At 32.0% G+C, this 72089-nt stretch overlaps 2 protein-coding genes and 1 long non-coding RNA gene across 3 annotated transcripts; 1 reads left to right on the top strand and 2 right to left on the bottom strand.

Annotated features, from left to right (window-relative positions):
* Window positions 1–22922: 22922 nt before the first annotated feature.
* On the bottom strand, window positions 22923–30198 carry LOC144844205 (uncharacterized). The gene is made up of 6 exons (XM_078700977.1): window positions 30136–30198; window positions 27809–29570; window positions 27431–27535; window positions 26118–26275; window positions 25718–25830; window positions 22923–25048 (listed from the first exon to the last, which is right to left on the bottom strand). Exons 2-6 carry the CDS (start codon window positions 29538–29540, stop codon window positions 24640–24642), a joined length of 2517 nt encoding a protein of 838 aa, XP_078557103.1. The 5' UTR covers window positions 29541–29570; window positions 30136–30198; the 3' UTR covers window positions 22923–24639.
* Window positions 30199–30308: 110 nt separating this feature from the next.
* LOC144844210 (lysosomal aspartic protease-like) lies at window positions 30309–45136 on the top strand. Its single transcript, XM_078700986.1, has 9 exons — window positions 30309–30476; window positions 31124–31265; window positions 31843–31966; window positions 40562–40680; window positions 41225–41424; window positions 42504–42626; window positions 43838–43979; window positions 44224–44322; window positions 44756–45136. The coding sequence occupies exons 1-9, from the start codon at window positions 30412–30414 to the stop codon at window positions 44915–44917; spliced, it is 1176 nt and encodes a 391-aa protein (XP_078557112.1). The 5' UTR covers window positions 30309–30411; the 3' UTR covers window positions 44918–45136.
* An 8831-nt stretch (window positions 45137–53967) lies between these two features.
* LOC144845197 (uncharacterized) lies at window positions 53968–57131 on the bottom strand. The gene is made up of 3 exons (XR_013612505.1): window positions 56033–57131; window positions 54454–55958; window positions 53968–54379 (listed from the first exon to the last, which is right to left on the bottom strand). It is a non-coding gene; the product is annotated as an uncharacterized LOC144845197 (long non-coding RNA).
* Window positions 57132–72089: the final 14958 nt, after the last annotated feature.

Below are 72089 nucleotides of genomic sequence, written 5' to 3'. Positions count from 1 at the left end.
GAAAGATAATACAATAAAATCTGATTATAATTACCAGGATTTAAAATTTTGTGTCACGTTTGATCAACCATTATCCAATAATTCAAACTTTATGCAACTAAAAAATGTGATGTGCCCATATATGGACATGATATGTCATATCACTACCATACTTAAGCATATCAATAGCATATTTGGGCACATCACTTTTTTTGATAATGTAGACAGAGCTTCAGTATCAAACTTGATTTGATTCATTAACAAACGTTTATATAACAAGTATTTTTATTACACTGTATTAATATGATATTGTTAAATCATCATGATTAGGAAGGAAAGATAACAAGTAGTAAAATGAACCATGTTCCAACGGGGGTTGACTGATCTCCAAGAACAAATCGGTACCTGGTATGAACCATGTTCATTTTAATGAACGCAACACGAGCCGATTGTAACATATAAAACAAAATATGACCTCTGGGACACTATAAGTCATGTCATGTGCATACAGTGCCTACGTACCCGACGATGACTTCAACTATTTCCCCGGGGTCTTTGTAATTGAGGGCATACAACAGCGGAATTGGGGACATGCGTAGTAATTATGACTATCCTATAAAAAGCTGATATCAATCAACGAGAACATGAATAAAGAAATACAAACCATGTTATAGTGTGATAGGTTTTACTGTCTTTCACCTTTACTGTCATAATCGTTTTATTGATTTTTCTGATCTACAGCTCAACGAATCTATTTGTAGCGTCGTTTTATAATGTCTTTAAGAAACATATGCGTAACAAGATCATAGCCTTTTACATCCTAAAATTATAAAATAATGATTTATTCATTTACAAGTGTCAATAATCATACGTATTGGATTTTGTTATGATTCCAAAAGCACTTCTTCAAAAAAACTCTTCAGTACAAAACTGTTCTCCCAGAGGGACCAGTACAGGACCATGACAACCACACCGAAAGATCCCCTATTATTTTGAATAGTGTACACAGGACCACCAGCTTTACTACCCATCCGAAGTAAGAAGCAATAAGAATGAAATAGGTAAATCTTGCAAAAGGACGGCAATGATGGCACCACAGGCAGGCCTCGAACCCATGCCTCTCACATGCTAGTACAATATCCATTGCCATTACGCCATACCGCTTTATATGAATACACAATCATTCCTGTCAATCAATCAATCAATCAATCAACAGTTTTGTGACAGTCTTAAACAGACAACATGTATGTTCTTGTTTTATCACTCACTGCTGGAAACAACATGAATTGTAATTTGTACTAATGGCGTACAATAGTCGCCAGACAATGACATTTTCAAGTGTTATTTAGATTAAAAACTTAAGGCTTGTTGTCAAAATAGTCGCTGGGTATAATAATCATGGGATTCATGCCAACATCCTCCTAATTTAAGATAATCCATCAATGAAATAATTTTTACAGAAGACAGAGACTGCCGCCAGGGCCAAATATGACAAAGTCAGGAATAGAACAATGCATGACATTTATTTTGTTATCTCTTACTGCCCTTGTATTAATGTAAAAAAACATGAACATTGAAATAAGCGGGAGGTCGCAGAACATTTTATCATGCAGATTTTCAAGATTCACTGATTTTAATGCTAAATTTTGTAGATGATACAGTCTACTCTCAGACATTGTGGCTGACCTGAGTTTTAGAATGTATTTTCTATATTGAGAAAGAATTTGGGCTGTAAGAAAACTTGGATTGCTGAAGCACATACCTGCTTGTGAGTAAACAAATGGTTAAATAGCATGCGAATACATTACGCAGATTTCTTGGCAAATTTCAAATAACTAGTTAAGTGGAATTTAAGCAGATTTTAGGAGCACAAACTGGACTGTCTCTAGGTTAGTTTCAGGTCATGGCAACACAAAATTAATGCTAAACTTGGATACATAATGAAGCAAAATGGATTAAAATTAACAATTAATTTTGTATTATGTTTTGGTATGGATAAAAAAAGGTAATCAATCTCTGGGACATCAAATTTGCTTTAAGAAATGAGGCTTCTGAACATAATTAATATTCATTTGTTGATTTCTTTTTTTCGTTGACTGAATCCCCGGATATCTCCAAGTTCACTCTTCCAGATCAGTGAAAGTTTGAACCCCCCAAAGGCAGTTCACCTATCCATGCTTATTAGACGTTCCTACTCTGACAATCATTATCCTGCTAGTGGAACGATGTACTTAATTACTACAGACTAATTCCATAATGTCGACGTAAGGTTCCTATTCGCATCATTACGATATAAAGCTTCTGGGAGATGTACATACAGCCGACTCATACGTACACACCTGGAAGAGTGACTTGATTATTTTTCGCCAACATGTTTTCTAATTGGACACATGTGGGTGTATTTTCAGTACCAACACCTATCCAAAATCAGTATTAATCGAGGGAGCATGCGGTGCAATAGGTGCCTACCAACTGTCCAAGACCCTGACCTGCGCCAAACTTCAATTGACGGTGTGATTGTATGAGGCCAGCTGCGAAACCCACAATTCTGATAGAAATAAACAAATCTGGTTAAAAGGGATAATATGCCTAGATTAATATTATAACCAACTGTGGCAAATCCACTATTTTTAAATAAGAAAGGCCCAGGGGTTTAAAAATGGTTCTGAGTGCTGAACTTTATCCAAAGTCCTATTTTTTCCCCCTTGGATCCGCCTAATAACCCACTGCCTAATAACTCACGGTTTTTCCACTGTTCAGAAAAACCTGAAAGAATGGCGTTATAATAACATAGTGTTATACAGCAATATACAATTAACTAATTACAGAATAAAATTAGAAATAGATTTCCCATGTAATGACAAATATTGAGATTCAACAAGGTGGCAAAACATTCAAATGACCATATTAGGCAATGACTGACAATAAAGACAGGATTATTTTATGTTTTTCTTCTTAAATTCAATACGTTTGCATAGTAAAATCATGGCAACAATAGGAAGTATTCACAATTAGTAGTCACTTAAAACATCAGATTCAACTAAACTCATCATGCATCTGTTGAAAGATACCACGAAAAACAAGAAAATCAATTACTAATGATGTATAATAAACTACAAATGTAAAACATTTTGGGGTGCTTCCTTTCATTAGCCAGATAGTCGATTCGTTTCTAAGCCAATAACTAGGTTCACATTCAGAATAACGTGATCTTCTATGTGAACCTTCAAGAAGTAAATAAAAAATAATTCTTATTATGTTAGCTATTCAAATACCATGATCTTCTGAAAATTAACCTGATTAAAGGCCCATTTACACTAGGACGATAACGATCGACGATAAATAGACAAATACGCATTTTTCATACATAAGACAAAAACAACTTTTCATTCTAGAACTATAGAATAACCATCTATGCTTCCTTTGATGAAAATGATATTTTCACACGTCCAATCAAATGATCAATAATATTGTGACAATACAACGATTTTATTGTTTTTATTTATCATGACATCATTTGATTGGAATAGTTACCGTCCTAGTGTAAATGGGCCTTAACTGTAGTTAAATGTTTCATATATTCATAACAGCATGTCAACTTATAATACAATTATATAAAAATACAGGGCAGAGCTAGAGCAACCAAAATACATCTAAACAGCCAGCTACACTGTACATAATATAAAATAAACTTTGGTCCAGATTTCATGCAACAAGCCACATCAAATCTATCTATGTAAATGGGTTTCACTTTATCGGGCCAAACATAGGTCACGCTATTTCATATTAAACGCATCTATTGCTACAAAATGTATTTTAATCTGCATTTTACACATTAAAGAAGAAAACTGAAACAATTCTGTCACAGTAACAATATCGTAACAAATGTTAAACATTTTGCGATGTTTCCTTTCATTAGCCGGCTTAGCGATGCGTTTAGATCTTAATGCTATAAAATGTCGGGAAATTCGGATAATGCCACGCTTATTGTAAACACATGTTGGATTATTGGCGTGTTGTTACAAAGCGTCTTGTTACACCGACGACACTACATTGACGCAAGCCAGGCCGTGTTGCATTGATGTTGGAAAACTTCCTTCTACACATCCTATTTCCTATATACAAGCTGCCAATATAAATTACAAACAAAATAAGAATTGTTATATTAACCAACAAGACATTCACCCCATCAACTACATGAATACATTAACATGTTAAGAATGTACATAAGGTACCTTTATTTTATCTGGTTGCAATAGGCATCAGAAAGTAGTGTACAGATACTTTTGAATAACAGTTTTAACATATTTTATACAGACATTTTAATTTCTGAAAATATGACCAGAATGACATATTTGAAGACATACCAAGATAATAATTACTCATATGAGGACGATTGAAGTGTATTGATCACAACGTGAACTACACATGGTGTATGGCAAACTTTATATCAACATATTGATTTTGCATGCAAATATTAAAAAATCAGTTTAAATCAATTCAAGACAAAGACACCTTAACTCTGTTTGTCTGAACAAGTGACAAAGGGTCCTCAGACTATACCCAAAAAAGTATGCCTACCATTTCATTTATATTTTAATTTTCTACATTGCTACATCAGTGCTTTTGTGAACAATTGGTAAATTAACTTTTCATTTGTTTAAAATGTTTTCACACTAGGTATAGTACAGAGATGATCTCATCTTATAGTGAATTCCACCTCTCACAACAGGATTTGCAAATTAACAGTTTTTTATTTATGTTCTAAACATACCTTGAAGGCAGACCTCAAAAATGAGAAAGTGCATCTAGCACCTCAATGGTGGACATATGAAGACCTGAAGAACCTAACTAATTGTTACATCGTTTGACATGTTCAATGTTTGTAAACTTATGTTACCTTTGAAGTAATATTTTTCCAATCATAATTTTTTTTTATAAAAGTTTCTAAGCTTGGGAGTCATCCAAGAATATAAATATAAACGACCTATCTATTTCATGAGTCATGATGAAGTTTTCATTTTACACATATTTTTTTTTTTTGCAGGTTTATTGCGACAAAATATTCAGTAAGGTGATGCCAAAAATTATACCATTGAAAAAAAAGGATTGTCAGTCAATATGATAGCGGACTGAGTAGGTGAAAGGAAAACGAGATGAACTGTACAGGGACACTTCAAAATGGTTACCATATCTGCTCAAAATTTATATTATTAGCATATTAATTTAAAAAATATCATAAAGAACCAAACAAATAGCAAGATTTTAAAAATTAATTGTAAGTTTAAAGGCAATAAAAGAAATAATTTCATGTTAAGATTAAATATGCTTGGGTTGATTTGCGCAACAAGTGGGTACTCGAGGCAGATTGGTGCATATGGCTGAGTAGGGGTGCGATTTTAATCTGGAGTATTCCGATTAGCTGGTGTGGCTTTAAATTGGGGTATTCCGATTGGCTGATGTGATGCAGCCATCTTGGATGGTTCTTCTCTACGATGGCTTTCGTTTTTAGCTTACTTAGGATGGAGTCTATCCTCTAATTACTTAATACCGCTATGGTCATCACATGAAAAAAAAAAAAAAACAATCACGAAAAGAGAGAGAGAGAGAGAGAGAGGGGGTGGGGGGGAAGGAGTTATTCATAGGATGCAGACAATAGGTTATATTTTGAAATTAATATTGGGATATTGGGTGTACTGTAAAAAAATAGACAAATCAACAGGCAAATGAGCATGTCCATGTTTTTTGAGCCGTTACACCACACATCAACTTCAACCCTTCCTCAGGTAGCCATCTGTTCTACAAATACTGTGTGGAATCTGACTGTAAAAAGTTAAACTGTCAAACAATTTGACAGATTGCCACTGAATACCATGTTATCCGAATGTTGTTTTTTTAATCTTTGGAGATTTTTCAGTATTTTCAGACATAAACTACATTACTGTCAATCAATTTATGTGTTTATGAAAAGAGCACTTGAAAAAGAATGACAAGCATTTTGAAAGCAACCCTGATATTTTTTTGGTATATTTTCCCTGATTTCAAATCTCTCTATACCTTACACATAGACTTGACATACAGCAATTTGTTGATTGTTTACATTATGGAATATAAATGACATTAATTGAACATGATTGTTCATAACAAAACAATTACAAAACTATTACACGAAATGCGATGCAATGACATGATTTGATACATTTGAATGTGAATCAGGCATAACCTAATAACTCAGTTTCAACCGATGTATATTTTAAGTGTTTAATTTAAATTCAGCTGTTACGATAAAGTGCGTTCCATACCAATCAACGGTCGTTGAAATGTACATGTCAACGAGAAACTTGTCATGTCATGTTGGAAAAATTGGCATAGCAATATCATAACTGTCAGAAACTGAGTGATTGACAAAAAAATATTGAGAATTATATTATATAGCACAGAGATTGTTTTAATAGCTATTGTTAGTGGTAAAAGAACCTGACCTCATGGATATGGTATTAAATTTGACACTGTGGGTCCAGTAAAAACTACAAAAATCTTTTTAACCTACTGTACTATCACGAAACTTACAGATTAGACAGTCAGGGGCAGATCCAGCATTAGAGGGGGACCCTAAATATATCATAAATGATGAAAACGATCTGTCGGGTTGCAGAAAAATAAAAATAGTCATTATTTTATATAAAAAAGACATGGCTGTTAAATTTTAGGAGGCTAAAGCCGCGCCTGACAGTTTATTGTCACTTTTGAATTGAACAGACAATATCTCAATAGTTAGTTACAATGCTGAAATGGAAACCGGAAAGAAATGATGGGAGATGAGAGTGAAACAATTTACCCTAGCATGACAAAACATAAAGGTGCAAATCAAAAGTTGTTTTGAAGAGAAAAAACAAATATCATTATGAACAAATATGTTTCATAGTTGTAAATGGAAAATGGAACAAATATCAATTAAAGGGATGATTTTATTATATTTTTAAGGAAACAAAACAAATAATTTAATATTTTCAACAAGCAAATAAAATCCAAAAAATTATACAACATAGGGGAAACTATACGATCGATAATTATTGGAATGTATGATCAATAGAAATTCTTTGCCCGCACCTGGCCTTTAAATTAAGATTAAATATGCTTGCAGGGTTTATTCACACATCATGTGGGTAATATGGAGGTAGATTGGAGCATGATAGAGTATGGGTACAGTTTGGTTCTTCTCCATGGTGGCTTGCTCATTGACTGGGACAAAAGGATGTCGAATGAATACAAAATAATAAGGGTAGTGCTCAAATGCTCAACATACCTGAACTTTTTTTTACGATATTAGATTTTTTCATAATCTGGGTATTTCTCAGATTTGCAAGTGTCTTGTCAGTTGTTTCCGCTTTAAATGATGACAAACAAATGCACACGAATCGAGCCTCACAAAATCATCTCCATTAACAGTTAAAGAATGAAAATGTCTGTCAACCCAACAAGGGCAGTAACACAATCCAACTGTTATGCCAGTAAGTGTTTCGTCTTGACCGTACTAGAAATGAAAAAAATTGACACGATTTGGTGTAATCATAGAGTATGTTGGTATGTGTGTTAATATATGTTTAATATTCTATCCTGTTTTTATTAGTCTTTTTAACTTTTTAATATTGTACTTTTTATTCATAACGCTTTAGGTACACTGTTTACTGTTTAAATCAGCAGTACACTAATCTATGAAAAATTTCCTGAGTTATATAAAGCTCTGTCTACACTCTAAAACCTTATGTGAAAAAAAAATGTGATGTGCCCATATATGGACATGATGATGTCATTTCACTACCATATTTTAACATATATCACTATCATATTTGGGCACATCACACTTATTTTGTCAAACTAATTTGATGGTAGTGTAGACAGAGCTTAAAATAAGATTCTAATTGAAATCAAAAAAGGGATTTTCCCCAAAACAATATTTTTATTTTATTATTAAAACCAGACACAACAGCAGAAACAAATCAGCCACTTACAGCTCTTTTGATCATACAGTATGTATTGCTTTATGTTGTTTTTTTAATAAATAAATAAACTTTTCATAATGAAAAAAAAAATACTACAGGTAAAGTATGTATAATAAAAAAACATTAAATATATAAACTGATACTAAGACCAGAAAGTCAAGATAATGATTTATAAAAATTAATTATTTTATAAATGTAAAATCGGGGCACACAACAGGTAATCCTACTTAGCATGTGTCATGTGGACAGTCACCAGAAAGCATGGCATAACACATGGACAGCCCACCGAAGGCTAATCGAGGAAGTCATCGTGGCTTTAAGCACTTAAAAAATTGGTGTAGCTAATACGAATCTGCCAAGTCATGCAGGCCCCTGGGAGAATTTAATACTTCGGACACTCCTCCATTATTATGTTAATAATTTTACTGTCACCTGATGCTATTTGACATGAGCCAAACTATGCATTTTAAATGAAAAAAACATTTATATATTTATTTAGTTATTTTCAGTAAAAACATATTAAATTGTTCACATTAAGGGATAGTCATTGTGTTACTCTGCTTCTCATGTATTCAAATATTTTGAGTATAATTTATAAACAGGTAAAAACTTTGGATAATATCATAGAATATGTAATTTTTATATCTTTTTTCTGATTTAGGCCTACTATGTTGACCCGAGTTTAGTCCAAGCGGTGGGGGTACGAATTTAGCTTAAATTAGGGAGTGGTATTATATTTGAGTATAGGATTATACTATGCCACATCCGATACTTTAACTTAATTCAGGTCTCTCATGGTCCTATTGATGATTGAGGGAAAGAGTACGAAGGGAGAGAGAGACAATTATTAAATGTACACACTACACTTGTACAAAATCGGTTACCCACATAAATAATGTACTTGCATATGGCAATTTTCAATATAAGTATTTTTATTTTTAATAAACACACAATAGCAAGATGGGCATGCCACTTAGCAGTTGAAGGTGTCATTTGACCAGAGCTCAATTCACTGCAATAAACCGGTGAAATCCTAAGTTATACTATTAGTATTAGTCTAAATTTGCTGAATCATGTCAGTTTGTTGTAGTTGTTATTTTAACAGTATTTACTTTGCTTTGTTATTCAATAGTTGCTAGTATTGTATCAATTTCATGGTCAGTGATAATATTACACCTGAGATAATTGCAAGATACTTGGTCAATTTATTTATTTATTATTTTTAAAACAAAAAAAACAGCAGCAGAAACAAATCTGTCAATAGTATTGAATAACAGAAGTAGAATAATAATAATAAATTTAAACTTTTAAGGGCAATTCAATTCAATTCAACTTTATTTAACTACAGAGGCCCAGATCAACACATGTTTGTTCTTCCCTGGGGCCGTGGACAAACAAAAAATACAAATACAATAATTTCAACAATGTTTTTATAATATTATGTACAGTATATAAATACAGTATATATTTAATTTTTATGTTTAAATGATGGTATGCATAAAGCCTCTATGCGCTTCACATAAAAATAAAAGTAATCCATGAAATAAATAAAATTTAAAAAGATCAATTAAAAATGAGAGTGACGGGTCATAAAATAAATGGATCTCAACTGAATTGATAAATGGTTTAATTAAGAAGACAAAATTACACAATATTAAAAACACTACAAACGAAAGATTGGAATATAAAACGCCAATATGGGAATGGACATGAATAAAAGTATTATATGAGATGAACAAAAGTATTATATAAGAGAAACTTAATCTACTTTATATATCCATTTTTTAGAACATTGTCTATACAAAAAGGAAAGCAGAGATCATTGTTTCTTAAATTATGAGCAGGAAGACCAAAATAAGAAATTAAATTACAATCAAAAATAGAATGCATACATTTATATTATTGATGAAATTGAAAAATTATGTAAATATTATGTGCTAGGAAAAAGCTGTGGTGCAATAAAAGAATTTGATTGGATTGGTTCATAAATAAAAAAAAAAAACAAAAAAAAACAGACTATCAGTATTATGTTAGCACTCCGCTCCCCGTTAAAACAATTCTGGATCTGTCCCTGAATAGTACACTGTATGCAACTTTATAGAGGGCACACTTTACTCTGGTTTTTCTGTGTCATATTAACTTTTGGTAAATACTCAATGGGGTTTGATTATTAACCAAAATAAGAGGAAGATGAGATAGGATGACATGGTTAATTAAGCCTGAAGAAAGAAAATGCACAAGAAAGTCAAGAAGCTAAAGCAACACTACATGTAACTTCTTATAAAAAGGAGAAACTGCCAAATTAGAAATGATAAATAAATGAAAACAATAACAGACAAATCCCTACTGTAAGTGGAAAAGAAGAAACACAGAACAATAATATATTTAGTTAGACTTACTCAAACATGGAATGTATTAATCAATCAATCAATCAAGTGTTTTTTTAATGTATAGGTACAAGTATATATGGAACTGGCAATACTTGAGCAAAATCAATCGAATGCAATTGATGTTTGTAACCAATTTAATAATGAAACAATAGACCAAAATTTAATGTATGTTCTTGGTTCACCTGTAGTTGATCTTCCTACAAATATTGAAGTTGCATTTGATAGATTTTGTAAAGGTTTCACCAAACGGGCATGGAAAAAGAGAAGGGAAATCAACAATGAAAATAATTAGTTCTTTGCTTTGTAAATCCTGTATTACTTTTATTAATATTATTTATATATCGTTCCTTGTACTGTAAATAGGCCTATTGTTAAATCATTTTTTTTCTCTAACTTTTATTTTACTTACTCTGGACTCAACTTCATTCAAGAAGTGTGCCATTGTTTAAAAAGTGTAGCTCCTAAATAAATTATTATTATATATAGGTACAAATTTTAATGTAAACATAACAGAAGTATAAACAACAATCACTAATCAAATCATACAAAACTGAAACGTTCAAACTTTATATTTACTTTTGTTTAACAGATATTGCTAGTTTCAGCAGCATCAATCATTTCGCTTTGAATGTTCAGACTTACATAAGTGTTAATACCAATTAATTCAATAAACTATTTACTTTATCTGTCTCAAGGATTTAAATAGGAACTTCACACCTTTTTAAGTTAACTGTTTCCTTTATTGATTCCACTTTCATTTCTGTGGTATAAAAACCTTTAACATAGACAGCTGCTAACTGCAACAGAGGTTTCTCCAATATTTCACGACAGTGGTGCGTAGTGCAGGAACATAAAATCTACACCTCGTAATTGGAACTCCCCACTGGGAGATGACCTAAACATTATTAATTTTTTTCGTCTATTTTTCCCAACACTTCTGTGACATAGGCATTTTACTGCGATTCCCATGGGTTGAAAAGTGTTGTATTTGTAAGCCAAGGGTCAGTTTTACACTGATTATTTGTAATGAGGTAAACAGCGAAAATTACTTTGTAATTTCTCGTGGGGTCAATTAAATCTGAATCATAGTTCATATGTATAATTTATAGAATATTTACTCGGTACACATCACGCAGACACGGCGATAAACTTGCTAACTAATATTCAACAAGAAAATCACTGTTAAACAATTTATTTTCAGATTTGTTACAATTGCAATTCTGAAAAATTGTCAGTTTTTTTAGAAAAAGATGACCATGCTCTTGTGAAAAAACTATAAGCTTTAGAACTTTTAAGATTGTTTACTCTCTGAGAAAACTATCTTTTTTTTGTTAAGATAAAAAAATAAAGATTGTTTGCATTTTCTTAAAAGTTAAATTTTTTTTGCCTATGCCCTTGTGCCTTTTTTTCATATTTATATATATATATATGTGTTGTTTTGTAACATAACAGGGGTTTCTACTTATTATAAGCTGTGCTTCAGAGATTCCCCCTTTCCATTCGTTTGTTTTGTAATGATTATTTATGTATGTTATGTTTTTGTGAATGGAAATAAAAAGAAAGAAACAATCAACTTTACACCAACATTTGAAATTGAATTAACTACAAATGGAAATAAAATCACTAATTATTACAATGTCATTTCCATTTGGTACCCTGTAGCAAAGTGGTTCGGATATTTGTAAAATAGATTACAAAAGCTACCTTTTATTGAATTTCCCCAAAAAATCCTATTAACATTAATTACATTAATTAATAAATAGACAAAGGATGTTGGCCTACCTAATTGTTGGAATATAAAAGGCTGGATGTAATATTGGGAAAGAAGTTACATTTTAGGGGTTATCTGACAATTTTTGTAAATTTAGCTTTCTGTAGAATTAATTTATCAAAATTTGGTTACTTGCTAGTTTTTTTGTGCCAGTTAGACTTCTTACAATTAAAAAAAGTAAATTGAATATCTAATGTATAAAGTTAAAACAATAAGAAAGGATTTTTAAAATGTTAGTTCTTGTGGATATGAGCACCAGAACTGCGAACATTGGTTATCATAGAAAGTAAGTTGAAAAACTTTAAGGTAAATTAAAGTACTCAAATCAAGTACTGTATAGACAAAGTCAAAATATGTACATAATTATACCCAATTGTTTTACACACAGTATTTAACCAGAATTTATTTTTACTGTGAAGTTTAGTACGTTTTGCCAGTAGCTAGAGTTACAAGGGTTAATCACCCATTGGGACTTTACAATATAGCTAATACACAGATATGCATATCACTGTTTGACGCACCTTCTGAATTACCAGGATTACCGATATATCACAAACGCAACACGGTTAACAGCGCGTCTGTTGCAGTACGTTATGGCGCACAGACGGAAATTAGAACAATGTGTCTGAAATGTACGTGTTCTTAGTCTCCTACGATGCTAAACCTGACCCAAGTATAAATTTGTTGCAATACTCTGGGGTCGGGAAATCAATCGCTAGAGCTAAACTCAGGATTGGAATCACAGGAGGAATACTAGTCTGACACGGTTGTTTTCTTTACAGAGTAATTCTGCAATGTAAAAGTCCCGCAAGGCAGGAAATCCACTACGAATTACAACATGTCACTCTTAATTAGAAGGATTGCAAACAAATAGTGGTTCGTTGCAAGGTATCGGCCGAATGATTCAGTGTATGTTGTGTATCCTGGTGAAAAAAACTGACAATTTCATTAAGCATAAAGATGTTTCTTTTCCTAGTCTGAAGAAATAACTTTCACTTCATCAGAGATAATCTTATAAATGTCAAAGGAAATGTTGTCTAATGAAACACTTCTGTTTTGAAAGTACACAGTCTAATTGCCTTTGTAAACTTGAAATATTCCTTTTTTTGGTTTGGCCATTTGGTTGGATGATCCAAATGGAAAGTACATTTGCATACTAATGTTGTATATTCATTTTATAATGTACTGTTATTTTATTTTTTTTTCTAAAAAAATAAAGATTGAATTAATAATTAACCATAACAAACAAGTATACTGTAATCTTGAATGATTTCATTAAAATTTTGCAGAAACTTTTAAACTCTCAATTCAATTCTCTCTTTTTTGCCGTTCATTTCCAAAAAAAAGTTTTTGAATTGCCTATGAATTGCCTATGGTGTAAAATATTATTATAGGATCGGACTATACTCAACCAAACTAGAATGGTTCCACTTTTAAGATACTGTATCTTCTGGAATCAACAAACTGTTATAGTATGCTAAGTTATGCTATTCAATACCTCATGGCAAAATAATTAAGTTTAGTGGCATTATTTTATTCTGATGTTTCATGTAAATAGTTGTATTTTAACATTGAATGTATGCAAAATAAAGTAGTATATTTTGTTGGTTGGTGCAAATCTTCCAAAACAATCTTCTACAGTCAGTTCCAAGCTAGGTTCTCCTTTTTTGGGCCAATATTATATTATTATTGCAATATAGTATTATACAATATGAATATTTTTTAAGTCTTACAGAAAATCACTTCTGTGAAAAAAGGTAATTGATAAGTAATTATACCTAATCAATAGAATTATAAATATTACCTATTTCCCAATTATTGCTGATTGCTAAATCTCTTATGGAGTATCACTTTCTTATGTTCACTTTAGGAATAATTTTACAAAAAGAAAGTGTTTCTATTCCTGAAATATCAAAGAGGGAATTCTTTTAATTTGCAAAGGCTTGGCTACTGTTCCGTTCTTAAACCGATTTAATCTTAGACCAAAAATCTCTCATAAAAATAGCAAAAAGTCTATTTCTATGATTAAAATAAATTTTAATTTTTTTATTTTGGAATTGGAGAGTATAGTCAAATAAAGTTCCAAAATAAATAACAACTGGAGAGAATACAAAAATAAAATATAATTGTTAGGTATATACACCAAAAGGTTGAAATATGCTTGTTTTTTTGTTTTTATACAGCATATTTATTTAAACAAGTTCTGTCATTGGATAACTATAAGCGAATTCACTCAGTATACTTCTCAAAGGTTTCACATTCCAAGATGTTCTACATAAAGTATTATAACATTACTAGTAGAATTTTGTCATGAGAAAAAATGTTGACATCTGGCATGATTTGAACCCAGAATTCTAGAGAATATATATATTTATAAGCATATAGTAGATGAACTATCTTGTCATGTGATGAATGAGTAAATTATTCTTTCTTGACACTCTCTTTTCATCATAAAAGCACCTTGTCATTCATAATGACAGATTCATTTTACTAAATTACAGTTTTATTTTAATAGCTCTAATGACGGACAGACAGACATTACAGTGCTGAAAAACATCCCTGAACAGTAACCCACGTTAGAGGACATAATGGTGGCAACACCCCCTACAGAGGTGAAGAAATACACATGTGTCAGAAGATGACTCGTTTCTTGGTTCACTTTTACGTGATGTACACCTCAAAGAACTCGCAGGAAACTGAGTCAGGCCGCCTCCCTTCCAACAGGCATGCATTGTTAAAGCAAGGGTGAAGCAAAAGGGGAAAAAACTGTCACAAAAAAAATTGAGCTTCATCGTTTTTTGTTCGCGAATAATAAGCAAGGTCAAAAGCAAGGTGCATTGTCATGCCGTATTTAACAACTTTGCTAATGACTTTATCAGAGAAGATTACAAGTAATTAAGGCATAGGATTTATGTTAATTTCCCGTGCTAAACCGGGTACAAATCTAGACTCGAGTCAGTGTTACTCGATAAAACTAGCAAATTATGGATTTTATTTTGTGATAATTTTATTTTCAACTTTTTCTGTGATAAGGAGGATGCCTTTTTAAACAAATGCAGGTGATGTGTACGTAGTGTGAGGTCTTTTGTGATTTCACACCCAATGACAATGCAAGTGTACAGTATCCAAACAGATGTTTTGACTTGATACGGTGTCAGTTGTTAATTGGCCTTAATGTTATTGCTCTCTGTTAATTTTTCACTGAAACTTTTGTTACAAAATATCATGAACAAAAGTAAAAGATACGTGACTATATAAAAAATGGAAATGGCGTAATCAAAAGGATATATGACTGGAAAGAAAGATTCTGGTTGTTTTGATGAAAAGCAGACACAATGCTTACAAGCTCAAAACAAATAATACATGTCTGTTAAGTAAACAAAACATTTGTTACAGAAATATTGTAAAAATAAGGTAAACCATCTGTTACCAACAGTTTAAGAAAGTCTCTAGCTTAGGACAAAAATACCAAAAATAGTCATGTAAAATTGTTGAACCCTTCTTAGGTCAACCATACTACATATATGTACAATTTTGCAGAGCCTTATACAACTCAACACAATGTAGCTTATTCTCCTCTGTATACATCAGGGATGTAACTAGATAAATCTATGGTTTATTGTGAACAAGTTAAGGGTAGTAGGTAGGGGAAAAAACAATACTTCCGGTTTTAAATACACAGATGTGTCTTGGGTGAGTGCTATGTTAAAATAACATTAGAGAAGGGGGGAAACTTTGCATGTTTCTGCCTGAACTGAATAAAATTCATGGTATTTTTATAATATTTTAGACCACACAAAAACACAAACATATTGCTCTGGCATAACGCAGCTTTGAAAGATGTCCAAGTGATTAAATTATTATTACATATATATATTATAGTTTATACACATCATACACAAATTCATCATTGCAAAAACTGCTGATTGGGCACAATTGTAAAACTATAGAGGGCATGCTTTAACATGTAAGTCAATCTAATCACGATTACATCCACAAGTTATTTTTACTGGAGAATTATGTAGAGCATAATTTGTCTCGACACTCAAATTGGATAATTAAAAGCTATTTACTGATAAATCAAATGTATTTTTAATTTTCCATGAAAACATCAGTAATAAGTAAAGCTCTGTCTACACTATCAAACTAGTTTGAAAAGTGTGATGTGGCCCAATATGGTAGTGATATGCCCAAATATGGTAGTCATATTGACATCATTATGTCCATATATAGGCACATCACATTTTTTTGTCACATAAAGTTTGATAGTGTAGACAGAGCTTAAGGTGTGTTTCCAAAAATAATAATAAAAGAGAAGTGACAGTATCAGCATACATCTAAAACTTAAACAAGGAATTTATGAAATGAAAAATTTATTATTCCTCTAAAAATAATTTTGTATGTATTTTTTTGTATTACCTTACTTTTCAGCTAAAAATACATATTTTTCAATGGAGGAACTCCATTTATAGTTTTTAAAAACAGAATTCACGACAGTTGTAACAATCCAACCTACATCAGCGTTGGTGCAAATTTGGTATTTTAGGTTGTTTTTGTGGAAGTTGCTATTGCTAATTTCCTGGTGAAATTGTTTCTCTTCTTGTTTATTTTTGTATGATTTTTATATGGATGTACTATCCGAAATAAAGGGAATGAATGAATAAATATAGATACTGGAGCTTTATCATATAATTTTAGATTGCTTTAAATTTACTTTACTTTATTTATTTTGTATACACACCTATATTTTAATTTTACCAACTATAAAGACAATCTTCAGGACATGAACCAATGAACCAAGACAATAAGAGCGAACATCCCAATAAACCACAATCTGCGTTTTTTACACTAGGCGATTATATCAAACACTTTGTATAATGTGTCACCCTGATATTGACAATGACAAGTGCTTAGTAATCGCTAATTTAATACCTTCAATAAATAATTGAATTAACGGGCCGGACAAATTGTTGATATTTATGTAAACTGTCATGTCGAAACGCTTGGACGTTTCCTTGGTAGTAAACTAATCGGATGAATAACGTTTCAAAAGAAACTCCCAAATATAGATAAAGATTATTGAGCTGGGGACTTTATTTTGTATTTTTTTTTCTGTTTAGCAAAGGATTATGTGAAACTTAAAGATGTATTGTCCTCCAAAAGCATGAAAAATAAAGATTAATAGAATCACACTTTAAATAGGCTATTTTGCAGTTTTAATAAAGTTATTCATTTCTGTAAAAAAGAAACAAAAAAAAGACAAAAGAAACGTATAATTTTGACCAAAAACCATTGTCTGACAACAATTTTTTAAAGGAAAATACATTTTTTTTTTCGCTCCAGTTTTTGGTCAAAGTGAATAACTATTATGTGAAATTAAAATGGCATATTAAAAAAAAAATTGGAAAAAAAAATGTTATGGGGACAATATATCTTTAATGAGTAATAACGTAAACAATAAGGTTATTTTATAAGAAAACAAACATTTTGACTACAACAATGCAACATTGTAGCCTTGCAATCGACACAATTTGGTTTGAATCACAGTTGTGCCGACACTTATGAGACTTATATGAGGATAACTGACTTAGGTCAGATGTATATATTGCATTTACCTCCTTGCGCTACAAGCTATTGGAACTTAGTATGAACAGACAGTTATTTTCAATAAAAAGTATAATTGTAGTATACACACAAAGTACCTTTTAATTAGAAATGACCAAGTGACAAATCATCCATACACAAATTCTGATGTAGCATCTGTACTGTAATGATATATAAAAAAAAACCAGAAAACAACATTTAATGGTTAAATCATATATATAAATACTGTATTACTAATTGTAGATTTGCCACTGCAGACAACTCTATTAAAACTTAAAACTGTGCACTTTAAAGAACCAAGTGCATTTTGACAAACCTTTTCCACTTTTGGAGATGTTTCCAAATTTACAGGAAAATTTATGGAATGCAGATGATATATTATACTATATATATATATATAAAGTTCCCATTTACATTCATTTATTTACCATATAAAATAAACGCTTTAGTCTTCAGTTATTCAGTGTTCAATTGCAACTATTTTGTGAATAGAAATTTGTTTTCCCTAAAATTTCAATCAGTTGTTTCTAAAAAAAAAAAAGAATACATAATAACTTTATTTATTACAAACCTATTACGCTTATAATCAGTTTACATACAATAACCTTCAACCAAATTACATAAACCATTTGCCTTTAAGGTGTGCAAATGACAAGTGAATATAATTACATTTCTGTCATGTAATTTCCTTTTTGAATAATTGTACCGGAATTAATATACGCAATTTACATTTGATTCTTTGAATCAAACATGAAATTAAAAAAAGACGAATTGTTTAACGCATCCTCCTGGGATATTATGCGACAAAGGATAATGACTTTTGTTAATTTCGAAGGTTAATTACCCATAAATTAAGATGACTATTTTTTAATTATTTTTATAAAAACAAGAGTCAAGGATAATGTAGAAGTGCAAGGCTATTAAACAATTTATAAACTTTTATTTTTTTCTTAGATTTAGGCATGTTTATAAATTGCATTTTCTACACTACACTGGCAACCAAGATGCCCTCGGCAATATCTAAATAATTCACCTAATATACTAATTATTTTAGTCTAATGATGAGATGAAAAAAACACAGTAAATAACTTACGGTACCATATTTGGTATTGCTATCTATCAGCAATGCGGTACTTGAAAAACAACACAGTAGCCAAGAACTTAATACAAGAAACTTGTAGTTATTATGACAGGAATGAATAATGTATATTACACAAACAAATGAAGATATAATCAGAACATAAACCAGTACAGCATCTAAAGTATTCTTTGTACATGTCTTATTTACTGTATACACCCACCATAACAATTTTACCTTTCAGATACTGTCAATTTTTTAAACAAGCGAGTGGCACTTCATTCAGTATATTTTTAAAGGTATATGCTATAATTTATAATGTATGTTGCTTTATAGAACAGTAGGTACACACATTTCATGCTATGGAAGACATCTTGCAGAGATGACTGGAAGGAGGTTTTGCACCATACAAATGCAATAATGAAACAATGTCATAAATGTTTGTTATGATGATATACTTTTTTTTGAGTGGATTCCTCCTTTATATAATTCGCAAAAATGAAGTTTTTAAAGTTTGCTTGTTAGGCCACCTGAGTTAAAATACATCTCCGTCTAAATAGTGACTCAATAAATATTTTGTTTGCCATGTAAAACAGAAATAGGCCTAGGCTAGTCTAATCTAGAGGCCTACTACTATAGTTAGGCCTAGCCTAGGCTAGTTAGCTAAAAAACTAGCTAGGGGCTAGATAGAGAGCCCTAGCCTAGCCTAGGCTAGGCCTAGCTCATCAATCACCGTCACAACCGGCCTATCTAAAACTTACTTACAACATCATAATCTTAACACAATATCTTAACATAATAATTTATACATATGCCAATGTTTATTGTTATTTTATTTAAAAGAAAAGATGATTTATTACGATGGTAATTTGGAACTTCGCGCCGCAGATAAAGTTTGTTGTTGAAAGTCCACGTCTACTGCCCTCAAACTTATAGTACGCAATGAACTTTTTACAAGAAAAGTTACAAACTTTAGATTGCTGCATGTAATGTATATCTTTTTGTATTAAATGCGCACACCTCACTTAGTATAATTGATTTAAATGTATGCATTTATCTATATCACTACATACTACATAGAATAACTTTACAATAAATTTCACAAAGGTTTCTATCTTTAACGATAAAGATATATGTGACTTATGGCCTTCAGTGTTTTTAATATACTGATAGTCCTAAACATAATGTGGCCTATTAATTTGTAGTGTGAGAATTATAACGGATGATGTTTATGATTTATGTCAATTGTTTTCACAATTCCTTCAATTTATTGATACTAGGAGAAGAATGTAAAATACTCTTTTTATTGCAGTTACAGTGCCATGGATTGCGGCTTGCTAGACATTCAACGACTGAACTTAACACAAAGGCATGCGACATCGTTGCACTGGTCAATAAAAAAAAACGAACTTTACATTTAAAATGAGCTGAGTTTAGTATGACCATTTTCTTTATTATCACCAGTGGATCTAGTTTATAGTATAGACCATGATGACTTGAATATTTTCGTCGTAGGCCTATGTTCCGTCGTACCTTATCTGACCATGAAGGGCATTGCCGTCTTACTCACCATCGAACCTATAATTGGCGCCCGACCGTACCCGTAAATTAGGCCTCTGAAACAAAGAATCGTATATACAAAAAATACATTGAACATTTTGTACAAAATAAAGAGACAAGAGAAATGACACGACGAAATTTAAATGGATTTAAGTAAGAATCACCAGAGGGGTCATCAGAATAGCTAGGGGCACTTGAATATGGGTCAAGAAGATTACATATTCACACGGGATCTACACTTGGAGAATTCACGAAAATAAATAAAACACGCAAAATAAAATAACAAATTATAGATATTAGAAAATTTTAACAAACCACATCTGCCTATTATGTTTTTTTTTTAAAGCTAGCGTTCACGACGGGGACATCGAAGAACTGAACACCACAAGCCTTGGGAAAGGGAGTGGTTATTATGTTTAAATAAACACCAGCAACAGCACTGTTCTCCCGAAGCAGCTTTTGCCAGCAAGATTTGGCTCCAACCAGTATTAAAAATAGTGCAAGAAAATTATACATAAAATAATCACTTATCTACTAGTGGTAGGTTAGGCCAAAACATTAAAAACAAACAAGAAGAGCAATCAAAGGCTACAGTATATTTTGTCAATTTGCCGGACTGAACAGATATTCAATTTGAGGGTATCTTTGTCAAATGTATCTGTTTTACATAAGACTGATATAAAGAAACATAGCATGCTGTAAACGAGATTCAATGGAATAAACTTGGTGATGACGATATTCATAACGGCCCTACGATCGTTTAAACATAAAGCTAACTTATAAAATTCATAATATTGTTAAAAGATAGTTTTAAAAATTGTATTTTCTATTTTTATATGCACATGGCCCCGCAGAGGAACAACCTGAGTTGATGTTATGGGTCTCCGTGGTTAAATAAAGTTGAATTGAATTAACTGGAATGTTTCTCACATAAGGCGATGAAGACTTGCCCCAAGTCTGTGTTTTTGTTGTTGTTTCGATTTTTTGCCTGGAATACCTTTCTAGTTCAAGTATTCTACGTATAAAAAACAACACCATGTGTGCGCCAAAATATTTATCTTTTTAACAATATTAAGTTGAAATACAGACTAGAACTTAACTAAATACGATGGTAGGCCAATACTTCATCTAGGTGCTGCAGACAAAATTCGTCTTTATCATTTTGTAGTAAAAACAATAAAACATTAAGATTCGATAACAATTTGAAACCAGGACGTAGCAATGACACAATTTGTATGGTTGAATAGAATGTTGCCGGTCAAGTTCGAATTGCCGGATGGAGCTTTCTCTTTTCAATTTGATTCTCTTGGTCTCTCGGTTATTGCACTTAGTGATAAACGAAGAATTGAAAATGAAAGAGAAAATAAGGAACGTTACATACGATAATGAAGTCTTCCATTTTAGGACACCGGGGCAATAACCAGATTAGGTAGATCAAGTTATTTCACTAGTAGAGTATCAACTTGTTCGCTGGTATGAGAACTATTTCGCAAGCAAACGAATGGAAATGGTATATTATTTTTAGGTTACAAGATAATGAAGTCTTCCATTTTAGGACACCGGGGCAATAACCAGATTAAGTAGATCAAGTTATTTCACTAGTAGGGTATCAACAAGTTCGCTGGTATGAGAACTACAGTTTTTCGCAAGCAAACGAATGGAAATGGTATATTTAAAAAAAAAAGAGTAAAAACCTATAAGTAGAACTTCCCAATTGGGAAAACCCTATTTTATTAGTAACCTATTCAGAGGACACCACTTTTAAAGGGACATGAAGGTGTCCAATTGATCTATTGATTTCTGACAGATGGGCTTATAGCTAGCAAGAAATACGCATTAAATAATAATAATAATAATAATAATAATAATAATAAATAACATTTATAAAGCGCAAGAGACAAAGGTTTCAAAGCGCTGTGTTTTCCAAGATATGTGCAAGTAGTAGCGTGTGATTATGCTTCTCTGAAGAGATGAGTTTTGAGTTTAGTTTTAAATGTGATTACAGATTTTGATGAGCGTATTTCGAGGGGTAGAGTGTTCCAGAGTTTTGGGGCTGCGACAGCGAAAGCACGATCACCGTAAAACCGAGTTCTGGAACGGGGTCCAGGTTTGAGAAGAAGTCTGCAGGATGAACGAAGCGAAGAGTTGGTTGACGGAGTAATGATGTCACATATGTAGGCTGGAGCACATCCGTTGATGGCCTTATATGTCAGCAACAGGATTTTAAAACGAATGCGCTGAACTACAGGCAACCAGTGTAAGTCACGAAAAACGGGAGAAATATGTTCATGTCGTTTAGTGCCAGTGATAAGTCTTGCGGCGGAATTTTGGATTCGTTGAAGAGGAGACAGATAAGAAGTTGGTAGGCCGTACAGAAGCGAGTTATGACAGTCAAGACGAGATGAAACAAAAGCATGAACAAGACGTTCAGTTGATGTTTTGTCAAGGTACTTACGAATCTGTCCGATCTGGTAAATTCCAAAGGAAGCACCACGACAAACATTACGAATGTGTTCTTTAAAATAATACACAAGCCATTGGATTTTTTCCACACCTTTTATTGCCAAAGTCAACAGCAAACATTGTGTCAAAACATTATGTGCTGTACATTTAGAAAAAGTTGTAGGTCTACTAATAGTTATATTCCTTTTTTTTCGACAGCGCCTAGCGTCAAATGTGGACGGATAATTTCAAAAGTGGACGGATAATTTCAAAAGTGGACGGATAATTTCAAATGTGGACGGATAATTTCAAATGTGGACGGGTAGTTTCAAATGTGGACGGATCATTTAAAAAGTGTGGACGGATCATTTTAAAATGTGGACGGATCATTTTAAAATGTAGACGGATAATTTCAAATGTGGACGGACCATTTCAAATGTGGACGGACCATTTCAAATGTGGACGGATGATTTAAAAAGTGTGGACGGATCATTTTAAAATGTGGACGGATAATTTCAAATGTGGACGAACCATTTAAATATGGACGGCGGATCGTTTCAAATGTGTACGAATTACATACATTAACTTACATCATAAATCAAAATGATAATTTACAGTGAATAAACAATAGGGTCTAATCTTTACTGTGCCATGGAGGAAAAAATAAAATAATAAATAAAAAATACTTTTTCCTCTATGCTTGTGCAAAATGTTTGTAAAATACGGTTATGTTTAAACTGACCTAGTGTTGTAGCCTACCTTATAACTCAATTGGCTATTATGAATGTTTTAGTTCATTTGGAACAAAACACATTTTTTTCTAACATTAATATTATTACACAACTTAAACATGTAAGCATCTTCAATGAAGATTTGTCAATAATATTCTCATGGTACATCCCAAATAAATTACAATAACGTATTATCTATATAAATAAAATAAGACATAGAGACAGGTTTAGTCAACTCTCCCACAGCATGGAGTAAATGTAGAATAACCAGTGACACTGAGCCTACTGTGCACAGGTGTGGACGACTTTCCTCTCTCCTAAGGAAAATTCATATATACATTTATTTTTCTGTAATGTCAGTTTATATTATCACTCTGTATGTATTTTAAAAATTATTTGCCAAGTAAATTCAAATCATAAGAACTTGAAAAAGTTTACCTGCAGTAATTGTAATCATAACTTCAAAACTATAATCATGAGAAGTTTGCAATCATGTGAAAAATCACGATTCACTGTAAAATTATAATAAATACCAAAATATATACAAATTTCTATAAGAAAATATTTACAAATTCTATACATAATATAATATTTTCTCAATTTCATTGACATAATTTTTTGCCTTGATAGTTTCTTAGGAATGAATTCAAAAAGTGCATAAGCATCTTTATAAAAACTGTCAATTATTAGAAAAATTATAACTGTACTACTCAAGGTGTCTGACAACTATAGATATAATCTCTTAACATTTGTATTATCCTTTAAAAAAAGTAATAGCAATAGAAAAATGTAAATTTAAAAAAAATAAAGTTTTCCTGATTAAGCAATTTTTTGGTAATTTGTTTAAAACTTACCGTTTCCATCCCCATGTTACCCCTCTGTTATACAAAAAAGTTTCTGGAAAATCTGTTAAAAGGCCATACAATCTACAACTTTTAAATTAAATAATTATTCAAATAGTGCATCTAATTCTTTGCTTAAGTCATGGCAAATTACAAGGAAGATGGCCTCCTGCCTCCTTCAACCAGGACCAGCACCGTGACCAGTCTCCCTCTTTAATACTTTTACCATTTGTAGGTGTCTAGTCCTTCTGAACAGAAGACTGGGAGATGTTGCTTGTCCGACTTTTAGGCCTTTCTTCACCAGCGGGCTGGACGTGGCTTGCCTGACTCTTAGGCCTTTCCTCACCAGCAGGCTGGATGTTGCTCGTCTGGCTCAAAGGTCTAGGATCAATCAAACTCTTGGAAACATTACTTGGCTGACTTCTAGGCCTAGGTTCCTGTAATGACTGCCTGCTTGATCCAATGCTCTTGCTGGTTCTGCTAGGTGAACGTTCTTCTGAAGGTGCCTTATCACTCTGATTAGCCACAGAAGATGTTGGTCTTTTGGTAGAGTTATATGATAGTTGACTGATGGGGTGCCTTGAAATTGATGATTGACTTTGAGCTCGACCAGTCACCCGGGATTTGCTTGATGCATGCGATTGCCTGCTGTTAAATTAAAAAAACAATTATACACATTTAATACAGTAATTTGCAAAATTGTTAAAGAAGAGAAATAAATAAATATTAGAGAATGCTTCGAAATATATGGTAAAAGTATAATACTGTCAGAGTAATGTTCCATTTCCATAGCTAATTTTTTGGGAAATACTCTTTTGTATAATATAGCTGCATTTTGTTTGAAAATTTACCTGTAAACATCAACCAGACAAATACAATCAGTATAATTCGACAAGCAATTTTATTATCTAAAATAACTTGAAGACTATAAATAGAAGACTTTTGAAGCTCAAAATAGCTGATTTTTTATCTTATGTTTGGGTATCATGTATGTTTGTAGTATTTTTTGTAAATGAGTTTTAAAATTACATAAAAAAATATATTCTTGTAATTATTGCTCCATGCAATTGTACTTATGCAGATATTTGTTACACAATTGTGAACTGAATTGATGTTACAGTTTTCAGTGTTTTAAATGCAGAAAACAGTTTATTTTCATTTATAATTAGAGAGTGATGAAGATGCATCTCTAAATGAATCTTTGTATTTGTATACACAAACAAATGAATTTCCCTGAAGTTTGGGGTAATAAAGTTTGATTGAATTGAATTGATTATGACCTAAATAAATTAAAATGCATGAATACACTGTAGATACCTAATAGAACTCATCCTGCGTCCATCCACCGTTGTAGCTGGTCTACTTGGGATACCAGCCATCATGTAATCAAGTTCAGCTTCATCATCAATGAAACTTGATGAAAACTCACTCTAAAATATTAAATACAAAAAAAGTGTTATTCATGAGTATATTATTCATTTTTGTTTGCCTTCTCTCCTGAAAACTCACCTATTTCACTAGTTATTCTTTTCATGTTGCGCTGTGAGACTCCGGTAAAGAGCGCTTTATGTGCGATATTATTATTAATATTATTATATCATAATTATATCCAGCCTGAAGAAGAGATATACATTAATACTAGTGCTTCACATTCATTCTCTTTACCGAGCAGTACAGTTACCGAGTAGCACTTAGTTATGAGTTTTTTTTAGCCTACCTCAGCTGTTTTTGTTCTTTTCCTTTGCTCAGTCTCTTCAACTTCATCAATAACCTCAATGCCTTGGAATGTTTTCTGTTGTTTTAAATTAAGCCTGTGACTTGTAGGACCAAGCTCAAACTGATCACCATCGAAATCATCATAGAACCCATCATCACCTGATAGATACAAATCATATTGGAAGCTATAGTTTACAATAATGGAAAATGTTAAAAATCTATTTTTTTTATGATACACTCAGTCTAATGGGAAATTCAGTCCAATTTTGTACCCTCTTGAATATGACTGTCCTTAAGGTAAACCTGTTTTGTTACTGGCCCAAATTCAATTTTACTGGCCATCATTAGTTTTAGGCCTATTATTTTATTACTGTACCCCAAATTTGCCCAAAAGGGATATCATGATTTTCTGTCATATGTCTATTATGCTATGAGTATGATTCACAAAAAAACTGTTTTGAATTTATTGTCAAATTGTTTACAAGAAATCATGTACAAAATAATGAAATTGTCCTTGATAGAATAACATATGTGTTATAAGAAAGTACAAAACATAAAACAATGTCTTTTCACAATGAAATATCAAATAAACAGATTAAAACAGTATGCCATGTCATTATGAGCTTGTATTTCTCTAAGTTCTGTATCATCTGAATCAGCATGTAACATGTCTTAACTTCAGTTTATAAAAAGCATTTTCTAAATTTACATTAAATTTGATTATGATGCAGTCGTGATATTAAAAATTGTTAAAAGAGCATCACACATCATTCATAGTGTGAACAAAAGGTCGTGCCTGAAAAAAAAAACACAACAGTTTCTAATTGTACACTGACATGACTAAATATGGAATGAAACCTATCAGAGTGATACAAAACTAAATAAGGATTTTTATTAGAGTATTATTCAAACAGTTTAAGAATAATTTGGCGTTTCTAAAATTCACTTGGGTACATACATACGACATCAAATATCATCTCTTATCCCTTATATGTATGCATTTAATAACTGTTATTGGACTGGAGGCATATTTAGTAATTTACAGTGCAAACTGTAAAAACCAATAAATTATCCAAAAAGCAGGCAAGATTTACTATGTAGAGCAGAAACTACATTATGATATAAAGGGAACCTTTGGGATAAGTGTCTCTGAATAGAGTGGTGTCCCAAGGAGGGGGTTCTACTGTATAAAGAATAATTTGCTTGATTTAAATTGCTACAATGAAATTGATACATTGATAGATATACAAATATTGGGAAAGTTTGAATAGAGAGAACATACTGTAGAAATAACAGAAAAAACCTCTAATATACCTTCAACTTGTCTGCTCTTCAGTACCAAAGACTCCATTGGGTTGTACAACTTTTGAACAGCATCAGTATGCTGGGTTCTATTAACATGGCCATTCACAAAGATACCTATAGAAATAAAAAACCGTGTTCAAGCAGACTTGAAAACACTTTCATTGGTTTCAGATCACTTCCGTACTAATGACTGGTTACAAAAACCAAAATACATTGGAGAGTCTGCAGAACATGCAGTAGCCAACACATAAAACAAGTTGATCAGTTCAATGCAACATTTTCCAAACCCCTTAACCATTATTTTCTCACCCTCTCAGTCTCACCTAAGACAACAAAAAAAGGTTTGAGATTTATTATATATTTTCATATGATTATTCTGTAACTTACCAAGAACATACATCTTGAGAAGCATCCTTCGTTTCATTGGCGTTATCAAAATAAAGTCATATTCACGCTGTGCAAGTCGCTGTTTGAATTCCGGCATCATCTTCATTAATTCTTGAGAGGTCTCTCTAATTGATGCTTTCACAGATTCTGCAAACAAGGACACTGGAGCAATCTTTGAATGTGCTTCAATCAATTCATCCAGAAGGTCCCAGAGGGCATCATGAATAGGGTCATTTAGAAGCTCAGCCTCACGGCAATAGGCATTGATGATCTGTATTTGTCTGGAGACTTCATGCGCTGGACTGAAGAGTGGATTAGTCAAGAGCGCATGTTCTAGAACAATTCGACCTTCTAGCAGTGCACGCATGTATTTCTGTGTGTCTTCACTTAGTTTCTCCATCCCTCGAGTAGTCATCTGGGGCCAGAGAGGTCGTCGTGGACAGAGGATTCTGGTGTATCGGAGTGCAACATAGATGACCCAGAGAATTGTGACACCAATCCAGAATCCAAAGATAGCCAGTAACTCATCGTAGAGGTATGTCGGAGTAAAGAAAGCAGTACTGCTATCTGTATTCTGCATCACACCCATGAATGCAAATAAAGACATTGTAAAGAAACTACATAGCACATAGACGTTGAAAGAGGTAACACGGAAAGGTCGTTTTATGGCCATGAAAATAAAGATCAATAATATGGTGGCCAGGACTAAACATATTTGCACCAATAACTCTGTGAGGAATATCGCATACCATATCACAAGGAGAAATTTCATGAACATTAATACAGGACGATAATAAGCCCAGAAGCGTTTGAAAGACGAGAACATGTGGTAGAGATTTAGCGCCCATAAAGCATCAAGAGAGTGACTGAATTCTGATTCTTTCAGTTGAAGGTAGCCTTCATGTCGTTCAGCTTTCTTGCTGAATAGCTGTGTACGCATCTTGGCAATCATCCAGATTGGTAGGAGGATGTACAGGCCGACAGCGATAGCCACCGACACAATAATGTATGCCAAGTGCTCTCCACTGTAACATGCTGTTTCGTTGTGAACCTCTAAATTCCCATCGTCGTTGCAGTGATAAATCTTAGCCATTGCAACACCAATTGGAAGAGCTATCACCTGACATACAATGATGTATATTCTCTGCATTGTAGCAATCTGTAGAAGCAGATTGTAGTTCTTTTGATAGTTCATATAGATATAAAGAGTAATGAAGACAAGAATACCGACAAAGACGAAAATTATCCACCCAAGAAGAAGATAACGATAATCCATTGGTATTTCTGAACTAGCAATGAAAGTTTCTCGAACAGAATAAAATATACTCTCATCATTCACCTTCAGAAACTCCCAGATGTCCAAGTTAAAGAAAAATGCAAAACGTGAAATGTACAACCAGTCATACGGCCAGGTCCAGCGTATTGATATCGCCATTATCAGCGCATAAACTTGAAGAAAGTCCAAGATAAGAAATATTGCATCATGAATTACAAGCTGTATCTTGCGTTTCTGTCGCCCAGATGTTTTCTTTAAAACGTCGTCGCCATACTCACGATAACTATGTTCATAGATGATGTCATCGACCTCTGTATGCAAATAGTTTCTGCCTCTAGTACGCTGTTTTTTCCTGACTTCTTCAAAGGAACTAAGATTGTTTGACATCATCGGTAGGAGTGGCATGGCATCAGGATCTTCATCAACCCCATACATGTCAAGCTCATTTTCTGCCATGCTTATTGGTGGTGCTTCTTTAATTTACATCTGAAATATGAAATAAAATTTGTAAATACTGTAGGCCTATTTACAAACAGTGTTTTCTTTTAGATTTGTTAGGATAATAAAATGTTAATTAATAATTCTAATTAATTGCCATAAATATTCTCTGCTAAAAAATTATGGTAATTGGATGTACAATAATACTATCTAATTAAATAATGATTTAATTTATTGTTTAATAATATTATTCACGAGCCACCAGCCATGTTCATATGCCTTTAGTTATTTGTAGGCTACTAGGCCTAGCTCTAATAATAGGAGGTCTTATTAGCCTAGCCCAGGTAGTCAGCCACTCTACTCGCGCCCTCGGCGCGTCTACACCGTCTGCTCCTCTCTAGCTATCATCTTTCCTAGAGGACGTCCTACTAGCTATTAGTATTATTACTAATATTAGGCCTAGCCTAGAGCCTAGCTAGCTGAAAACAACTCTACAGTCTAGGATTTTTAGGCCTAATTAAAAGTGTGACAGTCAACTAACAATATTCTAGGCCATAACAGCAAGATACTTTATCAAATAAAGCAAAATAAAATGCACATTTATTGTGAAAACCTTCTAAAAAGCTCAGTATGTTTTGGTTATTTTTTAACATCATCACACTTCGTCGATGTTTACCATCTCCAAGTCGTCATATCCGGTTAGATACAGACAGCGAAATCAAATCACGTGGTGGTACGGTCACCTGATATTCACATGGTATTTTATCACATGTCATGTTATAAACATCACCTGCACGACAACAAGAACAAGTGGAATCGTTGTTGGACCCACATTCACAAGGAGGTGAAACAATATTTATCCTGTTTGGACAAAACATCCTTAATCAAAATGAAACTTTTTATGTGTTTTATGTTACTTTCAGTAGTCAGTAACAGTGCTTTGGGATTTCAGCGGTGAGTTTTGAATAAACATCGACATGACAAATCTGTAGTGTAGAAAGATTGGTGGTGGTGGGCCTAATAATACTAATACTAATAGTACTACTAGTTAACCGTTGACCAGTTCACCACCGCCCTCCTGCTGGATGAAGGGTGGTGGTAATGAATGAATGAATGGGTCAACGTAAGGATCTAGCCAACTGCAAATGGTCTCTCCAATTACTGTATAAACACAGTAGTAGCCTAATTTGTTTTTTTTTTGTGTCAATTGAATTACACAGTACAGTATTAAATAATTATTGCATAGATACTTATAATAGTTGAATTCATTTATTTAATGTCTATTTATTTATCTTCAATTCAATTGTCCTGTTAGTGTTATTTGTAAATTAATTACTGTAATTCATTCATTTTTTTATTTTAGACTACCATGATCACATAATATATCCATTTTAACAAAAAAATTAACGAAAACAATTATTGTACAGATAACAAAAAAAGTTGTACAATTACAAAAAAGAAAATATTTGTCAATGCAAAAAAGCATCCACATCAAATTATGGACCATTCAAAACAAACAACATTTTGGAGTACACAGGTCAGATACTGTTTTTTCAACAATGTTATATTTTTAATTTTATCTGCTTTTTTTTCTTATTAAGAATACGTCTTACAAGGTTTGACAGCCTTCGTCGTCGTTTGATTGGTGTACAAACTCCTCTGCAGCATTTTGTGAAATACAACCAGGCTACTAAATATGATCAACTTGGACCTGTTCCAGAACCTCTCACAAACTATTTAGATGTAAAATCTTTTTGCTTGCATTTTTAATAAACATGTATCACTTATCTGTATTAGTGTTTTTTTTATTAAGAAAGGTGTAAAAGAAGTTATAAAACAGTATAATTATAAAACTGTAGAACAAGAAAATCTGCAAGAAGGAAAAAAAAAACAGCTCCGATGCACACCTTGCAAAGATGATATGATTTAAAATTTTGTTACACCTCCACAGTGAAATAATTGATTTACAAACTCTTCGCATATTTTTAAAAGTAGAAATACCTAAATTAACTGTAGGGATGGCGCCAGTGTAGATGGCCAGGGCCCAAGTCCGGGAAGATTTACCACTTTTTTTCAGAGACGAAAAAATTATAAATAAATACAGTACAATACTTGCATTTTGAGTACCACTAATGTAATTTATTGGGACATTTATAAACAGACACTGTATTGGATGCCACCAATATTTCACCATCTCCATAGAATATTTGTTCTACTCTTTATATACAGTAAAAATAACTTTTTATAAGCAGTGCTAATTTGTTATCACAATTATCAATTTTATATCATAAACAAAATATAACAATTTAATATTTTCCAGGCTGAGTACTATGGAGAAATTTCAATCGGAACTCCTCCACAAAAGTTCAAAGTTATTTTTGACACAGGATCATCAAACTTGTGGATTCCCTCTGTGAAATGTCCAGTAACAGATACTGCATGCGGTAGGTGATGCGATGATCTTTGATTTGTTTATTTTACTGTCAATATTTACAGGTACATGTCTTGTATACCCACAATACAGTGATGTAGCCACAAGAAATAAGAAATAAAACAGAACAATCTCTGTTCATGCCACTGAGTTGTCAAAGACGTCTGTGAAAAAGTGGTTGAAGTTGAAACCTTACCAAACCGTACGGATACAGCCCTGCAATAACTTCATCCAATACAACATACAAAATGCATACATACATATTCAAAGTCTGATTTAATTAATCTTCATTTTTCATGTTTTTGGGGGACAATACATCTTTAACAAGATACATAAATAAATTAATTAGTGAAATTTAAATAAATGGCAATTGTAATAGCATAGAGGAATTATTTCTAAACAATTCTTCTATTATTTTAAGGCACTTGTTCTTGATAATACACTATCTCTTTTCTTACACAGATTCCACAATTAAACCGATTAAAATTTCACATAAAAATGTGAAAAAGTTAATTGTTGTACAATATCCGACCTTGATTATAGTACAGTAAATTTGGTACAAACAATGTTTTTGAAATGAAAGTCTGAAAGTCCTAATTAATATAAATACAGTAATGTGTTTGTTTTACCTTGGAATAACAATTAAAAGTTTATATGTACAATCATACAATATATAAGTCAAAACTTACATAACACAATTTTTGTTCTTGGTCTAATTTTAGTTCTTGGTCTAATTTTAGTTCCCAGAGGAGCAACAGATGTAGTCTACTTTCTATACATTAACCACACATTTCGTGGTCTAATTTTAATAATAATGTGTGGTGCTGTAATTCAACATTGTACTTTTTCTGTTTTCTGTCCATGTACTCTCTATGAAACGACAGTATACCTACGAACCGCCTGCGTTTTGAGCAACTGCTCGCATTTTAGTTATTACAAACCAGACAGCATGTTTGTAATTATCGCGTTAGATAAGTGTCATAGGCCATGTACGCACCTGTAGACTTGGCCTTGACGTGAATGATATAACATGAATATTGAGCACGTGTTGATGGGTGCGTTCACACTTTGTTGTGAAGATAAGGAAGAATCTATTTGCAATTAATTGGTGAACATGATTATGTATACTGTAACCTTCACACGTCTGATCTTTACAATTGAAAAATAAAATTTGTTTCATATTTAGGAAAAAAAAATGTTTCGATTTGATAATTTGAATTTTATATGAGGGACTTTACTTAAAACTATTAGATGTTTATGACAAACTAAAAATGGTGACCGTCATTCTTATTTTTTGGTGAATATCGGCAAAAAATGATAATCGTTTGCATGGCGAAATCAAATGTTGATATAAAGTTTGCGGTACACCACGTATATTAGTTCTGAAAAGAACTGTTGAGTTTCTCAACGTATTAAATCAATATACTTTGGTTGTCCTCAGGAGTGAGAAAATGAATATGGTCCTGAATTACTCGGTAATCCTCACTCCCGAGGACGATCAACATATGAGCATCATATATGTAGCAACTGTTTTGCATATGGTCCTGTTTTTAGAAATCCAATGAAATTTAACATGTACAGTATACCAGATATACATAGTAAAAGAGTGAAACAAAACAGAGTTAGGCCCCTAGTATTAGGCCCCTAGTAGTATCACATGCTCCTACTGTAATAGTAATCATACCAACATTTTAAATCCAAAACCATGTATTTTGCAATTTTCTGACCCATGTGACTCATAGCACATAGTAATACACTTTTGATTTATTTTTTCAACATGTGATATTTTGAATAGTCATTTATATTTCTGTGAGTTGTCATGTGACTGCCCAGTAGCCAATGATTGGATGTTAATTGTTAGATTACATCCTTTTATTGATAATGTGATTGTCAGCTCATTAGTTCTTTCCTGTTTTGTCATCATTTTGATTGCATGTCATTATTATTTTGTCTATTTTTGTACCATCTACATTTTAATTGCCCCAGTTTTATGTGTTTTTTTTGGAATGGTGACCTAGTATTTTATTTGTAGATACTTTCAGAATCGGATACATTGAGGAGTTTTTGAACTTCACATCTCGAGGACTTCAGACCTGACATGTTTAGTTAGTTTTAGTGGTACTTCTACGATGTTTATCGTCCATGTTAAAAATATTGTCCATCTTTGTACCAGTACCATCAACATTTTAATTGTCCCAGTTTCGTTTTGTTATCGAAACAATTGAATCTTTAGCTTGAAAGTAGAATGGATAGCATGTTACATTGTGGGGTCCATAAAACATTTTACAAAAAGATAATTGTACATTCAAAAAGATCAAAGTTGATGTATGTGCAGATTTGTATAGATTTAGGCAAACAAGAAATCAAATATTTATTGCACTTTGACCATGTGTCAGCATCAGTACCTGATGACAATATATCACTCTTATGACAAAATGAATTTGCTTTATTTTTTTACATACTGTACTTTAGCAGTATTATACGGTATTACAAATACGGTATAATTAGTATTAATAATATTAATTATCAATTAAAATGAAATCTTATTTATTCTGCAAGGTTTGGTTTGGTTGATATTTTCAAAAGTTTTTGCACCTAAAATTTAAAATATATTTACTCATTCATATCTAATTAAAGCCATTATCATTTTTTATCATTTGATCAGAACCAACTTAAATTAGTGTTTATAGATCTGATATTAAAGTAAAATTTTATTAATAAGTGAGACACGCCCTTTGCTGATAATTGTCAATGACAGCTCCGGTCTCTCCTCAGTGCTCCTTTTTTTATATTTCACTGAAGGGAATGAATAAAGATATTTAAAAATAAAATTCATAATATTTTATGGATGATATTTGTGGTTCTTTTCAGTAAAAAAAAACTACACTTTTCTCAGGAAAATAATTAGATAAACATACTCCAGCATTTGCTGTGGTACGACAGGTTAGCGTGTCCTTTATACGTCAATGTACAACACTCACCACTCCACGTTCACACTTTTTAACAGGCATCACATTAACTTGAAATTTGTAGTATCATGTTTTTATCATTTATAGTGTTAGAAACGGAAATTATTTAGCATGTTTTAGCAGATCCATTTGTGGCAAGTTTTCAATTGAGAATACTGATTTATAATTGACAAGGCCTTCTGACATTTCGTTGACATGCAAGATGTGTAGATGCACTTTCATAACAAGAGAGATCTGTCAAATGTCTTTTCCCTCTAGCGAGTTTTTACATGTACGATACACTAGTTACTTGTCTACTCTCTAGAGGCTTCACATTATTCACTAGTTGATGCATGATTTTATTCATTTTTTTTAATCCCCTAGCGATTGTAATTTTTCACTTCTCATTTTTACATTTATTTTTTTATGTTATATGGTAGACCTCTATTAAAAGACTTCTTTGGGACCCAAAAACAAACTTTCTTTGGAATTGGGTTGTCCCGAGTATGGGGCAACATACTGACTAATGGGACAGACTTTTCACTACTTTATTAATATTGATTATTGTCTCAATATGAATCCATTTGTCATAGCTATACTGCTGTGTGTGTTCAACAAAATTTTGTTTGCTCATTCAATTTTTAAAGAGTTTTAGTACTACTTTAGACGAACTTGACAATAATATATAAAATTTCATTTAGAAAAATAATCTCCAACCAATTTAGTAACCATGGGAGGTCTTCCTTGTCATCACACGATTCATATACAAGATTAAATCACGATTCACAACAGGATTAAATCATGATTCACAACAGGATTAAATCACGATTCATATACGGGATCAAATCACGATTCATATACAGGATTAAATCACGATTCACAACAGGATTAAATCACAATTACTTTTAAGTAACACGGTTAAGCTGGTCTCAATCGGGCTGTGAGAAATATACAATGACTAATTTTATATTACAATAAATGTATAAAAACAAACAAAAAATTTAGACATTTGTCTAAAATTGCAAATATAAAAATATCCTTGACACTAGCAAACAGGGGGTGTAAAGGAATGATTTGACAGAAGAACAATTATGGGAAATAAAAAAACCGCATAAAAGGTGTTATGAGTAATTTAAACCTGTGTAAGGTAACAGTATTAAAGACCTATGCTCTAATTAGGAGGTGACGAGCAATTACCAACCCTAATCCGGTACATTAATCAAACGATTAGTCACCTTCTTAAATGACTCGTCAGATATCTGCTTGTGTTGGATGATTTTAAGATAAAACCATCCTTGGTATGATATTATATATATCTCTTGAATGTCTGAAGGCCAGGGATAGTAGTAGAATGATGATAGCAACATTATCGAATGCTAGATACATAATACCTATATGCATTTTTCTATTGATAAAATAAGGTCATACGTACACTGTTGTTGACAAGTGAAGGATGACTGAAAATGTCACTTAACAATTATTTTCATCCCTGATGATGTCAAATAATCAATGTTGCCATTATTGTATCACAGTTGTCATCACCATTATATAATGGCATTGCTATCATGACCTTAATAACATTTCTATCTTATTAATAGTAATATAATTGTTACGTACAGCTCTGTCTACACTATGAAACTTTATGTGATTAAAAAATGTGATGTGACCATATTTAGGCACTTTCATATCACTTTTTTTTCAAACTAGTTTGATAGTATAGATAGAGCTTTAGAGTAGACTGTAAAACATCTGACCATTAACTAGTTCCCTGATGCAAAGCTACTTTGTAGTAGTAGTTATAACATTTATCATCCTTTACCTATCCCCTGGTATAGACCTACTGCTTCAGTGGGCTCAAATCTAACTCTAGCCGTCGGGGCAAACACAGTTCTGGAGGTTGTTAGTTCGAGTCCCACCCGAGAATTACTTGCAAATTCATACTTTGTTAAAAAAAATACTTTAAACATACAATCACGGAGTAGGGTAAAACATTTCATCATTAATCCTTTCTTACCATCAGCATTGTTTTTTTTTAATACCATTACACATCACAATATAAATTTCATCCTTATTTTATAGTCTTAATCTTAATCTGATTTTCATTTTGATGGATGGAACAGATTCGGATAAAAAGACGTATGTTCTCATCAGTGAAAGGTGTTTCCCTTTGATAAACAGAAACATGGTTTTTAAAAATTGAATAATAATTAGTTAGATGAGAGCATGGTATCATCTACTTGTTTGATTGACAGTAAGAAAACTCATCCTAAACGGAATATGGACAGTGTCTCCTGTTTCTGTAAAGATAAGATGTAACTTTTATTTATAGTCGTTTCTTCAATTTTTTTGTTCATTTTGCTGATTTTTATTTCTGTACATCTGAACATAATTAAGAATTTAAAAAGAAAAATTCAAATAGAGTATAGAAATTAGTGGAACATTACCGCAACAGTTCAAAGGTTTTTATCCCAGGGTGATTGTCTGTCTGTTGTTGTGTGTCTAGCATTTAACCATACACATTAAATTAAAAAACTAGTATGTTTACAGTCAAGATGCCAAATGACCATTAAATCTCTAATTTTCCTCTGCGCATGTGCCATTTATACCAGGAAGTACAAATTGTTTACACCTAGTGCCTTCAGAAATCCAGTAAAATTTCATCAATCATGAACCTCATTTAACCATAAGCTTATCAAATATAGAAAGAATCTTCCCGCCGACATTTTTCTAAAAAAGTGTGATTGGTTCTATTTCTAGTTGTGTGTCTAGCATTTAGCCATACACATGAAATAAAAAACAAAACTTATATGTTTATATTGGGCATCATATTATCTTTTTATATTATTGGTTCATTTTAACATTCTTTTAATTTTATTATTGTTAGGATATAACATATCTGTAATGTTTTTGTGTTATTCAACTTGTCATGGACTCTAGATGTCAATGAAAACAAAGTACAATTGACACCTACAAATGCGTGTTTCATTGATGTCTCTTTGATACATGCTGTAGGAAGGAAACGGTAATTGGTAATCGTTTGTAGTTTTGTTTCAAAAACTAAACTGATGTGTTGCTAGACAGACTTCATTTATAAACAAATTTATCTTTTTCTTCTTTTATACATAATTTATTCACCCGATTCCCAAGTGCTGTATCGCCACATACAGTACTATCTATTTCCAAAGTATCATAGGAATATTTGGTAATACAGCATTTCATTTAAATCACATGTGGTGCCTTTATCATGTAACATTAGGTTAAGTTACTACTAGATACATGATGTTGTACAGTATTACCAAATATTCCTATGATACTTTGGAAATAGATACAATCCCGAGAATCGACTGATTTATTTTATAATACCATATTCCACATCCTCCTATTGTTGTTCTTAAAAACTGCAGTACAGTTTTATAAAATTGACTCATTGTTAGTTAATATGGCAATGAAAGAAATATCTTGGCATATCTCTTCAAATTTACGGATACGGATATGCATTAATACGCTAACATCCCTGCAATGCACGGAGCATGATTGGAACTGGCGTATTTGATATGCGGATTGATGCAGCCGCATTCCGTGGTCCCTCCTTTCATTGTGAATAACTTTTTGAACTGTGAATACATTGAATTGCAAACTAATGTACATCACTACACAAAACAATTAAAACATAAAGTATAAACAGAATTATTTTTTTAAAAAAAGAAAATACAATATTTGAAATGCTTACAAATAAATATGATTTTTATTCTATATTCATTCATAAATGTAGTCATGGATATTTCTTTAAAAGGTTGATAGCTAGCTGTATATTAATTTTATAAGGACTTAAGTTAGTGCTTATCTTTCATGTAACAGCTTAAGAGATCATGTTATTTGCTGACGATCAAGATTATTTCGATGTTGTATTTAATTGGCAAACTATTCCCAAAAGCAATGTTTAACCTTAATACGAGAAAAATGAGATGTAATATTAAGGAAAAATGATAAAGCAGTTATTTCTACATGAAGGTCAATAAAAAGGCTTTTGTTTTCAAGGTTCATGATTGATTGGATTAGGTTTTTTTTTTGTTTTTCATTTTTCATAGGAGTACAATTTTATTATTAATATTTTTAACGGTTTAAGGCCAACAAAAATAGGTACATATTTTGTGTGATAATATCTTTGAAACTTTTATAGAAATTCAACTTAAACTTCAAAATAAAATAATTTAAAAAAAATAGTACAAAACAGATAAAAACAAAAGTAATACAATAACTATAATAACATCTTTTAAGTTGTTATTATTTAATTTAAAAATTCTTAAATTAGTTTTATTTGTGAATAATTTTTATTTTATTTTGAGGGTCCAAACAATATAATATAAAAGTGGCTTTATATTTTTTTAAAGAAAACAAAGTAAAGATAAAAGTGGTTATGTAAATTGTAGTAGTACTGTAGTAGTATAAAAATATATGAACATTTTTATTTTATAAATTATCAAGTATTAATTACTTATTTTGTGTTGTATTCCATTTGCAAAATTATACAAATTATGATTTTAATGTGGTGTAAGCTTTGTCTACACTATTAAACTAGTTTGACAAAGAAAGTGTGATGTGCCCAAATATGGTAGTGATTTGCCCAGATATGGTAGTGATATGACATCATCGTGTCCATATATGGGGACATTGTTTTGTCACATAAAGTTTAATAGTGTAGACAGAGCTTTAAAATTGCCTGGAAAACAAAACCTTTTAGACAGAAATGTAACTTAAATTTTAAACAAGATATATTTTGAATAAGTAAATGATTGAACAAGCACCACTGTGGTCATACAACTCTTTATGTCGCGATTTTGTTACTGTTGTCTGATGATGATTTAACTGCCATCTGAAAGTTTGCAATTAACAGACTATAGAGTGCAGCAAACAGCATTTTGTGTTTTTAACAGTAATTCTATTATTTTGATTCAAGCAACAGTTGTACAGTTGATATAAAACAAATCATTACAATTAATTTGGTAATACTGTAGTTTATTTTGGGTTCAATAATGTAATTGGAAATTGGTTTTTTTTGTGGCAAATTTGTAGGAGATACAGTATAGTGCATGGTTTTTTATTTTTTATTTTTAATAGACCTACAGGTATTATGATTTTTGTTTAAAATCCTCAGATAATATGTTTAATATAGCTGGTAGAAGAAGAAAGTAGATTTTTGAAACCATAAAATATTTGTTTTCAAATAATTTTTATTAAATGCATGTACTATATTTGGGAATTTGTCTTTCTCATCCTTTTTGATTTGTATAAATAATTGGACTACAGGAGGTTTGAAAAATGCTAATTTTCTAATTTATTTTATTATGGTTATTGGATCCTTAAACCTGCATTAATTTCCCTTTATTAATTGTCCCTTTAAAAATTGTCCAATTTGAAAGTTTTATTGTAAGAAAATACTAATAGTGATGCGCCAAGTTTTCTGGAGTTTGTTTAATTAATTAAATAATTTAATAATGCTGTTTATCTTAAAATCTTATCAAAGATATTTATATTTGCATTAGTATTTAAACATTTAAAAAATGTTAATAATATACAATAGTTTTATTAATACATAATATTACTACTATTATTATTAGTACTAATATTTCTTTTTTTCGTATATTTGTTTTCTTTTGCAGTTTTGCATAATAAATATAACAGCAGTAAATCCAGTACATACAAAGCAAATGGTACAAGTATCAACATTGAATATGGAACTGGTAGTATGAAAGGCTTCCTAAGTACAGACACAGTTGCAGTAAGTCAGTTCAAAAAGGCCCTTTCAAGGCCTGTACTATGGGGGAGGGTGTAGGTAGAAGGGGAATGTCCACAGGAAAATTAAACAATATACATTATTTGTAAGTTTTTCTTGAAAAATAACCCCATAACAACCCAGCATCAATTTTTCATCTAATAACTACTATTTATTAATTTTAATTTAATTTTTACCAGTAAACATCTCTCTATAATAACCATCAGTAGAAAAAAAAACAGGTTGTAGAGTATCGTCTACAGTACACACAATTATTCACATAATCTCCTAAAAAATACATTCATACTCCAAAAATATGAGAGCAAAGCTTTTTAGTTTTAAAAATAGTGTTTAATTGTGGTTTACCTCTACCTAATTAGTGAACTCATGACAACCTGGTGGCCAAAAATGTCTCAATTATAAATAAAGAAAGTGAAAAATCACCTTCTGAAATTGGTCTGTATAAAGCTACATATTTGGTAGTATTTCTTTATGTATTCTGATATCTTATTTTATTAAAATTAAATGGTTTCATTTAATTTAATTTCAGATAGAATCAGTTGTTGCCAAGAGTCAGACCTTTGCTGAAGCGACACAGGAACCAGGAACAACGTTTGTTGCGGCAAAGTTTGATGGAATATTGGGAATGGGTTACTCAGAGATTGCTGTTGATGGTGTGCAGACTGTCTTTGATACATTTGTTGAACAGAAAGTAGTTGCAAAACCCATTTTTTCTTTCTATTTAGATCGGTAAGTTGATAAGTTCATTGTCTTTAGAAATCTCAAATGCAATCTAAACAGTACATTCATTTATGAATAAACAAAGTCATATAAATGGTTTTGGTTGCGTTTTCGTAGTTAAAAATAAGCTTTCTGTACGCGGTCATTATCTTATAAAAGTGAAATTACAAACTGAATATAAATAACTTTTTTAAATTTGTATAAAGTTCATACAGTAATAATAATTAATGTATTAATTTATTTTATACTTTTGCCTTATTTTGTTTATAATCGATGTGTACAATTTTCCACTTCAGTTATTTCAGCCCGTGCTGCTTATATTATGTTTATACCAAAATATCATTTGGTCATCTGTGGCATAATGCAGCTAATTTTCAATCATATAGACGGCAGCAAACATTATAACTGAGTAAACTAAACTCTTGTTTATTGCTATGTTGATAAATTACAGTTCAATAAAGTTTATCGTTTACAGACAGAAGTTAATAAATAATAAATAATTTATATACATGTCAACCTTTTCAGTGGCCAATGCGTGAGACATTAAATCAAAATTGTAGGCCTACATAGGGACTTTTATTATTTTTATTCAAAATAATCTAAGAATACGCCCTCTATATTGAATTTTTAGATGAATTGAGTTGGCTTTCCTGTACTACATCAACCATAAAATACAAATAAGCATAGGCTTAGGCTAATTATGCTCAACTTAATTAAATAATGTACATTCCTAGATTATTTTTCTTTCAAAATAGGCAAGTTAATTTCAAAATAATGTTTTTTCTGAATATTTTTATGGATGCGCGAGAAATAGCTGCATACATGTGAGGTAAACAAATCTGCCCTCGTGGGTGAGAGGTGGTAGGTATAAGTTTATGAGAGTATCCTTGAAATTCCTTTTCCATAATGAAATTAAATAAATTGTAGTTGTAAAAGTAGTTTTATTATATTTATTATATATAACAATTTCTGTAAATAGTAGTTTTCAAATTTACTACTTGTACCTTTTGCCATACTTGGTAATGTAAAATTGTTTTAATATACTTTATCACAATAACATTGTGTAAATGTCAAATATTATTTTTCAGAAATACAAATGATAGTTCAGGGGGAGAACTGATTCTGGGTGGATCAGACCCAAAGTACTACAAAGGTAACTTTTCTTATGAGAAAGTTACCAAGAAAGGTTACTGGCAATTTAACATGGACAGGTAAGGTTTTGAAATTTATGGAAGTATGTACTTGTTTGCTCTATTGAGAAAAAGGTTGCATTATATATACATCAATGGGGCTGCTTTGGTTCACTGATTTATTATCCTTACATTACCTTGTTATTGGAAACTTGGAATTATCTTGGACTATATCCAAGTTTCATGTAAAACTGGTTTTTCCAAAAGTATGAGCATAAGTCTGAATGGTAATCCTACTTGTGCAAGTAATAGATGTGTATTTTAACAAATGTAAAAACTGACTGGGGTATAGATCTTCATACTATCAATCAGTACAATGAATAGTTTCTAAATATGAAACTTGGCAGCCATTTTAATTTCAAATTGTTGTCATATAACACCAAATATGAAACAAAACATTTATATTGCATGCTTCGCTTGTTTGATTGATTGATGTCACTGGAAAGGAATTTAATCAATTGTATTATAATACACTACTGTACTCTTTAATATGTTATGTTAATATCCAGCATTGTATATGTGATGTGATGCAATAACTTGTGTATTTGTATTGTACACTACTCTTATTACGTTTATTATTATTCACACATATCCAGCATTGTATATGTGATATGATGCAATACATGTTAAGGTATTATTGTACACATACTCTTCTTACACATACTTAATAATATTATTATTATTCACACATATTCCGTAGCACATTCCAAAATTAATGCATGTATTAAATACATTTAATTTTGGACACTATTAGGAAGTGTGCTAGATAAATTTAATAATGTTATCAAACACTCCACATAAATAGTTCATATTCATATTGATATTTATTTTGTGAAATTTCCTTATAATATCCTGTAATGGTCACGTCCTAGTTCGTATTGTTTGCAGAGTTATTTACTTCCATTTCAGAAAATCTATAAAAAGATAAATAGGTCTATAAAATCAGAAAATCAATTGAATATACTGTAATAAATGCCAACGCATATTATTAGGGTACAAGAAAAGAAAAACGTGAACAATATAAAAGTGTTCCATTTAAAATAAAGTTTAGACTTACAGCTTCATAATACGTCCTGTATGCACAACTGTATTTTGATACCTTATTGCAGATAACGTCGACCTGACTATGAAATACAAACATTTTATATATATTTAATGAGTCTTAAACAATTTCATAGTGCTAGTAATTATTTCCTTTATGAGAAGTTAAAATATCTATGTATATTTTTCAGCATTGCAGTACAAGGTGGTTCCAAATATTGTCCCAAGGGCTGTGAAGCTATCGCTGACACAGGTACTTCTTTAATTGCTGGTCCTACAACTGATGTCATAGCTATCAACAAAGAACTTGGTGCCAAAGAAATGCAAGGCTCGGTAAGGAATATAAATAGGGTTAAAAGAATCCACAAAATATATGGGTTACTGGGGAAGGGGAGGGAATGTCATTTCCCAAAACTTTGACTATAAAATCTAAAAGAACACATACAAACCATTTTCGCAATGGTTTCCATCCACATCTGCATTTTTTTGTTTCCAAACCTCCTATGCAAATTAAATAATCCAGTATTATTTACTATTAAATTTGAAATACATATTATTTTATATCTTCTTGTTACAGTACATATTTGATTGCAATCAAGTGTCGTCGTTACCAAAGATTGGTTTTGTTCTTGGTGGAAAGGCATTTTACTTGACCGGTGAAGATTATGTACTCAAAGTATGTATAGACTGTTTTTGTTAAATTAGCTTTAAGTTTAGGTAAAAACTCTTAAATACTGGACACCTTTGGGCTGGCAAAATATGTATGGTTTTCTTGAAAGTCTTGTATTCGGAGTGTATTTTTGATGGTAAAAGTGAATTTTCAAGAAAAATCTGGTTTTGGGAAAGTTTCCGGTTTTCAGAGAGTCTTGTATTGGAAGACTTAACTGTAGTCAATAATAGTTCTGTTCCAGATTGCAGTCAACAACTCTACTACCAAGATTCTACTACAGCAATTACATGGTTTCATATATTTGAGTTTTTGGGATCATATCTAGAATTTTCCCCTAATGCACTCCTACTGTTGGAAGTCTCTAGCAACTGGGTCACAAGGGTATAAGCTCAACATGATTGATTAACTTTTAGTTAACCTTTATTTGTTTATATTTCAGGTTGCACAGGGAAGTGAAACCATTTGTCTGAGTGGTTTCCAAGCTCTAGATGTAGCACCGCCAGCTGGCCCTCTTTGGATTCTTGGTGACGTCTTTTTAGGCAAGTTCTACACCGAGTTTGACAAGGGTGCTGATCGTCTAGGCTTTGCTGAGGCTGTTTAAACACCCTTTCTCATATGCTAATTTCTTAGCCACATGTGACACTTTTTACAATTATATGCATTTTTATAATAGTTTGGATTGTAGTTGCTGAATGTTTTTAAACGATTATTGCCATATTCAAATATAAATTAAATAATAAACATTTATATAATACAGTAAAAGGCAAACATTTGTTATACTAAATATAAAATTCATGACTTCGTGTTTTGGGTCATCTAATTTTTTAAAACCTAAACAATGCAATATGAAAAGTCTATAAAAAATTGTGTGCTTCCCCTCCTTATGTATTATCAGTTTGATTATTTTGCCATCCTTTCATTTTGACAAATAAATACTATATCAACAGTTGTTTGTTATAGATTAATAAACTTTATATTTTTAGTTTTATATTATTAATTTGTATAAATAATGTGCGAGCATTGTTACATTTTAAAAAGAAATATTGAATTTATCATAAATTTGTAAACCAATAGTTTTTTTTATAAAATTTACTTTATTCTATTTTGTATCAATAATTGTATATTTTTCACCAATCAACATTGAAGATAATAAACAGTATTGAACAATTGATGTTATTTTATCGTTTTACTTTACAATGCACAATTTTCCGTGTGACAAAGTAATAGAAACTGTTTGCATATCATAGTCGGAATACGTAAAGAAGAAAGACTTGTTTTATGCTTTTTAAAGTAAACAAAACTGAAATTTAGTGGAATTACCACATACTACTTCCTTTATCGTCTACCAAGAACCGAATATAATTTGTAAATGTAAATATCATTCAACTTGTTATTGTTTACATAGTTGTTGATTGATTGATATTCTCATTCTGTGCCTTTTATGTATATTGCTTTAAAGGCATACAACTTCATCCACAACAAATATCCATTCGCCTATTAATTACGTTAATTAAATAACTTTGATTAAATTATACTGGTACTTGAACTGAAATATTGAATTATTCATAGTTTTATCAATTGGTGTGGATGGATTAAAGAATAACAACCCTTTTACTCCATGATGTGTTATACCTTGCCATATTAACATCAGCAAGGGTTCGAGCCTCACTCGCTCCATGGTTCTAGTGGTAGAATGAGTCTTCTCGGATAAGGACTATAAACCGTAGGTCCAGTGTACACATCTGGCTCATGTGCACTCTAAAGAACCTAGTACATCTTTCGAGACGAGTAGGGGGTTGCTCCGGTGTTACTAGTGTAGGCCTACATACAGCCACTGTCATACGCTGATTAGGGTCACCCGTATAAATAAGGTGTATAGTAATGTAATGGTACAGTAAATCGGGGAAAAAACACGGTTGGATGTTTGGCAAAGTATTTCATTGGTATTAAATATGAACATAATGTCTGTATGGTTCATACGTTTAATCCATCTCTCACATTGAAATAGTTTTTAGAAATAAGGGCAGAAATAAATAATTTATATAGATTATTCGATACTGGAGACTGGATATGCATGTTTTTAGCATTATTTAGGCATATTTGCTGTAAATAACATCTGTGCCAAAATAGGGAGATTAATTATTAATAATTTGTACATGTTTTCCCCTAGGCACCCTGTTGTTAAAGACATTTCAAAGCTACAGTTAAATAACAAAATCATTTAAAGACACATTGGTTTTTTATTTTCTTCACTTATTTTTAGAGTGGAAATTTTGTTTCCACTGGCAACTAACCATAGGCTACATATAACATATAAAAACATAGTAAAAATCAATATGTTTGAAATATAAAAACTATTTACAAAATTTATATAATACAAATATCATACAAAAACACATTAACAATATTTTTTTTAATGATTTAAAAAATTTCTATAATGTACGTTACCGTATAATATAACAAGTTTTCTCTGTATCTTTGAAATATAAAAATATTTTTTTTTAATGATTTCAAAAATTTCTATAGGCCTATGTACATTACCGTGTAATATAACAAGTTTTCTCTATATCTTTGAAATATAAAAATATTTTTTTTTAATGATTTCAAAAATTTCTATAGGCCTATGTACGTTACCGTGTAATATAACAAGTTTTCTCTATATCTTTGTATGGCAAGCCTCAGCTGTCTGAAGTATTCAAAATATTATATTATTATATCATTTTTTTATTATATTATATATTGTATTGTAATGAATTATACGTTTTGCATTATATTACTTGGTTTTAGCATTATATTATATCTATTTCTAATATATTATGTGAAAAATGTAACAAATTATTGACTTTTTGTATTATATTATTCGGTTTTGGCATTATATTATGAACATTTACTATTATATTATTAATAAAATACATTATATTATAATATAATTGTATTATATTAAACCCATTTACCTTACTTTATAACATACAACATTATTATATTATACGGATTCGTTAGTTATATTATTATTTTGTATGATGTTTATTATACGTCACGGCTCATTTCAGTTCTTCTAACTCTTTCTCTCCCTCCCCCTGTTCACTAGCAATCAGCGGCAGAATCTGAATTGTGTGACTGTTGAAGAATAACTATACTACGTACTAGGCCTAGCCTAGGCCTACTAGGGGATCTAGCCTAGACGTAGCTAGTTAGACAAGTGACTAAGGACCACCGGACAGCTACAACTAATACTACAATACAATAATACTACTAATGCAATAACTACTACTGCTAATACTTAGGCCTAGCTAGTAGAGTACTAGGTAGGTTAGCTACTACTAGGCTCTAGGGGGGTTAGGGCGTATGTATGATGTTAACTACTAGGCCTAGGCCTACTAGTACTAGCCTAGGCTAGGCCTAGACTTAAGTTGTAGTAGGCTAGGGCCGGGCCTGCTGCCTTAGGCTAGGCTATAGGCTACTACTACTACTACTACTAGGCAGCCAGCCCATGATGGTTACGAGTAAGCCAAAATTTTGGATATAAGTAAACCAAAATTTGGGTACGAGCGAGTTGGCATGGGTACGGGTTGACCTGTATCCTTCTTTCTAGCTAATCGTACTAGGCCTAGGCCTCAAGTAAGTCTACGCTACCCAGTCCGGCTACAATATGGTCTATTTTGTTTTATAGCTTTAATGATAGCTGGGTTCAAATCTGGGTTGGGACGGCTTTTTCTCATTCTAAAACAGAGTTCCTTATCATAATAAAATAATATATGAATTTATTTGTAATAGTACCTAGGCCCTAATTGCCATTGCATTTATTATTATTAATTATATATTATACGGTTACCCCTTAATTATACTATAGTATAATTTCCTTGTTATATTTTACAATATTTTCTTTATAATTCTACAATTTTGTCTTTCACAGCACAAATTTATCATACTGTATTTGTCCAAGCTACTCCAGCTACATGGTATTGCCTTGAGGCTAAACTACACGGTATACTGGCACTACCATCATTCCTGGCTCGTCAACCTGGACCACATAAGCACAGTTTCAGTTTCAGTTTATTTACCATTTCAATTTCTGAACATAAGAGATGAACAACTTATATGGATGGATAACCATAAGAGCGAAGCTCGTTTACCGGTCACCCGTTAGTGCAGTGACATTACGGACAACATAAAGACAGGACAAAGGTGCAATACATAACAAGACATGTGAACACTTGTGTTTGCAACCCCTTGGATAAAATAATATATTTATATAAAGGAGAAAGATAGATATTATAATATTTCTTTTTTATCATACAATACATAGTACCTATTGGTATTATATCTAAAAATACAAAGGCGGCTAACACAGATAGTTCCATATATACAGTACTCTCTTATAAATAGATGTATCTCTCCAATCTACCTAATCTAATAATAGTACTATTAGCATACTACTATACACTTTGTAGACAAGAAGTAAGTTGTATACACCTAGAGGACTTATGGTAGTACAGTCGAACGCCCTCTCACTGGCCCGGTCAACATAATCTATACCTAGATTATTACAGTAATTAAAGTACATTATTACAGAGATTTTTTTTTTTTTTTTGCAGAAATCAAAGTTATGTGTATAGAAAGCAGTACTCGTATTAAAAACTAAGCAGGTTGTACTCTTGAACGCAAACTGGCAGGATATTTTGAATATTTTTTATTGTTGAAATGAATAGAATCCTAACTTCTTTGCAACAACTGGAGACGAAGACATATTATGACCCTTTTATTTAAATTTATTTGAATAGACCTTCATGTAAATTCATTAAAGGCTATATGTTTGTTTTATATTTTAATATGTGATAGTAGAAAATCATTGTGTATAATGAGGACTAAGAATCTGATATTCACTTGCATTCTCATCTTTTAAAAATTTTATTTATAATGCTGGTAATGAGTTTAAAATTTAATTATATTGACTAGTTTTGATAATCATTATTTCTTTTGTGTAATATAGTTCATATATTATGTATTGAATAAATTGGTAAGGCCCTATACTGTTATTATTTAAGGAAAGTTTATATACACTTATTTTATTCCTACTTAGTATTAATTGTTTATATAAATATTTTGTCTAATTGCCTTGATTTTTTGTATAGGCCAATGGCATCAATGTTTTTCTCAACGCAAATTAGCCTAATAATGCCACATTTAAACACATGATTCATTGATTTCTGATATTCTGTACTTGAGTAGGCATTACTAAAATAACCAAGTAGTTAATATATTTCATTTGTAATGTATGTATAAACAATAAGTTTTTTTTCACATTTTTAAATTTAAAAATTATTACAATACCTACCTTTCTGATATTGTTACTATTGTATAATATATTTTGAGGCAGCAATAAAAAAAAATTAAAACAATTAATTTGACTTATACTGTACTATGTTAGTTCAGGATATGAAATGTGTGTGGGCATCTGGTGTGTTGGAGGTTGGTGGTGTGAGGTGTATATTTGTCACTTTAAGACCTAAATTAGATGTTTTCTGAAGAAAAGAAGTAAGAGGATACGCTTTCAAACAATTCCAAGAAGATTCACACAAAAATAATTACTTTCCAATAAAATAGTATAACAGTGTATATTACAGTACATTGAATAAACTCGAGCGGAAAAATAACGCACATAAAAAAACACTCATATTCTTGTCGAAAAGTGCCCTCTATAGTTTTCTATTAATTTATTAATAATTATTATTAATTAATGCGTAATATGAACATATTTTTAACATTCAATGCTGGAAACTGGTTCTACTCCTAACAAAGTTTCATACCTCCAAATTTCATCAACGTATTCAAAGCACTTCAATATTAAATATCACATTTAACATAAAAAATTCGGGTTTTGGATAGAATTTTGCTTAAAAACATATACAAAAAACATCGATAAAAAATACTTTTCGTATTCAAAAACAGATGATACTTGGTATAAATGTTCACTATAGGTTGCTCTATTCACAGAAACAAAATTGCATTCATGAACGTTTTTTGTTGGTTGTTTTTTCAAAATAGTTATTAGCTTGAAAAAAATGAGTTGGAATTGTATAGTCTTTCATAAGTGTACATTTTGTAAAAACGTAAATTTAAAAAATCAGTGATATGGCTTGATAGTTATTTTTTTTTTTGCAATATGGATGGAGCAACCTATATTGAACATTTATACCAAGTATCAAATGTTTTTGAATACGAAAAGTATTTTTTATCGATGTTTTTTGTATATGTTTTTAAGCAAAATTCTATCAAAACCTGGATTTGTAATGTTAAATGATATTTATTTAAGTGCTTTGAATACGTTGATGAAATTTGGAGGTATGAAACTTTGTTAGGAGTAGAACCAGTTTCCAGCATTGAATGTTAAAAATATGTTCATATTACTCATTAATTAATAATAATTATTAATAAATTAATAGAAAACTATAGAGGGCACTTTTCGACAAGAATATGAGTGTTTTTTTATGTGCGTTATTTTTCCGCTCGAGTTTATTCAATGTACTGTAATATACACTGTTATACTATTTTATTGGAAAGTAATTATTTTTGTGTGAATCTTCTTGGAGTTGTTTGAAAGCGTATCCTTTTACTTCTTTTCTTCAGAAAACATCTAATTTAGGTCTTAAAGTGACAAATATACACCTCACACCAGATTCTGCCCACACACACTTCATCTCCTGAACTAACATAGTACAGTATAAGTCAAAATAATTGTTTGTTAAAATTTTTTTTTATTGAAAACAATCTGCCTCAAAAAATATCATACAATAGTAACAATATCAGAAAGGTAGGTATTGTAATAATGTTAAAATTTAAAAATGTGAAAAAAAAATGAATGTTTATACATACATTACAAATGAAATATATTAACTACTAGGTTATTTTAGTAATGCATACACAAGTACAGAATATCAGAAATCAATGAATCATGTGTCTAAATGTGGCATTATTAGGCTAATTTGCTTTGAGAAAAACATTGATGCCATTGGCCTATACAAAAAATCAAGGCAATTAGACAAAATATTTATATAAACAATTATACTAATATTGGTAGGCATAAAATAAGTGTATATAAACTTTCCTTAAATAATAACAGTACAGGGCCTTACCAATTTATTTAATACATAATATATGAACTATATTACACAAAAGAAATGTAAATGAATTTATAAGGACATAATTATTATCAAAACTAGTCAATATAATTAAATTTTAAACTCATTACCAGCATTATAAATAAAATTTTAAAAAGATGAGAATGCAAGTGAATATCAGATTCTTAGTCCTCATTATACACAATAATTTTCTACTATTAGTATCACATATTAAAATATAAAACAATCATGTAGCCTTTAATGAATTTACATGGAGGTCTATTCAAATAAATTTAAATAAAAGGGTCATAATATGTCTTCGTCTCCAGTTCGTAGAAAATGAAGTTAGGATTCCATTCATTTCAACAATAAAAAATATTCAAAATATCCTGCCAGTTTGCGTTCAAGAGTACAACCTGCTTAGTTTTTAATACGAGTACTGCTTTCTATACACATAACGTTGATTTCTGCAACAACAAAAAAATCTCTGTAATAATGTACTTTAATTACTGCAATAATCTAGGTATAGATTATGTTGACCGGGCCAGTGAGAGGGCGTTCGACTGTACTACCATAAGTCCTCTAGGTGTATACAACTTACTTCTTGTCTACAAAGTGTATTGTAGTATGCTAATAGTACTATTATTAGATTAGGTAGTTGGGAGTAGATTGGAACTATCTGTGTTAGTTGCCTTTGTATTTTTAGTTATACTGTAATACCAATAGGTACTGTGTATTGGGATGCAATTCAACAGTTATGAATAAAAATAGTCCTATGTACTCTGTATGTTGGAGGAAATAAGCATAAGAGCAAGTCTTGACCACAGGGTGTAAGTCAGTCACTATTTTGAATCAGTAGTATGACTTCTTAGGATTTAATTAATTTTAAAATTATCATTGTATGATCGAAAAGAAATATTATAATATCTAACTTTCTCCTTTATATAAATATATTATTTTATCCAAGGGGTTGCAAACACAAGTGTTCACATGTATTGCACCTTTGTCCTGTCTTTATGTTGTCCGTAATGTTACTGCACTAACGGGTGACCGGTAAACGAGCTTCGCTCTTACGGTTATCCATCCATATAAGTTGTTCATCTCTTATGTTCAGAAATTGAAATGGTAAATAAACTGAAACTGAAACTGTGCTTATGTGGTCCAGGTTGACGAGCCAGGAATAATGGTAGTGCCAGTATACCGTGTAGTTTAGCCTCAAGGCAATACCATGTAGCTGGAGTAGCTTGGACAAATACAGTAGAAATTTATGAGACTTGGTGTGTGATGATTCAGTATGATAAATTTGTGCTGTGAAAGACAAAATTGTAGAATTATGAAGAAAATATTGTAAAATATAACAAGGAAATTATACTATAGTATAATTAAGGGGTAACCGTATAATATATAATAAATAATAATAAATGCAATGGCAATTACTTATATTATGTATACATTACAATATTACAAATAAATTCATATATTATTTTATTATGATAAGGAAATCTGTTTTTGAATGAGAAAAAGCCATCCCAACCCAGATTTGAACCCAGCTATCAATAAAGCTATAAAACAAAATAAACCATATTGTAGCCGGACTGGGTAGCGTAGACTTACTTGAGGCCTAGGCCTAGTACAATTAGCTAGAAGGATACAGGTCAACCCGTACCCATGCCAACTCGCTCGTACCCAAATTTTGGTTTACTTATCCAAAATTTTGGCTTACTCGTACCCATCATGGGCTGACTGCCTAGTAGTAGTAGTAGTAGCCTAGCCTAAGGCAGCAGGCCCGGCCCTAGCCTACTACAACTTAAGTCTAGGCCTAGCCTAGTACTAGTAGGCCTAGGCCTAGTAGTTAACATCATACATACGCCCTAGAGCCTAGTAGTAGCTACCTAGTACTCTACTAGCTAGGCCTAGGTAGTAGCAGTATTAGTTATTGTAGTAGTATTATTGTATTGTAGTATTAGTTGTAGCTGTCCGGTGGTCCTTGGTCACTTGTCTAACTAGCTACGTCTAGGCTAGATCCCCTAGTAGGCCTAGGCCTAGTACGTAGTAAAGATAATTAGTTATTCTTCAACAGTCACACAATTCAGATTCTGCCGCTGATTGTTAGTGAGCAGGGGGAGGGAGAGAAAGAGTTAGAAGAACTGAAATAAGTCGTGACGTATAATAAACATCATACAAAATAATAATATAACTAACGAATCCGTATAATATAATAATGTTGTATGTTATAAAGTAAGGTAAATGCGTTTAATATAATACAATTATATTATAATATAATGTATTTTATTAATAATATAATAGTAAATGTTCATAATATAATGCCAAAACCGAATAATATAATACAAAAAGTCAATAATTTGTTACATTTTTCACATAATATATTAGAAATAGATATAATATAATGCTAAAACCAAGTAATATAATGCAAAACGTATAATTCATTACAATACAATATATAATATAATAAAAAAATGATATAATAATATAATATTTTGAATACTTCAGACAGCTGAGGCTTGCCATATCTTTGAAATATAAAAATATTTTTTTTTAATGATTTCAAAAATTTCTATAGGCCTATGTACGTTACCGTGTAATATAACAAGTTTTCTCTATATCTTTGAAATATAAAAATATTTTTTTTTAATGATTTCAAAAATTTCTATAGGCCTATGTACGTTACCGTGTAATATAACAAGTTTTCTCTATATTGTAACGAAAATCCGTTCTCGGGTTCGTTCCCTTTTGGGGGGAGGGGTCTGCGGTACTGCGGCACACTCAAATGAAACAAACAAATCAATTACAAGTTTTGGAGTAACCTCCTTTATTCTTCTTTGATTCCAAATTATTAGTAACAACCGATTATAATAATTAATTAGATTAGTTCTGCTATTACGCCGGACTTGAAACAACAGCGTAACCACCAGTAATGACGTAACCTCCAATAGTAGCGTAACCACCAACAAATGACGTAACCTCCAATAGTAGCGTAACCACCAACAAATGACGTAACCTCCAATAGTAGCGTAACCACCAACAACGGTGTAACCTCCAACAGCAACGTAACCACCAATAATGGCGTAACCTCCAACCAGCAACGTAACCACCAACAATGGCGTAACCTCCACAGCAACGTAACCACCAACAATGGTGTAACCTCCACAGCAACGTAACCACCAATAATGGCGTAACCTCCAACCAGCAACGTAACCACCAACAATGGCGTAACCTCCACAGCAACGTAACCACCAACAATGGTGTAACCTCCACAGCAACGTAACCACCAACAATGGTGTACCCTCCACAGCAACGTAACCACCAACAATGGTGTAACCTCCACAGCAACGTAACCACCAACAATGGTGTAACCTCCACAGCAACGTAACCACCAACAATGGTGTAACCTCCACAGCAACGTAACCACCAACAATGGTGTAACCTCCACAGCAACGTAACCACCAACAATGGTGTAACCTCCACAGCAGGTAACCACGTACCGGCTAACAGGGTAACCACCAGTAGTCTTAACCACTGGCTAAAAGGTGTACCCACCAGCAACGCAGTTTCACAACCACAGGGTGTACCACGGGCTAACTGTATCTCAAGCAGTAACACAACCAGTAGGTGCAACCTCCGGCTCAGCTATCTCAAATAGTGATACAACCAGTACAGTAGGCGCAACCTCCGGCTCACTATGTCTCAAATAGTGATACAACCAGTACAGTAGGCGCAACCTCCGGCTCACTATGTCTCCAACAGCAGCACAAGCGGTAGGCTGTACCCTCCGGCTAACTTACCTGCTGTGTCTTAACTCTCCTTTTATTATTCAGCTCTAATTTTCTCTTTCTTTTCTCTAATCTTCTCTACACTTTGTTTTCCAATTTCTCTAATGTCTCTACTTATTTTACACGTCTTCTCCCTGCTTCTCCGCTTTTCCAGCTCCAATATCTCCCTCCTTTTTAACGCAGCTCGAGGTAACCCTCCATTGCCTTCCTTCTCCAATCCCTCTCTGCCTTTTTCTCACGTCCGTTCTCTGCTTCTCTTCCTGCCTAACTCTGCCTCCATCTGCTGCCCTCTATCTTTTTCTTCTACCCCAAAATCATTACATTACCCCCTCCCTAAAATAATCGGTCCCCGATAATAATCCAAAAAGAACAATCAACAAAATAAACAAACAAAAGTAAAGTCCTAAGTTTTAAGAATCCCTCGACTTCAACACATAGGTTCTGGGTTGCTCCTTCGTGCGAGTCATTTCTTCCGCAACACGACCAATCCCACCGCTGCCACCAATGTAACGAAAATCCGTTCTCGGGTTCGTTCCCTTTTGGGGGGAGGGGTCTGCGGTACTGCGGCACACTCAAATGAAACAAACAAATCAATTACAAGTTTTGGAGTAACCTCCTTTATTCTTCTTTGATTCCAAATTATTAGTAACAACCGATTATAATAATTAATTAGATTAGTTCTGCTATTACGCCGGACTTGAAACAACAGCGTAACCACCAGTAATGACGTAACCTCCAATAGTAGCGTAACCACCAACAAATGACGTAACCTCCAATAGTAGCGTAACCACCAACAAATGACGTAACCTCCAATAGTAGCGTAACCACCAACAACGGTGTAACCTCCAACAGCAACGTAACCACCAATAATGGCGTAACCTCCAACCAGCAACGTAACCACCAACAATGGCGTAACCTCCACAGCAACGTAACCACCAACAATGGTGTAACCTCCACAGCAACGTAACCACCAATAATGGCGTAACCTCCAACCAGCAACGTAACCACCAACAATGGCGTAACCTCCACAGCAACGTAACCACCAACAATGGTGTAACCTCCACAGCAACGTAACCACCAACAATGGTGTACCCTCCACAGCAACGTAACCACCAACAATGGTGTAACCTCCACAGCAACGTAACCACCAACAATGGTGTAACCTCCACAGCAACGTAACCACCAACAATGGTGTAACCTCCACAGCAACGTAACCACCAACAATGGTGTAACCTCCACAGCAACGTAACCACCAACAATGGTGTAACCTCCACAGCAGGTAACCACGTACCGGCTAACAGGGTAACCACCAGTAGTCTTAACCACTGGCTAAAAGGTGTACCCACCAGCAACGCAGTTTCACAACCACAGGGTGTACCACGGGCTAACTGTATCTCAAGCAGTAACACAACCAGTAGGTGCAACCTCCGGCTCAGCTATCTCAAATAGTGATACAACCAGTACAGTAGGCGCAACCTCCGGCTCACTATGTCTCAAATAGTGATACAACCAGTACAGTAGGCGCAACCTCCGGCTCACTATGTCTCCAACAGCAGCACAAGCGGTAGGCTGTACCCTCCGGCTAACTTACCTGCTGTGTCTTAACTCTCCTTTTATTATTCAGCTCTAATTTTCTCTTTCTTTTCTCTAATCTTCTCTACACTTTGTTTTCCAATTTCTCTAATGTCTCTACTTATTTTACACGTCTTCTCCCTGCTTCTCCGCTTTTCCAGCTCCAATATCTCCCTCCTTTTTAACGCAGCTCGAGGTAACCCTCCATTGCCTTCCTTCTCCAATCCCTCTCTGCCTTTTTCTCACGTCCGTTCTCTGCTTCTCTTCCTGCCTAACTCTGCCTCCATCTGCTGCCCTCTATCTTTTTCTTCTACCCCAAAATCATTACAATATCTTTGAAATATAAAAATATTTTTTTTTAATGATTTCAAAAATTTCTATAGGCCTATGTACGTTACCGTGTAATATAACAAGTTTTCTCTATATCTTTGAAATATAAAAATATTTTTTTTTAATGATTTCAAAAATTTCTATAGGCTTATGTACGTTACCGTGTAATATAACAAGTTTTCTCTATATCTTTGAAATATTAAAACTATTTACAAAATTTAAATAATACAAATATCATACAAAAACACAGTAAAATATTTTTTAATGATTTCAAAAATGTCTATAATAATAATAATAATAATAAATGAAAATTTATATAGCGCCGGTATCCTCCACCCATGTGGCGCTCATAATGTACGTTACCGTATAATATAACAAGTTTTCTCTATATCTTTGAAATATTAAAACTATTTACAAACTTTAAATAATACAAATATCATACAAAAACACAGTAAAATATTTTTTAATGATTTAAAAAATGTCTATAATGTACGTTACCGTATAATATAACAAGTTTTCTCTATATCTTTGAAATATAAAACTATTTACAAAATTTAAATAATACAAATATCATACAAAAACACATTAACAATATTTTTTTTAATGATTTAAAAAATTTCTATAATGAATGTACGTTACCGTATAATATAACAAGTTTTCTCTATATCTTTGAAATATAAAAATATTTACAAACTTTAAATAATACAAATATCATACAAAAACACAGTAAAATATTTTTTAATGATTTCAAAAATGTCTATAATGTACGTTACCGTGTAATATAACAAGTTTTCTCTAGGCCTACATCTTTGAAATATAAAAATATTTTTTTTAATGATTTCAAAAATTTCTATAATGTAATAATAACAAGTTTTATAACTACCCTGACATTACATTTCACTTTCTGCAACATCACGTGGATTTCATACTTGTTTAGTACAGATTGTCATCACATGCATTTTGATTAAATATTTGTTACATTTGATATAGTAAAAAATTAATAATTCATAACTCATCAATAATTGAGAAATAAACTGGTACTAGTCTCTCCAAAATACACAATAGGAACTACATTACATAAAGAAAAGAATTTATATTGCAAAAATGGCATAAAATTCATCTTTAGGCTAATATATAACTAATTTTCTGTTACAAGGGCAACTGTGACTCTGGATCGCAAACAAAACCTCTGTTGATGAGACCATGGAGGAAATATTTCCTCCATGATGAGACCTATTATGACGTTAATGTTCCCAATCCAACTTCGATCTGTGTGCTTATAACCAAAGATCGTATAGCGCATAGCGCCACTTCGTGGCGCTATAGTATCTTTGCTTATAACAGCCCTACGATTATTATTGAAAGAGGAACTAGCATTCATGGCTAATTTTATAGTTAAATAGATAAAAAAAATAAATACCACGTTAAGTTTGAGGCTAATTCCGATGTTATAATTTGACTTTTATCGCTTATCTGGTCGCTAAGTAACATATTATACTGATACATATAAGTTTTGGAGCATTTAAGGTACTTTTACTACTGTTTTTTAGCCTCAACTCTGTGCCTATTCGAGCTAGCCTCATGGCTACCAACACAAAGGAAGCTCCCGCCACTAACGCAGGCAAGGCAACAAGACATTCCAAGGCATTGTCTGACGTGATAAGTAGTCCGGATCTAGCCAGATTTATTGAGGACAGCGTTAGGAAGGCATTCGAAGGTCCATTAATAGCTGATCTTATAAGCAAACAAGTATCCGTAGCCCTCGAAAGTCATAATTTCGCCGATGCAAATAATAGGTCTGTAAACAAGATCAATGGCGATAGTAATACACACACATTGAAAATTTGAAATCCATCCACGAAGGGAGATAACTGTGATGTCAACAGGAGCAGGCCTTCGGTAGGCTACACTCTATATTTTTCTGAATTTAACCTATTTAAATTTGTTTCTATTTCTAATTTACCTCATACAAACTGTACAAAAGTTACATAAAAGAAAATGACTTACATACATTCCGAAAGCAAAATGTACAAAAGCATATGATCAAAATCGTCGCTTTAGATTCGTCATAAAAGTTCGCCTATTTAAAAAATTAAACAGAAGACATACTTTCAGACATCTTCTCTGTCGACTGACGGATAATTCGTTTAACTTTGCGCCAAAAGATAAACAAAATGTTGACAATAAAAACGACGATATTGATAATAATACAAATTATTATAATATTAAAATTAGTTTCTTTTTCAGACTTTCCATCATTCTTTTCCGTTTGCCATATTGGTTCATCAGTGGTTGACAAAAATGTCTTTTTATCAGCATACAAATCCGTCGTATTTTGACTTTGTTGGGGTCTGATATGGACATATCGTGGTTCTTCAGTATACCAACGCATAATGCAAACGACTTCCACATCAACTTTAAATATCCCATTAATTTCAACGTGTGTCACGTTATTGGTGGCAAATAATGATTCACTTTTATCTTGCCAATGCAATTCTGGTATGGGAACAGTTTTCTCTGTAAAACACGTTGCCATCATTACCGGTAGACCTATGCCATTTTCAAGACTTCTGGAATTAATGAGTGGAAATGTTGAGTTTGGTGGCTTCAACACGTGTAAGTGGCATCCAGCAGAAGTTCCAACGTTAATATCGATAACGGGATCATACAAAAGGCATCGATATACATCTTCGTGTTCTACTGCTGTGTTGTATGTTTTTAATGTGGTATTTACAAATGTTCCACTGGAATTATGAGATGTTGGACTTATTGTAGTTATTCCATGTTCGTTGTTTATTACGTTAATGTTCCCTTTCGTCCACGATCCAATGTAGGCTCGATTCTTGTTGTGACAGTAAAAGACACAGCTCATTACTAATGGATTGCCTTTAACGACAGTTTTTGTCCTATTTGGAGACGAAATTAAACTGCATCCACTACTTATTGAGATAAATACTTGTAAAACAACGATTACTTTGTTATGGTTTATTATTGTGAGTAACATAATTGCTTTATGTTCGTCTTTGAATGTTCCGTCAAGTAGTCCTACTGCTGTGAAGTGAAGTAAAAAGTATGTAGCTATAGCTATAAAGGCCTATTTTAAGTTTAAAATATTTTTAGAAAAAATGCAGAAAAACGTAATATAAAGATAAAATAACATTAAAACAAAAAGAAAAACAATCAAAACAGTTGATCCATCTAAGTAAGTGCGGACCACTTAATAAATAACAAATACTGTTACAAAAAAAGTACGTCCTTCACCTACACACTTATAGTAGACTAGTTAACAAAGATGGTGACTTGTTTGATATGAGTATACATAAAACTGCATAAAAATTGTTAGGCCTTCTGTTTTCAGCTGTGTTCAAATCATGGATAGTGGGAGGTAGTACTAACAGCAAGGAGCTGTATTCTACTATCACACACTCACCTTAAAGTTAATTTTCGTAATTATCATAAAATACGATGATATAAATATAGAAAACTTTGTCTTTGTACCAACGTTTTTGATTATTGCTGCACTTCCTCTAATTCCTCGTTCGTAATGACACGGAAGCAAAACAACCATTCAATTTGAATTGAATATAGTTAAGCAACCTCATTGGCTATTCGCATTCACGAATAAGTACTTGATCATCATCGTTGCATTGCATGACATGTCTATTATATTACTGTATATCCAGTATCTCAATGCTTATTAGCAAAAATGTGTCTAGGGCAACTGGAATACTTCTAAATGTAAGAGAATTCTTTCCTCAAAAAGTCCGTATCAGTCTGTAACACCCTGGTATTACCTCACATTCAATATGGTAATTTGGTATGTGGTACATAAGAGCACGTTAGAAGTCCTCTTAAAGCTCTAAATTCAGACAAGCATCAGAGCCATTGTTTAAGGAAATGAAAATATTGAACGTTTACGATATTCACAGAGTAAACGTCATAGGATTTATGCAAGTTATACACACATGGACCTAAGTTGTGGGAAGAATTCACATGTACTGGCGGTAATAAACTGAATATTTTTGAAAGAAAAATAAACGTATAAATAAACATATTAAAAAACACTATCGCTTTATGCTGATGAACAACACTAAAATGTATATAGGAAATGTCGTTACTTTCTAACTTTTATTTAATTTAAGTGGTGTTTTATTGTTTTATGTTTTTAGGTAAACGGGTCCGGCGAAAACAGAATTGTAAACACTCCTTTGGCAGGATCCTTGCCATCAATTATATACTGAAATTGTAATTATAAACGATGACTAAATAAATTTGAATTTTGGTCTAACTTACGAACAACTGACACGCTACGGTTTTTTATTTCGAACCTATAAAATACTGTGCAAAATTCAGATTCAGAACGACCCAATTACACATAAGAAATTAGTTTCCATTCCATCCATCTCTGGATGTCATAATATTTAAAGATCCCCCAGAAAAAATAATTCTTCACAAAATTTTTGTTCAATATGCCATTTTAATGTAACATAAAAGTTATCCACTTTTACCAAAAACTGGATTGATAAAAAAATGTATTCACCTAAAAAAACTGTAATTTTATGCAAACTATGGTCAAATAGGCCAGCCAATGGGTTTTAGTTGAATTAAACCAAGTGAAAACATTATTTTGTCTGGTTTTATTTTTTACGGAAGTGATTAACTTTATTAAAACTACAAAATAACATATTCAAAGTTTGATTTAATTAATCTTCATTTTTCATGTTTTTGGGGGACAATACATCTTTAAGAACATGAAGTTGAATATTTGCACTTGATCACTATTGCAGTGAACGTTGAAGGGTTCCCAAAATCATATTGCCATATAGAGATCGGTTGACATCACCCCCTTTTAAAAGAAAAGATGAAGAAGCTTTTTAACATCTAATATATTTTTATTATCATTTTTGTTAATTATTGCAATATAAATAGTGATAGTGGTAGTAGAATAATTAATCAAACTATACATTTTGGCACAGATGTTCAGGCGCATTCTTAAACATAATTTTGGAACGCGAAACACCTGTGTCAAGCAGTTAAAATCGGGTAAATGCTGATATCACTGTTATACTATAACAAGTTTACTGCTAATTTGAATGAAGTGTAAAATTAATAATAATAAAATCCATATTATTTTATCTTTACTGATGGAGACGAGTTACATTGTAAAAAAATGTATGTAATTAGAAAATTATGACAGAAAAAAAGTGTCTTCATTTATAAAAAGACAAAATGAATGGTTAAATTCATTTTTTTAGGTAAATAATTTTTTTTAAAGTTTTGATTTGAATAACTAGTATGTGAAAATAATTTTTTTTAAATGTTAAAACATTATTTTCAGAGGGACAATATATTATCCTTAACGCCATGTTAGTTATGAAGTTATGAGGGTTGAACCGAATATTTAAAAAAACTTCCCTTTATAAGTACAGTGTGTTTTAAAGAACAAATATAACATAAACAATAAAAATATGTTTCTCCAAATAAAACAACTTTCTAACATTTAAAAATATTATGAAGTATAAAAAAAAAATTGAATGATTTTCCCTTTTGTCCTAATATTTACAATAGACAGTGATTACGAACTGGCCTAAAGGTTAATGATTTAACCAAAAGATTAGCAGCATTCAGTAGAATCATGCAAAAATGTTTTTGTTTTTTTGATTAAACTGTACCTTTATATATTAGACAGCCCTTCATAAGTTTTTGCTTTTTGGGTTTCTTATTTATAATTAGTTTTATTACGAACTCTGTACATAGAAAAGAATGTTTTTTGAAATGAAATTGAAATAAAAAAAAAATCACAAAAAACAAGTATACCGTATTTAATAACAAATAATAATGATTTAAACAAAATATTTTTATCAAGTTTAAAATAATACTGTATTATATAAATTTAAAACAAAATTATATACATTTTCATAAAATTGTATTACCACAACCAAATGAGATAATAACGTTTTATTGTATTGTATGTATTCTATTGTAAATTACGGATAAATACATTGAGGGCGCAATATTCATTATCTTTAGTTATTGTCTCAAATTTTTAAATATTTATTTGATCATACTCAGAACTTGATAAAATATCTGCTATATTGTCTTCTTTCATTGCATTATCTTCTGAAAAACACTTCTCTGTTTCATCACTGGTGTTGTTAGTGTCAACTTCAGCGTAGTGCGAACTAGATAATAGTTGAAGTATTGTAAAGTTGTCATTTTGAGTTACATTCGTATGGTTGACATTCAACTGTTCCTTGCTTTCCATGCTGCTACTGCAATCTTTTATTTCGTCATAATCATTATCTGATATTTTATGTGTAGTCATATCAAGTCCCGTATGATTAGGTCCATCCAATGTTGGTTGGTTTGTACTTCCATCTAGAGATATATGATTTGTTGGTAGGCCAACTATCTTCATATCTTCTTTATTTTTTACCTTATTTTCTGAAAAACACGTCATTTTGACATCATCACCTTTCTTGTTAACTTCAGCGTAATTTGGACTTGATAATAGCTCAAGTAGGCCTACACTATGTGTTTTATTCATTCTCGTGAAACGAGAATTTGAACTGCTATCAACAGATATGTTACACTTCGATGTGCTATCTTCTACAATTTTTATTTCGGCACTGTCCAACGTTTTATTTTGATTTATTGTTAAAACGCCATTACCAAAAGTTTCAACTAATGGCATTCTTGGTAGAGATATAGTTAATTGGTTTGTGCTTATTTCAGTTAATGATGTTTGTTGATTATGTAGTCGAACAATTTGGTTCTTTTCTTCAGACCTTTTAACATTAGCATTTGTATTACTGACCTCTGTATAATTCGGACTTGATAATATTTGTAGTATCTCATTCGTTTGGTTCGTAGATATAAGTTCTGTCCTGTTTTCAAGCGATGCGTTAAACTCCGGTGTAGACCTATGCATTGTAGGCCTACTACAATGCCGATATGGCATCACATCATTGATCTCGTCATAAATGTTTTCGACTGTTTCTTCTGTATTTGTTGCAGACACGTCAAGTCCAATCTGTATGTTTGTATTAATTCCAGCTACAGACACATTACGTTGGTTAAGCCTAATCTCAGGGTATCGTATTATTGTAGATTCGGAGTCATGTTTACGATATATTTTGTACACAACACAACATATCAACGTTATGAGAAAAGTTACTAGTACAAGTGAACCTATGATAGCTGACATAAAGTAAGTGGCAGTAGCATTATATGGTGTAGTAATTGTAGACATGTTATTTGTATTTGGTTGACTTGTGGGTTGTATTGTTGTAGTTCTTGTTAACACGTTTATAATAGTAGAAATGTTCCATTGGCCAACTATACAAGTAATTTGACCGTAGTTCATGTCAGAAGAAATGTTGTTCAATGTCAGCCTACTCGTGTTGTTACCTTTCTCTATTCGTTTTTTTACCGCAGAATTGTTTGATATCCAATAGACATTTTCACCACTTGAAAAAATGTCATTCATTTTAGCAAATGCGTCAACAATATATATAGGTGTAGTCATTATTTCAGTGAAATTGCATTCTAACTGAGAACTCTTACCGAGAATAAATGGGGAAGACAAAAACTGAAGATCTTTTACCTCAGATTTGAATACAGGCTTTAAGGTACACACGGATTTTCTATCCAAGGAATTTAATCCGTTTATAAAACAGCTAAAAGTATTTTTATTATTATCGGACAGTAACGTAACGTTAAACATTATACTTGCATTCTTCGTGTAACCATTTGTATCAGTGTTCACCAAAGCAACATCCTGCATCTCTGGCGCAATCGACCAAGTCAAAGAGTATCTTGCTGGAGAGGTTACTTCACAATTCAATGTAGCTACATCACCATTAGAGTAATGTGATTTAGAGGCGTTGCACACTTCTACAAATGGCGATGGCCAAACAAATAGTTCGATAGGTGGTGAAAGTAAATTTATCTTATTCATGTTATCCTTCACCGACACTGTATAAGTACCCTTGTCGGACAGTGTTACATTATTAAGGCTTAGTGAAATATTAATTACATAAGCAGTAGAATGTACTGATATATGCTCAATATTTACGACAGTATCGCTGTTGTGAATCCACTTAGCGGTTAAGTTTACTTTATGCGAACTAGTTGGACGATTGATCTGGCAACTTACGAAGGCTTCTTGACCAATGAAAGCATCAATTCTACCAACTGGATTACATCTAATACTGACCTCGCTTTTGACAAGTGTTAAAGCAAAAACATGCAGCATCACAATGACACGTAGACCTACTCTGTTGCTGAGCATCTTCTATAGTATTTGTTAAGACGATATTAGAAAAGGGCAGCGTAATGCGAAAATTAAACAATAATTCTTTCGAAGGTTTAGACTGAAGAAAACGACTTCCTTCTTGTAAGATAAATTATTAATTACGAATCAAAAGATACTAAATCTAGTTACTTGAGTTTTCAATTCGAATGTCGGCAGATCAGGTAGTTTCGTTAATATATCAACTTCTTTTTTCAGATAACGCACAGTAGGCTTAGTTAGGATGTTCGTGTAAAACGTTCGAGAATAAAACTGTGTAAAGTACAAGAATAGAATATTTTTAGTTTTGATTATAGGTTGGGTGTGGGAACATGTTGGAAAACATGTGTTTCATTTGGTAAATGTTATTCAGCAAGAAAAGGATTACAGCCAATATCGTTTTTGGCAGGAATTAAAGCAAATAAATGCAATATTACGATGATACGAGAAATGAACATTCTATGATTAGGACGACATGCCATACTTCTAATGGAACCTGTAACACCATGAGGTTGCACTTCGCCGGTTACTAGTAAAATCTTATCTACAGCTGCTGCAGCAGTTCAAATTCGGAAAAAAATAGGTCTATGTAGCATCAATCAAGCAGCTTATTGTTCATGATGAATAAAAGTAAACACGCATATACATCACTTTTAAACAGTTCAGAATAAATATATTAAAATACAGTAATATGTTTTGTTTACATTAATCGTATATGACTGTTAAGCATTCTCGAAAACAGTTCTTGTTCAGTTCAACAGTTGTTATTCCATCGCCTAGATCTATTAATTGAAAAAAAATGTATTGAAAGTTATTTATCTTTGATGATATGATGATTCAGTTGTGCGAGCTGTCGAGTATTAGTGCATCTTTTTTATGATGTCAACTTGTGTACTTAGCCCCCTCTATGTTATCAAATACTTTACCATATCATTTTACAGTACTTTACAAAGATAGGAAATTTTTCCTATAAAATGTTTGTAGAAACTGACATTATACCAACTTCTATTTTAAAGTGAATAACTTCATTAAAACTGCAAAATGGCATATTCAAAATCTGAAAAATGTCTGTATTTTGTGTGAAGGTTGACATGCAGTAGAACCTCATACTGGGTCGGCAATGTATTTATGTTTACAAGGAAAACTGGCGTGGTATGTCTCCCCAGAAAGTTATAAAGAATACGTCATGTAACCACACCTTCATTTTGTCGGGAAGTTATAATACTCGACCACGAACACTATGGCTGATATTATCGTATGTTAAATGAATTCAGGGCAATCAGTACGATGCGTTTATAATTAGATCTAAGCTTTCTATCTCATAAAATAAGGAATAACGGTCGGTATTTATATTATATTCCAAAACAACGTACGGTAGTAAACAAAACACAAAATTTCCCGAATGATCGTAAAATCAAACGGTAGGTCTACTTACATAGATATAGTCTATACGACCTGATTGAAGATTTTCTGTTTTGAGTAGAGTAAGACGATTTTATATTATTATAATTATTTGTAATGTGTCTCTATCAATTATGATGTGATAAAAAATGATTTTACATTTTTTTTAAACATTTCGTAGTACCATAATCAGATGTAACAAGTACTATGAAAGAACCTATCGGTTCTTTGGTACTATTTAGTTTGCAAAATAGTATGCTGCCCTCTGTTACTGGTTATGTAAACAAAACATTAGTTTCTGTGAGGAAAGGTTTTCAAGTCTGGTTCTTCTAATAAAACAGCAAGTAATTAAAAAAAATGTTTTGTTTTAATAGAGTAAAAAAAGAGCCAATAAGTACAGCTTCTTTTTGAAGCTCCGTTTTGATATTATAATGGACAGTTTAAGATGTCAATGCATGCGATCTATATCTTAAAATGTGCAGATTTAAAATTTCAGAAATGATCCAGTGCCGTATCTTTAATAATCATATTTTTAATTGGATTACCTTTATAGGCCTACTGCAACTGAGCACACAAACTTAAATAATTATTACGAACATAACTTTGTTATATTTGAGCTACGTTTACAATGTACATAATTATTTTAAAACAATCATGGCATATTATTAGTAAAACCTTCTCAATAACAACCTTATATAAGTTAGCACACTAAGTTAGTTCACTAAAAGTATCTTTAAACAAAAATTAAAAGTTGCCTTTGTCATTGATTTGTTTAACATAAGCTGGCATGTTTCCAGGTTATCACCCTTATTATAGTTACACAACCTCACGTCGGCGTTTCCCACCCCTGTACCTCCTCTCATCTACCGATCTATTTACCGATTTCATCATGTAATAGAATAGATTTAAAGCTTAAATAACTCGTTATTTTATAGAAAGGTAACATAAGTATGTCTCAACAATTTTTTTCTTACAAAATTGTATAATACAATTTAAATACTAGCTATAGGTTTACTGTTATATAATATACACTGCCTATTTATAGTGCCTTTAGGCCTACTTATTTGCATTAGATAATTAAGAATGGTTAGGCATATACGCGCAATGTTTAACCAGAGGGAAAAGTGAAAATGTCTTCCCTGGTTTAACTGTGTATTGTCTGTAATTAACTTTTTCTTCATATTTAAATAATTATTTTACAATATTAAAAACAAAAATTAATTAACCTTACTCGTTTTCTAACAGCGGCAGAATACTTATACCTAATAATACCTAAAAAACTTATTATATGTTACCCGTACTTGGTACTAGGTAACTTTGACGTTGTAGTGTGTACGTTTAATTTGTTTGTACAGAAAATAGATAATCATTGTACTCGCCACGAATAATACATTTGTTCTAACCACAATTAAAATGTATAAGTATGTTTCGTTTTTATTTGTAATTGTCTCAATACTGGTATGTGTATTTGATTGAGTTGTCAGTTGCACAGTTGTTGTTGCATATTCTGTTACAACTTGTATGATAGTAGAAGTGTTCCATTGGCCAACTATACAAGTAATTTTACCGTAGTTCATGTGAGAAGAAATGTTGTTCAATGTCAGGCTGCTCACGTTGTTATATTTTTCTATTTGTTTGTTTACTGCAGAATTATTTGACATCCAATATACGTTTTCAGCACTTGAAAAAATGTCATTCCTTTTGGCAAATGCGTCAACAATATACATAGTTGTAGTCATTGTTTCAGTGAAATTGCATCCTAACTGAGACTTCTCACCGATAATAAATGTAGATGATGAAAGCTGAACATCTATTACCTCAGATTTGAATACAGGCTTTAATGTACACACAATCTTTCTTTCCAACGAATTTAATCCGTTTATAAAACAGCTAAACATATTTTGATCAGACAGTAACGTAACGTTGAACATCATACTTGCATTCTTCGTGTTACCATTTGTATGAATGTTCACCAAAGCAACATCCTGTATGTTCTCTGACTTAGTTGACCAATGCAAAGAGTATCTGGCGGGAGAGGTTACTGCACAATTTAATGTAGCCACTTCACCATTGGAGTAATGCGATTGAGAGGCGTTACACATTTCTACAAATGGCGATGGCCAAACAAATAACTGGGTAGGATTAGAGAGTAAATTTATCTTATTCATTATATCCTTCACCGATACTGTATAAGTACCCTTGTCGGACAGTGTTACATTATTAAGGCTTAGTGAAATGTTAATTACATAAGCAGTAGAATGTACTGATATATGCTCTTCTTTTACGACAGTATCGATGTTGTGAATCCACTTAGCGGTTAAGTTTACTTTATGCGAACTAGTTGGACGATTGATCTGGCAACTTACGGAGGCCTCTTGACCAATGAAAGCATCAATTCTACCAACTGGATTACATCTAATACTGACCTCGCTTTTGACAATTGTTAAAGCAAAAACATGCAGCATCACAATGACACGACCTACTCTGTTGCTGAGCATCTTCTATAGTATTTGTTAAGACGATATTAGAAAAGGGCAGCGTAATGCGAAAATTAAACAATAATTCTTTCGAAGGTTTAGGCTGAAGAAAACGACTTCTTTCTTGTAGATAAATTATTAATCACTAATCAAAAGATACTAAATCTAGTTACTTGAGTTTCAAATTCGAATGTCGGCAGATCAGGTAGTTTCGTTAATATATCAACTTTTTTTCAGATAACGCACAGTAGGCTTAGTTACGTAGTTTCAATTAATTCTTTCGACTTAATTGTAGCAGAATACAAAAGGTTGTGTGATTTCCGTGCATAGGTCTAATACAAAATTATCAGAAAGGTCGTGTAAAACGTTCGAGAATAAAACTGTGTAAAGTACAAGAATAGAATGTTTTTGTTTTGATTAAAGGGTGGGTGTGGGAACAGGTTGGAAAAAATGTGTTTTATTTGGTAAAACATTTTTAGGTTAGAAAAAATGTTGTTCAGCAAGAAAAGGATTACAGCCAATATCGCTTTTGGCAGGAATTAAAGCAAATAAATGCATTATTACGATGATACGAGAAATGAACATTCCATGGTTAGGCCGACATGCCATCATTCTAATGGACCCGTAACACCCTGAGGTTTCACTTTGCCGGTCACTAGTAAAATCTTATCTACAACAGCTCCAATTCGAAATATGTAGCATCAATCAAGCAGCTCATTGTTCATGATGAATAAAAGTAAACACGCATATACATCACTTTTAAACAGCTCAGAATAAATATATTAAAATACAGTAATACATAAATCGTATTCTCGAAAACACCTTTTGTTAAGTTCATCAGTTGTTATTCCATCGCCTAGATCTTTCTACTTTGACGTATATATATATATATATATATATATATATATACGCAACATCATTGATTTATATATATATATATATATATATATAAGAAAGAAACATTAATTCTAAACCGCCCGGTGATATACTGAAATTTAATTAATTAATTTGAAACGATAAAGATGAGGAAATCTGTGAGAATGAGAAAAAGTCGCCCCAACCGAGACTCGAACTCGGACCGCCTGCTTGATATGCAGATGTCCTAACCATTAGACCACTGGGGCTTTCATGGTATTGTTCGAACTCGATTGGATAGCGACTCTTTAACATTCTCGGCGTGGTACGGCGGAACAGCACTAGTCCTCAGTTGTACGCACGCGCACCAGAGATCAAATTGATACGCCCTCATCTTACAATATTTTTATTCACGAGGCGGGATCTCCGAAGCGATACTTTTATATATATAAACAAATCAGGCAAAGAACATTAATTCTAAACCGCCCGGTGATATACTGAAATTTAATTAATTAATTTGAAACGATAAAGATGAGGAAATCTGTGAGAATGAGAAAAAGTCGACCCAACCGAGACTCGAACTCGGACCGCCTGCTTGATATGCAGATGTCCTAACCATTAGACCACTGGGGCTTTCATGGTATTGTTCGAACTCGATTGGATAGCGACTCTTTAACATTCTCGGCGTGGTACGGCGGAACAGCACTAGTCCTCAGTTGTACGCACGCGCACCAGAGATCAAATTGATACGCCCTCATCTTACAGTATTTTTATTCACGAGGCGGGATCTCCGAAGAGATACTTTTATATATATAAACAAATCAGGCAAAGAACATTAATTCTAAACCGCCCGGTGATATACTGAAATTTAATTAATTAATTTGATATATAATAATAATATATATATATTGATTTAAGCATTCCATATGTATTATTTTAGATTTCATGATTGATACCAATAACAAGCGTAATAATAAATAATAATCTATTGAAAAATTGAAAATGAATGTCTGCTGTCTTAAGTATCTAAAATGCATATTTACTGTAGACTTATATCATTATTGTACATTGATCGAAAAAGATAAAGAAATTGTGATCAATCTAAGCATCAAGTATATACTTTTTTGAAAGAATGAAAACAATTTATGTAACTTGTATACAAATCAGCTTTTATAAAGTGCAAGATAAACCGAGATAATAAACCTTGCATAATATCATAATTGGAATACATAAATGAGTATTTTTATCACGCTTCTGAAAGTAAAACCGCGAGTGAGACACGTAAACAATGTGTATATTAGTATACATTCTATTTTTAATAATTGTTTCAGCGCTTCCTTTTCTTATTAAAGATATATTGTTCCCCTGCAAAGTCAATTGAACACATATTTAGTCGCGTGCGTGCAACGCGACTCTACAGCTCACTATGTCAGTCGGTTGGTCGGTCGGTTGGTTGGTCGGTCAACACTAACTTGAGCAGCCCTGTATATGACATTGTTTTTTGTTGTATTATCATTTTAATTTCACATTATTAATAGTTATTCACTATATACCTGAACAACTATATTTAAAGCAAACTATTAGCCAAATTTTCTGTCAGTTAATTTTATTTTTGGTTAAATTTAGCCGTTTATGTTATATTTTTATAAGTAAAATCATTGTCACGGTAGAATAATATCAATAAAGTTTTCAGGGCAGATACATTTTTCTATTAATTGAAAAAAAATGTATTGAAAGTTATTTATCTTTGATGATATGATGATTCAGTTGTGCGGGCTGTCGAGTATTAGTGCATCTTTTTTATGATGTCAACTTGTGTACTTAGCCCCCTCTATGTTATCAAATACTTTACCATAATCATTTTACAGTACTTTACAAAGATAGGAAATTTTTCCTATAAAATGTTTGTAGAAACTGACATTATACCAACTTCTAT

This window comes from Antedon bifida, chromosome 6 (assembly GCF_963402885.1).
Source record: "Antedon bifida chromosome 6, ecAntBifi1.1, whole genome shotgun sequence".
NCBI classification, from domain to species: Eukaryota; Metazoa; Echinodermata; class Crinoidea; order Comatulida; family Antedonidae; genus Antedon; species Antedon bifida.
The sequence above is the reverse complement of the archived record's forward strand: the minus strand, read 5'-3'. Positions and strand labels throughout refer to the sequence as shown.

Bases quoted from the DNA above. Each gene is read 5' to 3' on its own strand.
- LOC144844210 (XM_078700986.1), top strand. From the start codon at position 30,412: ATGAAACTTTTTATGTGTTTTATGTTACTTTCAGTAGTCAGTAACAGT. The intron at 41,425-42,503 runs GTAAGTTGATAA...ATTATTTTTCAG, and splicing joins TTTTCTTTCTATTTAGATCG to AAATACAAATGATAGTTCAG. The intron at 42,627-43,837 runs GTAAGGTTTTGA...TATATTTTTCAG, and splicing joins TGGCAATTTAACATGGACAG to CATTGCAGTACAAGGTGGTT.
- LOC144844205 (XM_078700977.1), bottom strand. From the start codon at position 29,540: ATGGCAGAAAATGAGCTTGACATGTATGGGGTTGATGAAGATCCTGAT. The intron at 27,536-27,808 runs GTAAGTTACAGA...TTATTTCTATAG, and splicing joins TCTCAAGATGTATGTTCTTG to GTATCTTTGTGAATGGCCAT. The intron at 25,049-25,717 runs GTATCTACAGTG...TTAATTTAACAG, and splicing joins CGCAGGATGAGTTCTATTAG to CAGGCAATCGCATGCATCAA.